This window comes from Centroberyx affinis, unplaced genomic scaffold, assembly GCF_046629955.1.
Source record: "Centroberyx affinis isolate AG114_WGS23_722 - 3 ecotype Tasmania unplaced genomic scaffold, CSIRO-AGI_Caff_v1 ptg006103l_1, whole genome shotgun sequence".
Classification (NCBI taxonomy): Eukaryota; Metazoa; Chordata; class Actinopteri; order Beryciformes; family Berycidae; genus Centroberyx; species Centroberyx affinis.
In genome coordinates, this window is record NW_027283104.1 from 161680 (window position 1) to 233056 (window position 71377).

Sequence of the window (71377 nt, forward strand, 5' to 3'; positions counted from 1 at the left end):
AAATCTGTTTTTTTTGTTTTTTTTCATGGGAGATCTCAGTTGAAAAGAGTAAATAGTCAAAATTTAAGGTTGAATTTGCCTGTGAAACCAGTCCACAAGTACTCTGATGTGTGATTTTTGCATGCTGTGGTGCAAAATCTCCCCAGTTTCAAGTCAGCAGTCCTCACTCTATCTTCTACTCATCTAGCTATCCATGTAGATCCAAAACCAATGCATACCAGCTCATGGTAAAAGCACTGCTCCAGTATAATTTGGCCTAAAAAGTACTTAGTGGACTTTCTGCCATCGCTGACAGAAACATTTATGGAAAATGTGTGCTGTGGAAAATATTACGAAACAGCTTGATGAATAGTAGATATTGGAGGAAATCTTCAAGCACAAATCTGCCATACATACTCAATAAAACTCTTTTATGTACTAGGTTCACTTTCTATCACTGACATTCATTTATTCATTCATGGGAAGAAAATAGGGGAGGAGACGAGCTTTCATTCATTCATTCACTTGTCTCCCACTCACCTCCTCCGTTCTTGTAGCAGAGGTAAGGGAAGCGCCACATGTTGCCCAGTCCGATGATGGAGCCGGCCACCGACAGGATAAACTCCACCTTGTTGCTCCACTGGCCCCTCTCCTCCATCTTCTCCTCGGAGGGAGGCAGCAGCTCCTTGGATCGGCTGGTGCCATTGGAGAGGCCTGCTTTGCCAGCGTCTCCTGCACAACACACACATGAATAAAGTGGGAATTTCCTTGAGGTTAGAGAAGAAGGTTGCTGGTTGGAATCCAGGACTGGAAATGCCCCCCCCCCCCCCCGTATGTCCTTGAGCAAGGCACCCAAACCCCCGACTGTTCCGGTGGAGCTGCTCAGTGGGAGGCAGTGGAAGACTGTGGTTATACTGGGAAGCTCCCAGTGTGAATGTGTGAAACTGTATGAATGTGAAGCAGAGCGTTAAAGTAAAAGAGTGTGTGTGCTCAGTCAACTTCCCTGCACAACTTCTTTATCTCTTCTAACTGTTATCTACAAAAGATGGAACATACATCAAAAACAAATAAATTAATTTTGGCATTTTGTATATTAAAGTGCACTAAAACATGTCAAAAACACATCAGTCACCATTTGAGTAAACTGACATTGTTGAGATATTTTATTCTTTGGAGTCATAAATGACAGATCATATTCACACAGTTGGAAATTGTATTGAATGTAGACATACCACTTAATTTGACCAATGTAGATCTATCCAAAACTGATTTCATATTGTCATATTAATCAAGAAATGGGTGAGACTACTGCAGCCTTTTGCTACCAAGTGCAATGCATTTTTTTTCTCTTCTATACAAACTGGTCCAAACAATCAATACAATAATCCAATTAAATGCAAAATCTGATTTTAGTGAATTATAATCAATTCAAATTGCACTGAAAATGATTGCAAATTTTCGTCAAGCCAAAATCATGACATGAAAGCGGCACACTCAGTCCAGATGAAGAGAAATTACAGTGACATGTCTTACCATTCATTGCAGTGTCACTTGCTCTGCTGTGCACAACTCTCGTCTCAAGGCTGCAGCTATGGCTGAAGATGTAGATGCTCTAAACGCTCAAGTTTTAGTATTTAACGTGACTGGAGTTAGGGGCGGGGGTTTGTAATGCTAAACTTAGGCCGGCCTCCACTTTCTTTCCCTTCATCTGCCCCCTTCAGAGCAAAGTACAGTACCTACCATGACTCCAGGGCTAAAATAAGGTGCAGAGTAGAGTCCAATAGGATGACACTCACTGGACCATCATGTCCTCTGGACTCATTCAGCTGTGTTGGGCCACTAGCAAGAAAACTGCCACCTCTGCTGGAGAAAATGTCAAATAAAAAGCGATAATAATGAATCCCAATGCAACACTGTCTTGAAATAAACCCACAAAGCATCAACAGATATAATGCCAACATTTAGAATTAGTGCTTTTATCATAGTGAAGTATCCAAATAATGATAGATTTAGTGTCCCAAGCCTGCAAAGAAATAACCTAAAAAAAAAAAAAAAAAATTGTGAGGCATCAATAACATAATCATAACATCAATATCAGGAGCATCTTTCTAATATTGAGTTCCATCCCCTTTTGCACAATCCATATCTCATTTGTGTCAAGGCTTAAAAATCCTTTCATCTGTCAACTACATCCCCATTTCATGACTGAACTTCAATTGAATCTCATTGATTTGAGTTGAAATCAATGTGGGATCAAAGCATTCACCCGGCTTCACCTGATCAGGCAATTTCATGGAAAGAGCAGGTCCAAATGTTTTGTTGACATGGTGTTTGAAACATTAATATATTTCACTATACTGCAGTTTTGTTGCATTTTGTGGTGGTACATTTCAGTGTTAATACCGTATCTTTACTTTTCTTAAACAAAAATGTGCATATATTCAACAAATTCTTGTAATTGTACCACAAATGCTCAATAAATTATATCTGAAGAGACATGGTGTATGAAAGGCAGATAAAAAAAACCCACCTGAAACAAAATTCAAACTGAACAATGTCAGAGTGAATTTTAGAGCTAGGTCAGGCCAGTGTAAACATTGACATACCTTCCATCCTGTGGGAGGATAAACTGTATACATACTGAGGTCTACAAAGGAAAACCGCTGCGTGATGGGGATGGGGGGCAGGAAACAGAGTGCGTGTGTGTGTGTGTGTGTTACAGTAAATGTCTTGAGTTAGAAGAAATTCCAAGAAAACTAATGGAAGTGGTGCTATAATCTGAAATAGAGTGCTTCAGATTATTATGATTATTATGATTATTATTATTTTTTTTTTTTATAGGATAGGACATTAATAAGCTGCTTTTGTGCTACTAAATTAATAGTTTGGGTCATAAATTCCAGAGTGGATGAAGAGGAGAGAGCAGACACAACAAGCAGCAGGTGCCAAAGATGTCATGGCATGTGCAAACCGATGCTACAAGGGCAGAAATTACACAATCGGTATTACAGTTCCTCTTTGTTAATGATACAGTCAGGATCAGTGATACCCTCCCACCCCCTTGTGCCCTTGTGACTGCATGCTCCTGCCTGGCTCTCCCTGTCAGCACAGTGACAGAGGTGAGTGGCTCAGATGGAGGCAAAGCAGCTGAGGTCAGTTCACACCGGATTTGACTTGGCTGCGTTAAAGTGGTCATCGCCGCTAACCCCCCACACCCAAACCCACCCCCCCTCCCTCTCCTGTAGGCAGCACAGCAGATTGAATAACGGATATCAAGTGAAACAAAAAATATATAATATGTTTTCTGGATTCCATTGAAAGCCCACATTGCTAAAAAGCATCTTCCAATTCCTGCGGCAATATTTTATTTAATGTGTATCCCAGCAGATATCAATTGTTCAGTGATGCTCCATATATTGCCAACACATTCCTATATTAAACTATGCAAAAACAGCCGTCTTTCTGCTAGAGAGATTCATAAGAAAGTCAATCTGTGAATCCTTTTTTTAGTATTGCTGTTGTTTCACGTAAACAGTGAGGTATATGACGTATAGTGAGTGTGATGGGAAAGACTGCGTTAAAATATACATGCTTTTTGGAAAATGTCTGAAAGAAAACAAGGCCCTCTGTTGTTAATAAATGTGTATATTTTGTGCAAAAAGACAAGGACTCCTGATAATGGGGGGGGGGGGGCATTCACACTGGTAAAATGGATTAAAAACCATTTGAATCCACATGCCAAAAATCCCCAGCTTGCTACCATGTCTCTCTCCTAATGGAGGTAATGAGTAACACAGGAAATGTGAAGCTTAACTTGCAACTTGAAAATCAATCAACCTCTCAATAACGCAGACAGAACGGCTTGAAAAATCTATAAAATAAACACCCCGGTTTTATCCATTAATTACAACAGGTTGAGCGAGCTATGATTATTGATACAGATCTGTTTCTGAACTGCTGAGCGGGCCGCTTCAAGCCAGCCGGGACAGCGTCCCATTACCTAACTGTTGTTGAGATCAATGGTGAGGTTTGGAAATCATTAGCCGTGATGATGTGAGGATAGACAGATTGATAAGATAGATAGGCATAAAATGGACCTAAAAGAGTTAAGACAATCCAGAGGGTAAGGCATTGACATTTACACTGTGACACCATTTCAGCAATCAAACATTAATCAAATCATTGAATATGAAAGAGAAAAAAATAATAATAATAATAATAATCACATAATTCTAACTCATTTGACTAGGAATAGTTTATTAAAGGTGAGAAAACAAAAAAAGCCACAATCCATTTGTTTAATTGCTTAAAACCTATATACATTATAAATAATTCCACTACATTACAACCATTTGTTTTTCCTAGTCTTGAGTCCTACATATTGAGATGTTACTGTCTGAAGGGCCGGGCAGACGGGGAGCGGTTCAACATGGCCTGTAAACCTAGGATTGGCCGAGTAAAAAGAGTGACACAACTGGAAACATATTTGTTTATTCGCCTATTTGCACTGAATACAACAGCTGGGGTGAGTGGGTGTGTGTCTGGCTGCAAATGTACCAATGACTTGTTATTGTAAGAGGAGGACCGGGAAGTAGCTGGTTGATGTTTCTAGACCTAAAACTCAGGAGAAGCGCTAAGTCTCGTCTGTGCAGCGATAACATTAAAATCCTCAACAGTCACATCATGCAGAGGAGAGAACATGCCTGCTCTGTGGCGTATGGGCCCACGAAACATCCTGGAGCCACACGGTGAAAATCACTTTGTTTTAGTCTGTGATGGCAGGACGTTGCTCTCCCCCTCTGCTCTCCTACTGTAAATAATCTTTTTTCATGTGCTGTGTAATCCAGGCGTTTTGCAGAAGCGCCTCTGGTCCGTCCCTCCTCTGCCAAGCTCATCCGTAAAGCGGGAATCTTTCCCTCAGTTAGACGCTCTCCAGTCTCCCGGGGGTTGAGAGGTTAAACGCTATCCTGGAGATATCCAGTGTGCGGATACTGGGGGTTTGTGTTATGTTCATTGAGTGAGGTACAGTCGTATGCCTGTGTGTGTTCATTCTCAGTCCTAGGCCTTTCTTAGCTGCTAGCTGCCCTGCTGAGGCTCCTGCTGCTGCTGCTGCTGCTGGTGTGAAGTTACTGGGTTTAGGTGGGAGACGGAGGACGCATGCGACACTGGAACCACGTGCAACACCGAGGGAAGACCCGGCACACCACCGCCACACATCGACGCTGCCAGCACCACGATGTTCTCCTCTGCCACCTCCTCCACCTTGACCTCCGCCGTCATCCCCCCGCCTCCCACGCTCCCCCCGGCGGCCTTGCGAGAGCAGTCCAGGCAGATGTAGTCCTCGTTCTCCGCCATTTCGCACGACACGCCCACGCACACCTGGTGGAACCACTCGTCGCAGCCGCCGTCGCACTGCACCCAGTCCACCTAGGGAGGCAGGCGCACACACACACACACACACACACACACACACACACACACACACACACACACACACACACACACCCCATTAAACATGTGATCAGGGTACGCTGAAAAGTCAGGAAAATTATAATAAAACTTAAAACTACATCACTAGGAGGATCAGTTCCTTTATGAACTCATGCAGACTTGCCAACCTTGGATTAAGTTTTGAAGTATTAACTAATTACTTACTAGCACAGGAGTTCAAGCTCAGCATTGGGAAAAACCAGCCAATGACTGGATTTGAGGAGGGAGGAGTAGGGAAATAATGTCTCACAGACATCACACGATTGTTAATCAGCCCAGCTTCATGCCTTGCTATAATTTTTCTTTTGGCGTATTTTAGAGTAACAGTATCAGTGTACTTTGATGTCAAAATGCAGAGCTGTGCGTACAGTTTGGCAAGTCTTCTCATGGCAGCATAGGGCGCTTTATATGAAAGCATCTTTCAAATGGCATATTCCATGTTAAAAACAACAATGACACAAGGGGATTGTGATAATAGGTCAGTGTGCATTTTTCATAATTTCACCATCTGTACTCCACCCACATTGTTGCAAGCCTACCAGTTCCACGGCTCTCATTGGCTGCCAGGTGGATACGTCGGGGAAGGAGACTGGCCACTGGTTAACTCACAGTGCCGTCTCCAAAAAGGGCCACATCGGCCAGCCCTGTTAATACGTTATGTGTAACTCTCTTTAAGGTGTTCCAGTGCTGTTATCAGCTGTTGATATTCAATAAAGTTCCATGATGTTCATTTCAAAAAGTGTTCGTTATTAACTCTGTACTCAGCAAAGAAAAAGCTCTGTCACTCACAGGGAGAGGCCCAGGTATTTTGCACTCCAAGGGCCTGGATTGCAACTTTCTGTGATGAGAACATAAACCGGAACTTGGTGCTTCTCTCAGTGTGGTAGGAGGATACTGAGGAGGTCAAGAGCTGTCTGAGTGACAGGTCAGTCTGAAGACATCATGGTGCTCCCTCCTTACACAGCATGGCACCGAGCCCAACAACCAGCTGCGAGGTGCAACTAATATATTACTGTATGTGCCAGGGGATTTCACAGTTCAGAATGGAACCACATCAGGGCTCTGCACAGTCCAGATGAAGCCAGTATGACTTTCTATGACAAAGTATTAATACGCATTACTATGACGGCGCAAGAGAGGGAAAACAGGAGAAATAATAAAAAATGTAAATAAGTAAGTTTATGCTCTCTTACTTTAATTAAATCCTTATTAACTGAGTAACGAGCATTAAGATAATTTATGTTAAGAACTTGCTAATGCTAACACAAAAGTACAAGACGACAAGCTCTGATGCATGATATATGGATCATGAGCACACAGCGGACTAGTATGGATGAGCATCAAATCAATGTATTTTCATCTGCTTGATGCGAGACATCTCAACCTACGACAGGCCCTACTCCAGTATCCCAGTTTTGATATACAATATATAAAGTTTGAAATCATATTTTGAAATGTGTAAAACATAGAAGATTGAATTTTAAAAGGGTGCACAGCCAGTAGGCCCTCAAAGACCACCTTTGACCTGTGTTAATGACTAAACCGTAGCTGTGTCTATCAATCATCTATGGGTCACCTGTCGTGTCTCTTCTGCTGCAGCACAACCTCTTGACAACACAGACCTCTATGTGGGACGATGGGCTTTCAGTAATCATTGGAATCAGCTCCATTACGGCTAAGGGTGCAAAAATAACACTATTTTTCCCTCGATGCAGATTTTGAGTTGTAAACTTTATGTATCAGGCGATTCAGAACACCATTTTGATCTATTATTTCTACTGAAATAATGGCTTTGACCATTATTTTGGGGTCAAAGGCTGGGAAGAAAACTAATTCCCCTTTCACACACCCAACTGGGGAATATTACTATATTGGTCCCTATATTGGGGGAAAAAACACAAAGTTTCGTACAGGGAAACGTCCCGTGTCACTACCAGACCTGGGACAGACCTGCGTACGCAAGTGCGCTTCCTTAATCATCACTTCTCTATCTGCTGTTTCTTCAAAAGCAGATGTGCTGATATTCAGTGTTGGCAGGTGACATGAGGCTCCTGAAATTGTTCTGTGAACTCAAAGTTGATTATATTTATGTTACAGTAGGTATCATCAGCTTCTCTGTTGTCGCCAATGCAACATCTCAACTTTGTTAACACTAACTAATGTATAGTGCACCTTGTAGTAGTGCCGGAAGAATGTACAACAAGGGTTAAGCACTGAAGTTTCAAACCAGGCGGAGCACAGTTTGACGCGGGTCATTCTGCAGAGTCAACTTGCCCAGGTTGACCCTTTCACACCAATGGTCAACCTGCATATTTCCTGTTTTTTCCACTAGTCTGGGAGAGAACTGCCACAGTGACTGGTATATCCCATAATTAACCAGCTACTTACCACTATTTTACCACCCAGCTAGATTTTTAAAATAGAACAGCGCCTCCAAACGATGGTTGGCTACCTGCCAAGTGGCGAGTAGAGTAGACAACATTACCAGCCGCAGCCATAGGAGTTGGCTGATGGCAAAGTATCAGAGTGATCCCCAATTTTAGAGGAGTAGTAGGAGGAGAACACAGCATTACCATGGGAAGCTGCAAAATGGAGTGCGACACATGCCTACTGAAAAACTTCAACAGTCTGGCTAATACTTCTCAGTCAGAGCAGCTAAAACACAGCACTGGTGTCATGTCACCATTTCTAGCTCCTTCGGATGACAGTCTACTCTTTATTTATTTTTATTTTTACATCCATTTGATGAAGACGTACTATCCTTGACCTCTCCAGAAAGTGTTGAGGGTGAAGCTGCAGAACCTAATCCTGCCCTCTGCTGGCAAAGGCACAGGCTCATTATGGCCTGCAATCAGACATTGAGCCAGACATTATATCGCCATTATCCTCCAAAATGTATTCTTTGCTTATCCAGGGAAGGCTCATGTGGGTGGCAGGCTACTTGGGGAGGCACCCTGAGCGGTGCTACAGTCATCAACTGCTGGTAGGGATTCAGTCTTGCTCAAAGACACTTCAGTAGGGCAGATGCTTGCTGTCAAGGGAGCTTGAACCCTGACCCTCCAGTTCTCCCTACTCACTAAACCCCCTGCTGACTTAAACCCATGTATATCTGTACCAAACTGCTCCAATTACAGGTATTGAACACTAGTTATTATTAGCTAAATGCTGTGAAAGATAACTCACAGTTGCTTGCAACACATCACTGAGCCTGTATCTGTCCTTGCGAATATAAACCCTCACATACATAATTAGAGTTTTATTCAAAACACTGTATGTCCATTTAAAAAAAAAAAATTAGTTACCTTATGTTTATGTTCATATGCCAAATATTGAAAAAAACTACAATATAATCTTATGTAGTAGGTTTCTACTTCACAAGTAAAGTCTTTACTATCCAGAAATAGGTGACCAGTATCCATTTAACCTACTTTCTGGATATCAAATTTTGGATATAATTGTCTTCAATTAAAACAGAAATGGACATGACAGCTTTGACCATGGTCAAGTAGGACTGAAATATTAATTGAAAAACAGCCAAAATTGCAATACTGACTGCTGCAGTTTCCCAATTGCAAGGTGCTACAATAAGCAATATTTTCTATGTTGTGCAGAATCCCTTTGTCTACAAATCAAGTTTGAAGTTTGAGAAAATAATTATATTTAAATAAAACAAATTAAGTCAAGTCTAATTTTTAAGTCTAAAGTGCTAAAAATCAAAATTGTATTTGGGGGAAAAAAGCTGTGCCCACATATCGCAATTAATTTCACAATCGTAATATTCAGCAAAACAATATAATTCACAATATAATTTTTTGTTGATATTGTGGAGGCCGACAGCCAAGTCCTCACCTTGTCCTTGCAGGGTCTCTGGCAGTTCTTGGCTGCACACACGGCGTTCTCATCATTGGAGTCCTCGGCCCCGGACCAGTCGTACTTTGAGGGGATGTCCAGAATCTTCTTCTCCTTCCTCTTCTCCAGCCCCTCCCTAATGGCCTCTGCCTTGGCTGCCGCCTTCTCCTTCCTCTTCCTCTCCTTCTCCTCCTTTGCCAGCCTTTTGGCCAGCTGCTTCATCTCACGGCTCTTGTCCAGGTTGAGTTTGAGCTTCTTCTTCTTGGGTTTGCCCCCCAGGCCCAGCTCCAGGCCGACCCTCTTCAGTTCTTTGGACTTGGCCGGTCGAATGTCTCCCATTCCCGCAGCCCCACCGGCGGCGGCGGCGGCCATCAGCATGTGGTGGTGCTCGGCTCGCTCCAACTTCCTCTTCCTCTTCTTCTCCGAATCCTTCAGCTTGATCTTCAGAGGCTTCTCCATCAGAGAGTCGTCAGGCTGGGGGGGCAGGAGGGCAAGAGGGAGAGGGAATGAGAGAGAGGGAGGAAAGAAAATGAGGAATAGTATTAAAAACAATTTGGGCATTTAGCTGACACTCTTGTACAGAGCAACTTACAGTGAGTGAGCAGCTTCTCAAGGACAAATGGTTGTCGATGGATATAACATTGTCTGTTATGAGGATTGAACTTGGGATATTCTAGTTACAGGATGGTCTCTTAGAATACTAGGCCACCCTGCCACCCTTACAGCATATTCCAGATTAGACAAGTGTATATTAAGCAAAAATACACAGATTTTGGTTTTTGTGGGAGTTTTCCCCTTGTCCACAGTTGAGGATTTAGGGGGTTTTCATTGACTGTTTTCATTATGTGGGCATTGTGAAGCCCTTTGAGACTGTAACAGTGATTAAAGACAAGACAAATAAACTTGACTGGACCAGGTACAGCTAACTGGCTAGTGATGCTATCAATCTCTCTTTATGCCCGTTAACATTGCAAAGTTATCAGTTCTGACCATTTGACAGTCTACATAATATGTCAACATAACTTAGATCATGACAGACTAAAAACACAAAATTTATGTTTACATTTGGCTAACTGCCAATCTAAAAAACACATGGTTTGGAAGAGCTGGGGATGATCAAGTACCTCACAGGTGTGTTTTCTCCTGTTTGACCTGCCTCTCAGTCACTGGAGTAAACTAGAACGACTTATTCAGACCCAAACCCAACATTCAGTCGCTGTCCCAACATTTGCCACGGGGTCCAGCTGCGTGAACGGGTTGCGTAATGGACGGCCTCCCTACCTCCATGACCTGCAGGAATCTCTCCTCGGAGGGGGGGTGCGTGGCCTGCAGGATCCTCCAGATGTGCTGGGTCTCATCCAGGGACACCTCCAGCAGGTCCCCCACCATCATCAGCTCCTCCAGCTGGGCCTTGGCCTGGGGGGACAGCTCAAGCACCGGGGGCTCCAGGCTGCGAGGGACCAGGGGGGTCTTCCTGGGCTGCTTCCTGGGGGTGCCCAAGTCTGAAATATCAATATTTAAATATTTAGAGGAAGAACGGTGACGAATGTAATCACTGGGGATGAGATCAGGAATGCAAAAAAAGACACAAAAAAAAGAAGAAGAATTGTAATCTCTCATAAGAGTTGAAGATGCAAATTCCATTACTGAATAATTTGTGCTGGAATGGTCAGATGACACAGCATAGTAAAGATCAGGGGATAATAGGTAGCATAGGCATCAACAAATTCAACTGACTCAACAAAGGAGCAGAAAAGAGAGAGATGGCAAAAGTGTGTCTTATAGTGGACAAGAATAGTGTGTGAGGTCTTACTCTGGACGCAGGACTTGGAGGCGGAGGAGTAGGCGTGCTCGGCGCAGAAGGACGGCGTGGCGGCCGGCCACATGTGACTGACCACCTCCTCCGACTTAACGGGGATCTCCTCATCACAGAACAGGTAGGGCTTCACCTCACCTGGGTCCTGGGAAAAAAAGACACACACAGACACATGACAACACAGATTAATTCCAGTTGTTCTTGAAAAAAATCTTTCTTTTAATCATGGTAGGTGATCTTGACTCAACATGTGTCTATGTGAACTTGAGGTGGGACAGAGAACACTGTAGTATTGCATTATGGTTCATTTCAGTAAGAAAGGCTATGTTATCGCGCCATGGCAGGGAAAAAAATATATATATTTTTTTTTATCAGGTAAAGTCAACCTCTGTTTTTTGTAAAATAGCCGTGACCATTAAGGTTTTATGGGGAGAAGATCTCACTTTGCATGCACTTCATTTCATTTCAGTCCATATTTGAAATAAAACAAATCAACTATTATTCTCTTACAGCAGAGCTCAACTTTACTGGCCACATGGTGCAACCAGCAACAAATGAATGTTACTGGCCAAGAGGAATAAATTACAGTATGCTTGCACAGTAGACTTTCATGAACCATAGTGCAACTTGTTGCATATGGATAGTTTACATAAGGGGTAGTGTATGGAACATTATGGTCAGTTTTTAAGACAGGCAAATAAAATCCATCATTCAATCATTTAGTAACTTTAGTTGTTTTGAGAAATTTTCACCTTCTCTCCCTTTTCTCCTCTTCTTGGCCATCTCAAACATGCACACAATGTCTGAACTATACCACCAAACCCCTTGAATGTATAAATTCTCTGCTTTGGTCAGAGGTCAGAGCCCAGGGTGAGCTACAGCGCCCCTGCAGCTAGTAGATTCAATGTCTTGCTCAAAGACACTTCAGCAGCATGCATGCATGCTGACAAGGGGCTTGAACTGCATCACCAATTTAAATCAGACCTTTGTCTCACGTACCTTCATATCGTAGCCGTACGTCTCCCTGATGTCCTCGTCTGAGTCCGTCTCCTCGTCGTCGTAGTCCAAAGACTGCCGAGGCGATGTAGCCCTGCTGAAACCTGACTGCTGGAACGTCTGGATGTGACCCTGAGGAGGAGAGACACACACACACACACACACACACACATAAGCACACACATGTTCAGTGTTTCCTTAACATTTATTTAGCTCTAGTTGTAAAACTGGGTCCATCGCTAGAAAAATATACACAGAATAAAAATTAATCTCCTGGCTTTTTTGCTCAGTCCACCTCCCAAAAAAAATACAATTACAACACAATTATATATGTCATATCAGCTGACACTGAATGTCATGGATAATAAAGTGCTCTTATAAAGGTCCCATTGTAATGTTGTCAAACTTTTACAAGACAAAAACCAATAACTCAAAGCCAGCTGAGTCTTCCAGTCTTTGATTCCCAAGTTCTTACTGATGCTATTCAGTCTTAGAATAACAAGGAACAGCATAAGATCTTTAAAGATGGTGGTCCATAGTACCTGCAGGTCAGGGTTGGCGGCAGCTTTCTGTAGCTCTGCGTTGATGATCTTCTCGGTTTTCTCCCTAGCAGCCTGCTCTACCATGCGCTGGCTCAACACAGACAGCTTGGCCAGGGCTGAAGACAGCTCCTCAGTGGCCAGGGCCTGCCGCGCTCGGTCCTGGCAAGACAGACAGACAGACCGGTGGAAGGTTGAATACATCAAAAGCAAACCATGAAAATCAAAAGAAGCGCTGAACCTAGAAGCCTTTTTCTACTTTTGGGTGTCTAAAGATGACTTGCGGTATCATATGATTAATATTATATCCATGCGTACCTGCCAGCCCATGGCCCTCTCTGTCAGACACTGGAGGGCCTCTCCTTCTGGCAGACGCACCGGCAGCTTCTGCAGCGACACCAGCAGCGACAGGATGGTCTCTAGTCTCGGCCGCCTCGAGCGCTGGCACAGCGGACACAGGAACTTGGAATCTTTGCTGTTGCTCTGCCAGCCCACGCCCACCTTCTTCTGAGAGCCCGTCTTCGGCAGCGGCACGCAAGCTCCGTGGAACCAGTCTTTACACAGCTCGCACTGCAGCATGAAACCGCTGGCCGTCTTGCGACACAGGCAGAACTTGACCTCCTCGATGCGGTCGGCCATGGCCATCTTGGCTAAGTTGGCGGCACGGAGCGAGTGGATGGCCTCCACCTCTTTCTGCTCCTTGGCTTTGAAGGCCGCCACGACAGTGGCGGGCTCTCGCACCTCCTCCAGGCTCTCGTCCAGGTCGCTCAGGGTGTCGGGGTCGAAGCCTCCCCTCTCCTTCTCCAGGAGCTCCTTGACGCGCTTCCGCTTGCTCTTGCTGTTGCCGTAGACCCCGATGTCAACGCGTGGACTGAGAACCTGAGGGAGAGACACAGCACACATTACAGGTTACAATACAGATTATTAGAGAAGATCACCACACTCACGACTATTGAATGCGCTAAGGTGCCAGAAGATCGAAGAACAGTATTAAGGAAGAAGGTTCTGCACACTTCGATCCATGCAAGTTTCTTTAATAAATCAAGTGCCAAGCTTTCGGTGCTTTGCCCTGATGAAGGTCTTGTGACCGAAAGTTTGGCACTTGATTTATTAAAGAAACATGGATCTAAGTGTGCAGAACCTCCTTCCTTAATACAATACAGATTATAAAAAAGGATATGAAAAGTCAAAAATATTCATCCTGCCTCCAGGCAAGTATTAATCTGCCCCGTCTGTACATGACTGAATCACCCGACCTTGCTTGAAACCAGTGGTCTAGAGACCATGTGTGATTGAGGGACTCCACTGCAATTAGATTACATAATTTGTACAAGATGGAGCGTCTTAGGCCTGTATAAGAAGTTTGAATTTTCACTGATGAACAGTCTTTTATTGCACTCTAGCGAGCCACTGACTCATTGTCGTCGTCTGTCTGGTCTTATCAACTGATGTTTGTCCATATGGTATACTGTATGTAGTGGCTATATGTTATGTGTGTTTTTGGGCTTTTTCATTTTGCATGTTTATTTTAAACCCGGTCTGCAAATCAAATTTCCCCTCACAAGACAATAAAGTCTGCACTGGAAACTGAAAAATTTGCACAGCATCAAATCACCTCCAACTACTTGACAGTCTAGACATGAAGTCCCACCTGGAGCAGTGTGTACGTGGAGTTCTTCTTGAGGAAGGTGCGGGCGGTCCTCTCCCTCCAGGCTCGGGCCGAGGCCACCTGAGACTCCACCTGGGCCAGCGGGTCTAGCCGGACGGGGATGGAGCGACCCCGGGCCAGTAGGCTCTCCAGCTGCTCCAGATAGGCGTAGCTACTGCCATTCTGTGTGGGATGGAAACACAGAGGGAGAGTCGTTAGAGACATTTTAGCTGATGCCCTTATCCAGAGCAATGTACAATGAGGGAGCAGGTACAGGTTATTCTGGTTAGAAGGCCTCCTTAACCACTAAGCCACATTGCTGTATTCGCAATGTGCATACTGATTGCTTTATGCTCTTACACACATACAACGACAGTCAGTACCTGGATGGCCTCCACCTTGGCGGTCCACTCCTTGGCCTTGTGCAGGGCCTCTCTGAGGGCCAGGACGTTGGGTAGGTAGGCTGGGATGTTCCTGGCCTCCAACACAATGCTCTCCAAGGTCACCATGCTGTGGCGTGGCCTGGAGGGGGACAGACAGGAATGGGATGATACAGAAGGATTAAATTAATAAAGACTTTCATCTTCTCTTTAGGCAGTAGCACCTGTTGAGGTTGAAATTTGTTGGATATAAAAGACTAGTGTCTAATGCGGTTCCTTCAATGATTAACCATATTTATTGATCTTTTTCACATCTGTTCCTTTGAAATGCAAGTAAGCTTTTCCTTCCATTCTTTCATAGCCATTTGAGGTCTGTTGTTTATTAGTATATTTGGGATTTTTGCACTGTAAGGTGGTGTAAACATCCCTATCTATCTATCTCTGTGTGATTTCATGTGCATATGTGTGTAACCTCACCTGGCCTGCAGGCAGGCACGGGCCTTGTCCTCCCATCTCTCTGAGACAGTGAGGATCTCCTGCAGTTCGGCCATGGCCTTCTCCACAGCGTGGTGGGGGGCCAGGCCCACCCCAGAGTCTATCAGCCTCTTCATCAGCTCCAGGGTGACGCGGTGGGGCTCGGCCAGGGTGACGCGCACCTTGGATGTGACATGGATGGAATTAAAACACTTAAAACACTACTTGAAACTTTCTGTACTGGGCGAACCCTTTGGTAATCATCATCTCAATTCCTTTATTTAACATCTCAATTCCTCTATTTCCTCTTTACATTCATTCAGCTGTGGTCCTCCACAACTAGAAATATGTAAAAACAGTAACAACTCATGTAGCCTTATAGCTCTGCAAAAACAAAAAAAATTGGGTCTTAGAAATAAAATCACCCCATCACCAGGATAATAGTGTGAGGCTCAAACCCCAGGGAGTTGTTACAATAGGCCACAACTACAACAACTCACCAAACCACAAACACACACACTGACTGCAAATCTAGTAGGGTCCCACCTCGTCAAGCCAGCGGGCCTGCTGGAGCTCCTGTTTGAGTCGGGGCAGCTCAGGCAGCTCCACGTCCAGACCGCTGCCCAGGTCCAACAGGGCCTGCAGCTTGGAGGAGTCCGGCATCTCGTCTGCCAGCGCCACCTGGGCTCGCTCATGGAAGTCCTCCACATTCTCCAGTAACTCCTGGAGACATGGGAGAGAACAGAGAGAAAGAGTGGGAGGAAGAGAAGAGGGAGGAAGGGGTGTGGTGGAAGAAGTAGTTTATCGATATAGATGGAGGGAGAGGGGGGATTTTTGAGAGGAGGAAGAGGGAAGAGACGCAGAGAGAAATGAAGAGGGTGGAGAGAAAGAAAAATAAATTATAATCGATAGGTCACTGCCATGAACTGCATCAGGCTTGAAATTATTACACCCAAGACTTGGTTTGACAGCTAAATATCTGGGTGAGCATGCAGGTATTAGAGGGGACTGACCTTGACTTGTCGGGCCTGGCTGATGATGCATGGCAGCCTGAAGAGCTGCTCCACGAAGGCCTTGAGCTCGTCCACCGTCAGCTTGTTACGGCTCCGGCTGCTCTCCGAACGCAGTCGGCTGCTGGAAAACGCAAAGGGAAAAACACTGGGGATTTAGTTCACCGTTGAACCTGAGCAGTCAGAATATTGATTTTCAAATGGACAAATGTTTTCAGGTGTGTGTCTACGCTGGGTGGGCAATTGATTGATTGTGCCTGCTTGTTTGTGTGTGTGATCAATCAGTACATTGCTTTTCAATTGGATTAATTTGAATGTGTGTATCCATGTCCACTGACCTGTGCCTCTGCTTGCGGCTGAGCAGCAGCTGGGCTACAGAGGAGCAGGTCTCGGCCTCTTTGACCATCTCCCTGAGGCGCCGGAACAGAGCGTTCTCTGGATACTTCCTGTCCTCGGCATCCTCCAGCAAAACCTTCAGCTCAATCAGGTCTGTGAGAGAGACACACACAGAGAGACAATGAAGGAGAGAATCGCAGGAATCTCAGCAATACACCACCACAGAACCAAACCAGCAAAGTTGATGTACATAGTTTAAATATTTTGTATTGTTGCAAAAGTGTTACATAAATAGTAATCATCGCCTGCCTTTCTTGTTCTTCTGGTCTGCAGCCAAGGCCTCGGTGACCCTTTTGGCCCATGTGTCATAGGACTGAGCCCGTGTCTTGACCCCGTACAGCATGGACGGGAACTCCTCCAGATCATAGCGGTACCTGGAACATACCATGGAAAAATCTACATCAGAATACGGTTTATGTTGACCTGAGATATGTACAGAGATGTGATCAAGTGAATGCAGAGCATCAGGAGAAACTGGTAAGTTTTGGATGATTTTTATTTGGTACAAATGAGAGCATTTGTGTCAAAAAAGGGGGATTACACAAGAAGGAAGTAACAAAAAATAAATAAAAATAAATAAAAGGTACCTTTATGTAAGTAATACAGCATTTTGATAATTGTAACTAGAACGCTCAACGCCAAGATCTGCATCTATCATGGGTTACACTGGTTTCACATAGGCTATGCATTACAGCAGACGGGTCTATGCCACATTATGGGCTTAAGTTGCAGAGACCCATTTAGAAATGCTTCCCATTTTATGGAAGAGCAAAAAAAATCCTTTTGATATGATCAGACTTTATCTTTAATGACCATCAAGCCATTCTGCTGTTAAAAATGTGAAAATCAGCGTGAATTAGATGCACTTTGTTGGATTAGATGTACTTTAATGCAACCCAAGTGGAAAGTTCACTCATAATACAGCGGCCTACCAGTGAAAGCACCAAAAGAATTATGAGCGGTGCCCAAAAACAAGGCTTCTCACCGGAGACACTTGTTGCCCAGCGGACAGTCACAGAGATCCGCTGCGTGGTGGAGACAGACCAGCCGGTCAGGGCTGCAGGAACAGGTGAGTGCAGACAGGAAACAGGTCGTCTTACACTTGTGACACTGGCGCTCGTCGTCAGGGACCAACTCAAACACTTCCTGCTCCGAGGACAGCACCCCCTGTAAGTAAGGAAGAAGAACTAATTAATAACTAATTTCTTTCATGCCATAACATCTACACATACTGTGAAATATATGTGGCTTGCCATTTGAAAGGGATTTGAAAGATTAAGCACTAGTAAAGGATGTGTATCAAAAACTAACATGTATCTTTCAATGGATATCTCTAGAAGTTTTGTAGTCCACGGTGAGGTTAAATCCATGTGTGATCCATGAATTTCAAAGCTGAACTAAAAGGTATTTCTTCTGATCACTGGTATCTTTAAACATGAAATGATAAAAAAAAAAAAGGACTTCCTCTCACCATTTCTTGGACAGCTTGTCTGAGGCGCGTCTCCTCCTCCATCGTCTCTCCCATCTCCTTGAAGACGGCAGCAGCCAGCTCCACGTCCAGGCTCTCTGGATCGGCGGCCATCTTGCACAGCAGCTCCTCGTGGGAGAAGACGCAGTAGCGGTGGAGGCGGCGGTAGTGGGCCACGCACTGACGGCCCATAGGTAACTGAGGAAGGGCATGAATGAAGGATGGACAGACAAATTTACAGAAAGAACATAAGAAATGTTCATCCTGAGTGGTGAGGTTCAATTCAATTTAAAGACCCCATGAAACGGCATCTTTACTTTCTTGATTTGATGGATTTCCTGTCCTGAGGCGGGACATAACGCAGTGAGGGATCATTCAAAGCCTAAACAAATGAAATATCAGTCAGGGAGAGAAGGGCTTTATTTGATGGGAGAGGTGGGAATGTTCAAAAATCTGTGATGTTTTAGTGGTTGGAATTCATATTTACGCCTACTGGTGCAGCATGAGGTCACCATTAAAGATACTCTGTTTTACAGGGAGTAAAAGTAATGGGAGGTCATTTCATGGGGACTTTAATCTTCAGTGACAGGATACAAATTAAGTGCCTTCTTGGGACAACGCAAAAAGCAGAAAATAGCAGGGGAAAGCAGGAAAACGGGATATCTTCCTTTGAAATAAATGGGAGTAATGGAATGGAAAGCCTAGAATCCACAAGGAAAAAGAAACTTCTTTACCACATAAATAACACAAGGATAAACAGTTAAAATAGCCAGCACTCTATACAACTCAATGAACTGTGCCTTTATTCAACAGTCACTATGACTGGGTGCTGAGGAGGTCTGCATAGCCGAAACATGTTTATTCTGCCTGTTCAAAGCAGACATAGTTAATTAATTTTCTAAAGTTCCATCTATTTTTCCAGTCATTTCACGTTTTTATGCCTTTTCCACCTCAGCTGATCTTTCATTGGTTTTATTTGGGTGCCTCCTGCTTCCATGTGAAATGCATAAAACAGAAAAAGAATGATGTTTTGCCCTCACCCAGTCGGCGGTGCAGAAGTTGACGGCCTCGGCGAAGTTGTAGCCCTGGTTGAAGCCGCTGTGGTAGGCTCTGGGGAAGGTCACCACAAACTCTCCTGCACACTGATTGGTCCTGTACACCTGGATGGAAAAAACACACACCGTACATGATGCTATTAAATAACATGGAAATTACACATGAAAGAAAGCACTAACTCATACAAAGAGGGAACAAGGGCAAAATAAAACTGTTTTATGCAGCTGTTAGGGCTGTGCCGATGTATGATGTCATCGGCCATTGATGATGGGCTGTCAGGGGTGATGTGACTTTTCCAAGTGGTGATGTTGAGGGTTTTTTCCCCATCAGTACAATATTTTAAAAATAACATTTTGCTTTTACAATGTAGCCATCAGCCAAAACAACAAAAACACTGAATAAGAGGCATTTAGAAGGCTCAGTCGAGTAAGCAGAAGAAACACACACACACACACACACACACACACACACACACAGCCCAATAACTCACACACACCATTCCAAAGAGGCAGCGTTCTCCTCACTTCTCTACTTGTTTTCAGTCAGTAAAAAGTGTGGCTAGTTAAGTCTGTGTTTATAAGTGGGTAAAAAATGTTCACCTGAAAATGGAGAATTAAACTTGCATTAGTGAGTTAGGACCGGTCTGCGGACAGACCGGTCCCGCGCCCGAGGGGTGTTTGCTCTGTAACTCAGGCCTGTCAGGCAGCCTCCTCCTCCAAGGCCAGAAGTCTCCCCGAAGTATAAATATTTTAGCAGTGACAAAACAGCACTTAAGTGTGTGTGTGTTTATGTGAAACCACTGTAGTTAGGGATACAACAACTATTTTTAAGAAGAAATCATGACTTATTGGCACTATTCCAAAACTTTAGCTACTACTCCCTCAGGCCTTACTGAGGGAAGAGGTCCCTCGGGCTCCCTGCTGCTCCCGATGTCATCGGCTATCAGAAATGTTTGATTGGGCGATGTGATGATGTGAAAATGCTGGGATCGCACAATCCTAGTAGCTGTGGTCATGGGGGAACCTCCATCACATCAGCGGTGGACGAAATGACTGGCTGACATCCGATATTTAATAAAAGGCCAACAACGGCTTGACAAAAACACCCAGGCTCAGTCTACGTACAGGGACTCCGTGCTCCATGAGGACGTTGGGGTTCATGATGGTGACCAGCTGGTGCAGGAGGTCGGGCTGCGAGTCGAACAGCTCCGGAGCCAACTTCTTCATCACCGCCTCCAGCTGCTCTGCCGCCGAGGCCGGCACTCCGTACCACGTCTTCGGCTCGCCCCTGGAGGAGACAGAGGGAGAGGAAGGAGCAGGTGAAATACTTTGATATTTGAGGTTTAGCTGAATCTCTTATCCAGAGCAAGTGTACCAGTAGAATAAGCTTAAATTTAACAAGCAGGAACACTTCATGCAACCAACAGTGAGGAGGACAAGGGGCAAGGCCATAGCCTGCCAAAAAAATGAAGGAGATATTGTTATGTGCATACACTGATTATGAATGATAGAGAGATAGAGTGCTGCTGGAATATCAATGGGTAAGTGAAATGTCAACCAAGTGCTAGAGTGATATCAATGAACATGTCAACAGGAATATAAACATCTCTGAATACGCACGTTAAGTAAACTGCCTGGTAACATTAAGGTAAAAAAATAAAATAAAAATAACAAAAACAACGCTCTAACTTGTACGACTTATACATGATAGGTGGTTACAGGGCTGCAACACATGAAAACAACAGCAATAATTTTGTATGTAATAAGTGTATTTTTACACTCTGCACCAGCATGCATGTATGAGAGATGTAATGAAGAACCAGGAAAAAATGCACAAAAACTTTATAATCACTATAGGAAATCAACAGTAATTTTATGTAAAAAGAAAACAAAAACAGAAATCCTGAGAGAGAGGCAGATCTAGACAGATCTATATAAATATATTAAACAAACAACTAATTACGTACAATTTCAATCAATTAATTTACAATAAAATAAATCATCCCAAACCAGCATTTGCTCTAGCCCTAACAGGCTTTATCTCGGCTGCTAGGGTTATCCTCCGTAACTGGAAAAGCCAAGTTAGACCTGAATATAGAGAGTGGGTTAAGTTAATGACAGAGAACGCGTCATTTGAGTTAATGATAGCCAACCTGCATAACTGTAAAGAATCGTATTTGCTTGTCTGGAATCAGTTTTTGTCTTTCATAAAAGGAGAAAACATGTTTTTTAAACAGGGATTTATTTGCCTTTTGAATGCATGTCTCATGTTTCATTAATATTATGAATATTTCTTTTTCACTGAATTAGCGTACAGGTGGAAGGAGTGGGCTCTTGTTTTTGTTTTGGTTGTGCCACAGGGACTCTTCTTTTGTTTCCAGGTTTGATCTGTGGATTGAGTCACTTGGCGACTCCTTCAAGGACTGATGCTGTGCTGACAGACTTTTGAATCTTACTTATGAACGCTGCAGAGATGATGCCGTGCTTTTGTTTAGTCTGTGCTGTTTTGGTTCTTGTTTATGTGTTTTTTTTGTCTTTTGTACTTGTTTATTTGTATTAATGTTCCTTAAAAAAAAAAAAAAAAAAGAGTTCAATAAAAACTTAAATACAAAAATATAAAATAAAATAAATCATGTCCCTGCATTCTGTAAACTCACCAGTGCAGGAAATTGATGGAGTAGCTCCAGTGGTCCTCGATGTGCCAGCAGAAGGAGGAGAAGCACATGCCCACGTAGAGCCAGGGCACCTTCATGCCTGAGATGTCCACGTTTATGTGAGTGAGCACCGACTGCTCCAGCACCGGCATGTTGTTCAGGTTCCAGCCTGAGTTGGCATACTCCTAGGAATAGAGTAAGATGAGGGAAAAAAATCCTTTTCATTCACTTCATGGCAGAGGTCAGGTTTCTACTAACTGTAGCCAGCTCCAACAAGAAAAAAGCTTTTAGGGACTGGGTTAGATGGAAAGCTAATGAATGAAATGTCTCCAGGCTCGTTTCTAGGACACAAGGGAATCCCCATTAAAATACAGAGTTTCCCCTACATTAAAAGTGCTTCTCTGGGGCACCGCGGACCAGTAGAGCGTGTACCATTATAGGGAAGTCCTAATCGCAGTGGCACGGGTATGAATACAGCCCGTCTTTTCTCTCAATGTCTACTGTCCTATCAATAAAGGCCAAAAAAAGTGCTTCTCTACAAAACAAGCAGTGTAGTCAGTGTAGTCACACTACTTAGTTTGCATCTTTAATAATGTGAATAGGCAAAAACCCGCCTCACCCAAACTGAGATAGAGAATTGTCTCACTTGCAGGCCGTCTTTTTGTTTCATAAATGTTCCATAAATTTTATAGCTAACTGGGACATGGATAACAAAAACGGGCAAAACAACACTGAAATTATAACTGAACTTGTAACTGAAATTATTTAGATTACTAGGTCCATGTTTCAAAGTTTATTTACCCTATGTGACTGAAGCAAACTTGAACACTGAATAATCCAGCTGCAACATTTTCCATTGAATAGCTTCTTCCCCTCTTGCTACCTGACCACATATTCTCATCTCTGCCTGTTCAACTCTGCTTCTTATTATTGTCTTCTGATTGGCCAACGGCTAGTCACTGCATGAACACTACAGCATGCTACTCTCCAATGGATGTGTCTTTGACAAATTTAATTGATATGTGTCCATCAACTGTCATGCGCCCTGTCAAAATGTCTTTGAGCGGAAAAGCGTTCAGTGTCTGACTCATTGTAAGTCACTTTGTATAGAGGCATAAGTGAAACACCTAATCAGCTAATGTAAATATACATAGGTCTTCTCACCTCCTCGTCTCCCAGTAGCCTCCTCTTGCCGTCCCTGACAGGAAAACCGCTGCCCACGTCCTTGGAGCTGATGTCGGCTCCATACTCCACAATCACATCCTCCTCAATGCTGCTGACCAGGCGCCAGAACTCCTTCTCCACCAGCTCTGTGGGAACCATCTGGGGGCCGGGCAGAGAGAAGAGGCTCAGCCATGGAGGACCGGGAACCTGATCTCTTTTTTCTAGTTCGACCTAGTTAGTTATGATGTGCACCATTTTCTGTACAGGCCTTGCAAACTGAAACTCCCGCAGGACAATCCTACTATAAAAGCAAGGAATCTCTGTCAGTGTGTGTGTGTCCTTTGCATATCTCGAGAACCGTTTGTCCAATCTACTTCACACTTGGCGGGTGTATTGCTGGGGACCCAAGGACATGCAGTGTCGGATTGGACACGCGACACGTTCAATATTAATAAACTTTGAATAAACAAGCAAACAGCGCACAGCAGCAGCGGGGCTCAAAGCGAACGGGCACTGCACTAGTAAATAATAAAATAAAACTGTATTGTATGATTTTGACCTGATTTTGCCATTCTACATGATTTTAGAAGATCAAGGTGAAACTCTAACTATATTTAACCACTATGATCTTAAAAATGTGTTGGGATGGCAACCTTTGTTCTTAACTTGAGTGAGAAATTTGTTGAAAGTGGCAGCAGCCTGAAGGTTTGTGAAGCAGGCTTGTGACCAGATGGTTGCCAGTTCAAACCCCCACACCGACTCAGTAGTTTACTCAGTTGCCAGCAGTAGAAGATGAGAAGTGTGTGTGTGTGTGTGTGTGTGTGTGTGCGCGCGCACGTGAAGCAGGGCAATTCTAAAAAGGGACATGTGTGCTCAGCAAACCTTTCCTGGATAACTGAAGGGTAGAAAATATACATATCTTGCAATGTGAGAGTGTGGGCAATCCACCTGAACTCTGTTGCCATGCAACAGTGGACAGTTAAGGCAACATGAAAGTTGGTGCAAGAGCACAGACCAGCAGGAGCAGGAAGTGTGACAGCAAAGACGAAAGAGTGCCATCCACTCAACAGTTTACATATTATAGCACAGTGACTACGTTTTACATACATGGACAGGCATGTTGAAGTAGTCAGACTTGAAGTGGTCGGCCATCTCTCCGAAGCTCTGGAGACTGTACTCCCTCACGGCCTGCTCAAAGCCAAACGCCTCCCTTGGCTTACTGCACTCCTGTGGGGGGGAGGATGATTCTTAGCTTGTAGACTACAGACATTTACCTCAAGTATCTAAAAAGGGTTGTTCTGTAACTGGAAGAGGAAGAAATGAATCAAATCGCTCCTAAAATCAAAATAACTTATGAACTACTTGCACCTTCCAACAGATTCTTATAACAGGGCTCCAACACATTTTCCATTTCATCATTCCATACTTCTTCCAGACATCAATTGCTTGACAGTGTGATGGTTTTGGTTGGTGTTCAATATAATCTCTATGTACTTATATTAGCTGGGGTATATGACTACAAACAACCCCACATCACTCCAAAGATGAAGATTATCCTTTATAAACAATAAAAATACCCCGATGTGAAGTGACAGTGGGCCTGTATCTACATGAAAGTTTTCAAACTTCCAAAGACCTGGAAATTATCCAATTCATTTTTCACACTTTTCAGAGTATTGTGTTGGGACAACTAAGATCTTGCACTCTAGTCTCACCTCAGCAACACACTTGGGGCAGCGCCAGTCCCCCTTGGGCACATCCTGTAGGGGCGGGATGAGGCAGAAGGTGTGGTAGCTGTCGTCACAGCCGTCACACAGCAGGAGGCGGTCCTCCTCGTCACCCCGCCCGCACATCAGGCAGAGGTAGAGGTCGATCTGGGGGATCAATTCCACAGAACATACATAGGGATGGTTAAGTCCAGAGTCACACATGATACAATTATCATGGCAGGAATTAATAAAGTAGATCCCAAAATATTCAAATGCTACTAAATTCTGTCTGTGGCTACTTAGATTGTCTACTCTACCAGCACCTTTAGAAAATAACTATGATGATAGCTGTTTGCCTGCTATTCTAAAGAAATAAATAAATAAAATAGTCAAAGTGGCTTGTGAATTCTGGGATCCATTGGTTACCGAGGCCAGGAGAAGAAGAAGAAGATGAGCTTCCTGTCCTGTGTGATTTCATAGCAATATGCCCAAGCCAGACCATAAACTGGTACTCACAAAGTTGACCTCCAGGGTCTCCTTGCGCGGCCGCATTTTGATGGCAAAGGCCTGGGCCTTGAGGTGACGCTGTTTCTTGTTGAATCCATCATCTATTTAGAAGGGGTGAAGAACCATTGTAAGAAAAGAGAACCCCACAGACTCCAGATTTATGCACCTAGCACACGGAAGATCTAAGGCGGTGTCCATTTTTATTTAGATGACTACTGGTGATTTGTTGCTCACAATCTGTTGTGTGTACAAATACAGGTAGAACTGGAGTGATCCTTACCAGCTGGTACAATCTCCAAGCCCACCATCTTGGTGCTTGTGCCAAAGATCTTCAGGCCTTTTGGCTCCTTGTTTTCCCTCTAAAGAAAAACAGCAACAACAACAGTAGATCGTGACACAGCACTGAGGACATGTCCAGGAAACGCTCCGATCCTGCTAAAATGCCAAATATCAGACCGACCCCTGGGGAGCATGCCTGCCGCAGCTGGGAGTCTGGGATCAGGCAGGGAAAGACATGCTGGAGCAGAGGAGTGGATGTTAAAGGAATTAATTACCTTTATGTCAGATAAGCGCTTTGATTAAATAACATGTATCCAGTATTTATGGCCAGTATTAATTTTGTTTCCTACAGTTTAAGTTAACGTATTATCACACTGCATGTTCAGTGGATCGTGCAAATTAGGTTAGCATCATCTCCAAAGTGCTAGCTTACTGGGGCACATTAAAAACTAGGCACACAAAAGGTGAAATTTCGACCTACTTGCACAACAATAAGGTCATCAAAGACGATATTCACAAAAAATGTTTATTCACTTTACTCCGAGCGTACTTCTATGATCTACGCATAATAGGCTTAATTACAGATTGTGTTGTGGGTGTAATGATTTAATTCATTGTTGTTTTATTCAGGAAGGACACCAAGGCATTGTTTCACATGCAAAACGTAGCACACTGTTAACTGAATTGACATGTGTAGTCACATCCAGTGTTGTATGCACATTTACAGATTTATCTTATTTCTACCACAAGATTGGGCCTATCGTCAGTGTTGTTTTGGGTTAATTCAAAATGTTAAGTAGGTTGGCCATTTTTTTCCACAAAGAAATCAATACAGAATCATTACAATTTAATCTATGACATTATGTAAAGAGAAAAAGTAACGACATCTTATCACAAAGAGAGCAGCTTGGCTTAAAAAGCAACTTTCCTGGCCTATCCAACTATTACCACTTTGACACCTTTTTCCACAAACTTTCTTGGAGTCGTTTTTCACCTGAGATTCACTTTTTCAACCAAAATTTGCTTTACCTCAGACCTGAGGCGCCGGGAGCGTCTCTCAGGCAGGGGTCGGTCTTTGGTCTGCGTTGCATCACCGTGGCCCTCCCTGTCTCTCTCCTTATCTTCCTCCTCCTCCTGCTCCTCTTCCTCCGTCCCCTCCTCCCCTACTCCCTCGTCTAGTTCTTCTCCATCGTCTCCCTCCTCGTACAGCCGCTGGATGCCCTGAGGGGAGAGGGGAGCGGGGTAAGAGGAAATTAGATTCGTGAAAAGTCTAGAGGTCGGTCTATTCTAGGCTATGGAGAAACAGTGATCTTATAACGATGACATATGGAGTGCTTGCAAAGCCACAGTCTACCGAAAGGGGCACAAAGAACCACAGGATCTTTTCAGTGGCTGCTAGGCTTTTGCGAAAGTGTTTCAGTGGCACAAAATCTGTGCTACAAGACAACTACATCTTTGTAGCTCAAGATTGTGGCTTGGCAGTATACAAACAAATTTAACCTCAATCATAACCAATCATAACCAAACCTAACCCATGAGTGTGTCTGTGTGCTTGTGTCTAGTGGAACTGCCAACAGCTTCAGCTTCGTAGCGCCTACATCACACTAGGAAATTTATTACAAGCTTGATTTTGTTTGGAGGAATAAATACAAAAAGCAGTGTGCATAAGTATGCAATAACAAATTAAGTGAAAGAAGTCTCATACAAAATTCCTAAATTATCCTCGTAATAACGTCACTCACACACATTTGTAATGTAAATGTAACCTATAGTTTCTGTACCATGAAACAAAACAGAACGTCTGTTTTGTGACTGTTGACAGTGAACATTTTCCCATTCTGGATGAATAGGAAAATGTTTTTGAATGACAGAATCGGACAGAGAGTGATCCCTCGTCTTCATGTGAGTGACGCCTCATCTTTGTCCCGTTCCGTGGTGTAAACAGCCTCCCGACCAGAAAATCTTTAGTCTAATTCACACTGAGCCAATCTTAAGCATTCCATATCACAAACCATATATTCATATCACAATCACAATATTCAGGACAAAAGTTCTGATATCTTCGTTGATATTTTGCAGCCATATGTAGCATGGTCAAACTGTGTCAGTGTGTCCGTCTGTTTGTTGGGTCAGCACCACTCACAGTTAGCGTGGCTCCGGACTGGAAGAGCTCGTAGGGGTAGAGGATCCTCTCATAGTGGGAGCGCAGGAGTGAGCCGGTGCCTTTCCCGGGCGGGAAGCCCATCCGGCTGGACACCTTGGACCACGTCTTCTCCTTACACACCGTCTCGAAGCCGCCCTCCGACGATACAATCTGAAACACACAGGTGTTGATGCTGAGCATGTTTACCAGCATCAAGGAGTGCAAAATCGCTTGTGTGAAATGACCAGTGTTGGGCAAGTTACTGAAAATTAGCAATTAGTTATAGTTACTATTTACTTCTCTCAGAAAGTAATGAATTACTTTACCAATTACTGCATAATAAAAGTAATTAGTTACTAGGGAAAGTAACTTTTGCGTTACTTTTAAATGTCTGCTTCAATTCTCTTATTACACACAGCTATATTATTTTAGTGTTGCTGTGGCACAGTGTGGGACAAGACAACTGTCAAATTTTATCTATCATTGTACCCATTATCACTATGATGAAAAGTAAGCAGTGGAACAATAAAACATACTAGATATGTTTTGAAAAGCGTATTTATTGTAGCCTCGACAGGCCTTCAAATCAAGCATTAGTACACTGTGTGGGCTAAGTTACCCGACCAGTAGCAGTGTTGCCAACTCTTTTCCAAGGAAAGTAGCTATTGGCTGCTCAGAAAGTCGCTAGAAGTCGCCAGATGATGTCATATGAGTGTTGCATATCAATATATAATGCTGCACTTATGCAGCATTATTATGCACGTCGCAGCGTAGCCCGTTTTAATATAAGTGCTGATTCCGCCCACCTGGGCCAGTTTCGGCGTACGCCGGTAACAATTGCAAGTGGACCCTATCCTACAGTCCCTGCTCTCAGCGGAGGGAGGGAGCTACGCTGTGTGTGGGAAGCGCTGTGATCATCAGACCTCTCTGGATTAGACAAGCAAGTAGAGAAAACCGGCATCAGCCATACCAATTTATTGCCAAATGCTTTGGGATTCAACACATTAACATTGCTTCCCATGGTCAGAAAAAGTCGCCAGATTTGTCGCTGGTCGCTTTTGAGAAATAAAGTCGTCAGGGAGGTTGGTCTTTTGATTCACTTTGCCACCGTAAAGTCGGATGATCATAAACCGGATAATCCAGTAACGAGTAACTAGCCCATTTAAATTTCAGTAATTGTAATTGCGCTACTTAATTTGAAAAAATAATTAGTTACATTACTAGTTACTGCCAAAAGTAGTGGAATTACAGTAACGCATTACTTTGTAACGTGTTATTCCCAACACTGGAAATGACAGTGGGTCTGCAAATACTCCCCCTCCTAATTCGCCAGATTTTTGTCCAATCCCAAACTTTTCAAGATCAACAAAGAAATTATCAACACTTTTTTTTCCACACCTGTCTAAGCATCTAGTAATGAGACACAAAGATGTAGCCCCCTTCACCCACTCAATCAGTGTTATATTCAGTGTACACGCAAAGAGTGCACACAGAAATAATCCCAAATGTTGTAGTTTTACCTTGCTGAGCCGATAGAGATCCAGCACCTTTCTCTCCACATGTGGGAATCGGATCTTGGAGCCCTGCAGCTCCCAGAACTTGGCGATTTGATCCAGAAAGTTGAGTTTAACCCGAGTGAGGGCCTGCAGAGTCGGGGGAAAGAGGAGAGAGGACAAAGTCTGAATGCAGAAGCACAATGTTCTGCTGTTATACACATTTAATACCTCAGGCAAGATTGTGTTTGAGTGGCTGCACTGAACTCCAAGACCGTACTGCTCTGGTCAGGTGAAAACCTCATAACTGTGATGCTGGTGTCGCTTATGATTTTACATGCATGGAAACTTGACATGGCCATGTGTCAAATAAGTTTCATAACCCAAGGGATCATGACACCCAGTCAAAAGTGAATGCAATTGTAATGGTTGTAATCTGAAACTTAGGTTGTTTTTCTTGTTCATGAAAAAGCAACTTTTGAGACACACATTCACGCAAAATTACTGACATGATATTTTTTCTAACACTTGGCAAACTCACCTCAAGTTCGTTGAGTCTTTGTACTCGAGGAGTGAAGCGGAAGTTGCGCACATCACAGGCAAACGGAGGCTGCCAGTCCTGATAGACAGGAAAACACAAATATCAACCTATTCACACAGCAATATAAACAATGAGGAAATGACAGCAACAACACTGCAACTTGGAACTGAAATCACTGTTTCTCAAGAAGAGAGAATGTGAGCAGAATGGGCTTAATGAGGGGCAACAAATATTTACAACACAATGTCACTATTCATTTAGTTTGAAAAGTGTAGTTTATTTACAATATCCAATTTTCGTCCTATTTTTGGCCAGGCCCTACTGTGCATGAACAGAGCCTCTTTCAGGCTGTAATTGTGGATAAAGCTCATATTCTGCCTGGTCATAAAATGCCAAATACATGGGCATCTACTGGCCACAGACACACGCCCCAACACTCCTAGCCCAGGAAAATAAATGTTTACTCGATGTGTTGACTGCATTTCTATATAACTTGATAAATATGAGCGTAAGGTCTGAGACGAGCGACCGGCCTATGTGTGGCCTGATGTCGCATCTTCACAGCTAACATGTTTCGATGTAGCTATGAAGAAAACAAAAACAAAGAAATGATAGCCGGAAATGTTGAATTTATTCCGCCTTTTGCAAATCCTGATACTTTTTCCTTTACAATAAAGTAAAACCAATCTCATCCAAATGCAGAATAAATACGTTTAGTGCGAAGAAATTAAGCCTAATTTGACCTCTATTAGTGTAATGGCAACTAGTAATGTCGTTGCCTAACGCAAAATTCACGTAGGCCCAAAATAACCCTGCACTACATAACAACAGGAGCAAACAGGCAAATCCACGCAGACTCCAATCCAACGTTCAATCCAATTCTTAAAATGCTACTGAGTTTACCTCGGGGGGTCGGATCTTGCAGATGCCCGTTTTCTCTGCAATGGGTCGGATCTTGTTGATAAATCCTAAAGGATCCGAGAAATCCTCCCAACTCGGCTCAAAAACTGGGCATTCGGGTGGGGGGACGAATTCAGCAAATCCAGACATGTTGGACTTGTATCAGTCAAATACTCTTTAAAAAAATAATATTTGTTAAAAAACGTATTGAGTTGAGTTCATCAGTCCATGATTAGCTTCCAATAACTGCACATTTTCCTCTTGTGGGAACTTCCCCTGTGTCCATCATGATCCTTCAAACCTCTTAAATAACAAATCACTTCAGTGACAAGGCCATTTCTTGGTCTTCTAGATGCGATGGCGTATCACAATCCCGGTTGAAAGTAAAGGAAACAACTGGGCTCCAAATAATTTCCAAGGCTTTGCCATCATCCGGAAACTGCGGGCCCGGCCGGGGAGTCCTCCCCACCACTCCCCTGCGCAGGGCTGAGAGCTACCTGGGACGGAGGGCAGGATCAGTCCAAAACGCCATCATTCCCCTTCAAAATGGGGACAGACGACACCTTCGCAAAATAAACACACTCCAGTGAAGGTTCGCCACATTGACGCTCACTGAAGTACAAATATATTTGTCAATACAACCTGACAAACAAAAAGCACTCGATTGTCCAACGTTGGCTGCGATGTTAGCTATGTGCAAGCTAACATTGTGTAAGTCCCAGTGTAATGTGACTAAGTGCCTGGGTAGTGTATTATTTCACCATGATGCATTTCAAACAAAGTTGTGATACGATTATCCAGCGTTATGTCACGTTAGCCCGTCGAGCTTCCCCAAATAAACTCTGGTCTTTGCATCAAGTTCTTCGTGTAAAGCGCCTGATCTACCAGCAAGACCACAACAGTATAGGGAAGCTAGTAGTGGCAAAGACGCTGATAGTAGCAGGCGTACATTGTTGACTGATGTGTTCACTCACTGCAGCGACCCCATTCATTGAAGCATTTGGAAATACGTTGGTAAACTAGCGTTAGCTAAATTGGCTAGCTGAGATCAGCTTAGCTAGGGCTGGCCGTTGCGCAGCTAACATTGACGTTAGCTGTGAAAGTCGGTTGAGCAGGACAATCCGCTGTGGTTCGTGTAGTTTGTTCAGCGACAAATCAAATGAAAACGCACATCAGCCCTTTCGCTTCGCGTCCCCAGCTTGCCACTTTTCGTACGATTTCACGTCGCTAGTAGCTAGGTATTAGCCAATGTGCTAGCACTAGCAAGGTTGCGAGATAGCTGTTACGTTGCTTTCAAGTGTCCCTCGTAAGCTTCCGAGTACTTCCGAGTTCGCAAGTTGTAAATAGGCATGTTCGCACATTAAAGTGCTTTTGATAGAAAATAATAACAAATGGACGCTGTAGCAAATGCAGTTTTGGTAGCTGTTGTTTTATTTTGGAAATTAAGCAGCGCATAGCTATTATGAGCTGCAGCGGCAAAACGACGAGGAGAAACTTAGCATGAGACGTGTAATTAAGGTTAAAAGCAAACTTTGATGTACATATCACTGTTACTATCAGATGTTGTCATAGCGCCCATGCTTCACGCTACCTAAACGCCACATCTCGGCAACTCGGGTATAATGAAAAAAAATAATGGACTTCCCCAGTCCTATTTACCACTCTGTGGGGGCATTCTTGTGCATTTACGTTGTAATAGGAATATTTCCCACAGCACTTGAAGGCAGCATTAGTTCTCCAAGGGTTTGCTGCGGGAATAAAAAACCTAACGGCTAAAAAACCGTCTGGATCCTCTACACAACATCCAACGATCCCACAATTACTGCTTCAGATAGACATAAAACTGTCGTATTCATAAGTGGCGTTTATTTTATTATCATAAAGTTAGATTTAACCTTTGCTAACGTTCGTAGGACCACATTACAGCCACACAATAACAATGTGTCCATCCTCCACTTCCGTCTCAGACGAAAACTAGAGCCAACGTGCCCTTGTCTTGTCTGAAAATCTGGATCATCAAACAAGTTCAGTGTTGCTTTAATAATGAACATGTGCATTTGAAGACATTGTTTTCCATTTTTGTAACTGACTTCCATCACGCAGGTTTCAAAAGTAAAAATCGAAAACATTTGTTTAGTTTTCCACAAATTAGACTTCACTCTGGTCTGGCATTTTATGACTTAATTACAATCATACAATTTTTTATCGCATAATACTCAAATTAAAACGTTGTAGTGTTATGGCATGTACGTTATTACAAAACATCCCCATGAAACGCATCAGAGAAGTGGTATAAAATTAGAATACGAGGATCATAATGTTCACGGTGTATATAGATAGATAGGGACGCCTGCTGGATATTCAAGTTATTGCATAAAAACGTTGCAAAGACATCACAACCATCACAACAGTCATGGGCAGGGGTGGAAATCGCACCAAAATATCCTACTCCAGTAGAAGAAATTTAAATTGTTAATTTGCTGATTTTTTATTTTTTTTTTTATTAGGTGGAGTTAAAATTACTTAAAAAGTAAGTGAGTAAAACAAAACGTAGTTCATCAAAACAAAATGTAGTTCAGTTAATGAGTTACTTTTTACAAAACAGAATATTGTTAGATGTGATTTTTTTTCCATGCAAAGCCAATAGGACAGAGTTCAAGTTCTTTTTGCATGGATCTGATTTAAAATGTAGTGAAGTACAAAACCTCAGTCAAAACATTCTTAAGTAAAAGTATCACTGATTTCAAAAAACAATCAAAAAAGCACACAAGAGCTAGTCAGTTTACAGTAACAAGAGTAATTGTAATTAGTTACTTCCATACATGTTTTTGTGTAAATAAAAGTGATGTCCTGACATCTGAGGCGTCTAGTAGTCATCATGAAAAGGATACTCGGGGATGATCGCCCCACCTGTGGAGTCAATGCACCATTATAAGAGGATAAACATTCAATATTGGCTCATTAGAGCGGAAGAACAGCACTCAATCTGCAGTATACTCACATGAGAAGCTCCACAAAACGAATGTTCTTGTTCAAGCCCTCAATTGCCTTCATCTCAGCCTTAGAAAGTGAGAAGTCGAATATCTGCAAAAGTTGACAACACCTGTGAGGCAGAGTAACTACAAGCCGTGGCAGTTTGAGTACAATAACAACTGCGCAACAAATGTCATTAGGGAACAAATGTCATTAGCAGGTATGATAAAAAAAATCATACATGCAACAGCTCTGTAATTTTCTGAGCTTATCGGCCCAAACAAGACAAAACCTTCATACACTGGTACCTATACTAAATTATGCAGTCCACCACTCTGTTTTTATTAAAAACTGTAAAACGAATTAAATCTAACTAGTCCCACATACTTTTAAATTACATGAAAATCACTACAGAGCATCATTAGACCTGCCCAAATAAAACTGTTGTGGGGTTTTTCATTTAATCAAAAACTGAGCCCACAGCTCATCAAAATGTCTGACTGTAAATGGTACTGTACACAGCCACGGTGAATTGCTGCTTACTCCATGTCCAGAAAATATTTTTCCTGTCTTGGTAGATGAAACGTACACAATTTCAGGCTTCTATCTCAAAAACTGAATTTTTTTTAAAAATTATTTGAATTCTGCCTTTATGGAAACAATTATAGTCAATGGAAAATAGAGCATCTTTAAACATCAGTTTTTTCCTTATGGAGCCTTGTAAAAAAATAAATTACAGCCATCTCTATGTTGTTTAGACAAAGTATGCAAATTCCCAGAGTTTTATGTTGAAAACTGAATATTTGACACTAGTTTGAAATCTGCCTTTGTATGGATGGACAGATCTTATCATGCACCCTGCTGGTTGCCTCAGTCATAGCATGACACCTCCTCTCTTCAAACCACCAACAGATAGCTCAACAAGTTCATGACCTCCTCGTGATGTCAAAGGTTGTGACTTCGGGTCTGGGTGATGCTGAGTAAATGTGCTTTCTTTGATATAACTCTTTTTCCTCTTACGCTACATCTGCCGGCCCCGTCCATGACTGCTTGCAGTCCTAGTTTCACATTGTATTTCCTGATTTTCAGGATGCATTCATGTAGAATAGCGAAAACTGAAGACATGTTGAATTAGTACCACACAAACAAACCTGGAAGTTGTCCTTTATGCGAACAGGGTTGAAGCTCTTGGGTATGACCACAACCCTCTCTGCACATTGAATCGCAGGGCCACCTGGGCTGTGCTCTTGTTGTACTTTTTGGCAATGGATCTCAGCAGCTCATCTTCCAACAATGGAGGGCATGTTAGGTTCACCCTGTTGTGCAGTAGCTAGTTAGTCTCACATCTGCTAAAAATATCAGACTTGCTTGGTGAAGACAAATCCGCACACCGCTACTGCAATATCACATGAGTTATTTTGCTGAACACAGCACTAGTGTTTCAGACGAGTCCAATGTTTCATCAGAGGATGATTGTGAAATGGTCTTTCAACGTGATACTCTAGTGAAAGAAATTCATCCCACTGAAATGAATGGAACTTTACTACAACACAGCAAATCACTTTTTACAGATAAAAAGACATTTTGTGTTGTATACTACTTTCCATAATTGCAGTCTCTTGTGTGAAAAATAGTTTCTTTATGCAAAATATTCAGTTTTAGGTGAGAGCATTGTGTTAAAACGTGTCTTCCATCAGTTATACATGAGCTGAATGTAATGAATATGCATTTCTACAGCATACCAGGATGCATCTCTGGAGGTCCCTATGGGGCTGTATCCCACAATGACAATGTCCTTCTGCAGGCAGTACTCAAGCAGCTTTGGCTGAGTGAAATAGGGATGGCATTCAACCTGTTTTACAAACAGACACACACACACACAAGCATTTTTTATTCCTCTGGGGCATGGTGTCCTAGTCAGCCCCACCTTTTCCTCTCTGATCTATAGTTACAGCCTATAAAGTGCCTTCAGCCAGTCTTACATCTACTCTAATGCATCTACCCTAACGCAATGGATATGCTACTGACGTGTCTCTACCTGATTTGACACAGGCTTATGTTTCAGCCCAGGTTTGTTTAGGATCAGCTCCAGCTGTCGCTTGTTGAAGTTGGATACTCCAAGAGATTTTGTTAGCCCAGCATCTTTGCAAGCTTCCAAAGCCTTTCCAAGAGGGAAAGAGAATACAGTCAGAAAGCAACATGTTGAATTCTATCTAACCACTCAAACCTAAAAAAAATAAAAATAAAAAACATACTTCTAAATGTAAGGATCCAGACTTTGAGCTTCATGTAAATATGCCAAATGAACTTTATCATCTTTCAGGGCTTTGACCCGCAGATAAATACTGAGTCTGGAACCAACATGGGTGTTGATGTTAAGCTTTGTGGTCTCCAGGAATGCTGATTTTCAACATAAATTGTTCAGTTGTGGTCCATGTTGTTCATAATCGGGATGCCAGTGCTCCATCTCTGTTCTCATCTGGAATGCAAGTCAACATGCCTCACCTCCCATGTAGCACAGAGATCTGTCTCATGGTAAATGTGCTTCCCATTCTCATCCTTGGGGTAGAATGTGTCCCCCGGCTTCAGAAAATGACAATAAAAATTGTTCATATTAAGGTGAAATGGCATCAGCATTAATTTACAGAAAATTGGCCAATATTGTATATTATTTAAAAACAATGCCATGCTGTATCATCAGATTTAAATGATATTTTTTTGTGTGAGGTTAAATACATATATACCTTGAAGGCTGTGGGCATTTCTACAATGTATAGGTCGACATAATCAAGCTGTAAAGTCTTCAGCGTTCTCTCCAAAGCCCGGCCGCACCAATTCCGGGGGGTGGAATGTATTCCACAGCTGCATATTTATCACCACAGAACAAGAGGTGTCAGTTATCTCAATACAGGTTTATAAGTCACATCCTTTTGAATATGGCTTTCCCCGAAGAGCAGCACTCTACTCTCACAGGCACACAGAACGGACACAAGAACCCCCCCCCCCCCCCCCCCCCCCACACACACACACACACCACACAGAAGCTCTTGCAAACCTTTCCACAGTAAAATATATCCTCTCTCTTCACAGTTCCATCTGCAATTTTCTCCCTTATAGCCTGTCCCACCTCGTGTTCGTTGAAATAGACCAAAGCCCCATCAATGTGTCTATATCCAGCTTCGATAGCCACTTTCACTGATTCACATGCCGTTCCTTTAGGGGTCTGTTAAAAACACACTGTATGAGGTTTTCATGCAAGCACAAAAACGAAAGTATAGTTCTTACACTTACTCTTTGTGTGTCATATTAGTGAATGTTTAATTTGTGTCCTATGATAAGCATAAGGCATTTAAAACGTCTGCAGATAACCAGGGTAAAATGGGGTCTTACCGCACGGGGATCTCCATAAGTTCCCAGCCCTATCAAAGGTATTTTGTTGCCATCACTCAAAGGGATGGAATGACTCTCAGCTGTCAGGTCCATTCTCAACAAAGTGTCAAACTAGTCCAAATGAAAGTATAGTTGTTTGGCTCTTCATCTAAAGTCCAAGGCTAAACATGTCATTCCATACAACGGCATTACATTAAATGAACCTTGTCCTCTTGCTCTTTGAACACCGTCCAGACTCCTCCCAGGCAGCAACAACAGCCTCCCAGACAAAACCTTGTAACAGATAGATGATTGACACAGGATAAAAGAAGGTATGAGGAAACTTGCACAACAATTGTAAATCATAAATATAAATGTAGGAATTACTGAGTAACACACAACAGTGTTGTTTGGGGTCATTTTGATCTCAAGCGCTGTAGCTTTATAGAACCTGACAAAATAGAAATGTTTTACACATATTTTCTTTGCCTTTGGTTTGACTGATACTGAGGGAACTTTCCCATGCAATTGTTTGATCTTCACAAAACACTCCCATGCTTTAGGGCCCTAGTAATATGAGCGCGTGCACACACACACACACACACACACACACACACACACACACACACACACACAGCCCTCTTTTGTCTGACCTGAAGGTTTTGAAAATGACCAGTAGGTGGAGATTTTCTGACAACGAGGTCCTGTCACAGCTCTTCAAAAGTGAAAATGATTTAGAGGAGAATGTGTCTGAGACTGAGGATATGTTGTTGAGGATACATGTTATGGAGGACCCTGATTATGAGGCATCCTCCTCTGATGGGTCCCTTGATGTTGAGCCTCATGTAGTCTCTCAACCACCAAGAGAGTAGCAACATCCAATCCAATTTCTCTGCATTTTCTAAGCATGGGGACCACATAGGGGAGACCAGGGATGGTTGTAACATGGGATAGTTGTAACACTTTCAATTTCTCCAGTCAGGAACAAGCTACGAATCAGCTAATTCACTCTGCACATGCTCAGTTTAGTCCTTATTCCTCATGTGAGGAAGTAGCACCCTGTGGCAGACACAGCCAAGTTTATACAGAAAAAACTAATTTTGAGGTAAGAAAGTTTTTTTTATTTTTTATTTTTGTGATAGCATTGCCTGCTTTATAGTTAAATTTATTTCATGCAAGTTGTTAGTGCTAATGTTTTAGCTGTTAGCTGTAAGGTAAGCTAGTTCATAGCTACAAGAGTCTGGGTTAGTTGTAACAACATGTGACAAAATGTTACAACCTACCCCAAGCAACATTTTATTTGTATTTATATGTTTTCTTTGAATTTCAGTATGCCCAGGTCTTGGAAGAGAAAGACTGACAGGGAGGTGCTTCTCAACATTTTGAAGAGAGCATCAAATGATGTAAAAGAGCAGGGAAATCTGTGGCAAAATTGTATGGCATAATGCAAGAGTGCAGGACAGACAAGCACAAACACACATAGACAGACAAGCAAGCAAACACACACACACACACACACACACACACACACACACACACACACACACACACACACGAGTGCAAGACAAACAAGCACAAACACACAAACAGACAAACACACACACACACTAATATTCAGTTGTTGAAGTTGGTGCAATTAAAAAGCTTTCAATATCTTAAAGTTGAGATGAAATGAAAAATGCATTTGAACCCTTTTAGATCACATCCCCGGTCATATTGTGCATCTATTTAACAATATATGCCAAAAAAAAAATCAATTTCTTTGTATTCTTATATCAAAATCCAATCATGTTTTCTTCCTGTAAAACAAAATATGCCGTGCTTACGTAAGCATGAACCAACCAATTTCAACCAATAATATCATGACATCCACCCATAGCTAGTCACACTGGTCATATAAAACCGCAATTCACCGTTTCTGGGTCGTAGTAGCTGACAGAGCAATATGGAGAGAGATAGGAAGAGATGTGTGTTTGGATATCAGTGGGCAAAAACTTTGTTTTCATTTCCAAAATAATGTCGCTGAGGTCTAATTCATTCATCTCTCCCTTGTTCTCCTCCTGATCTAACAACAGGTGAGGGAGGTGTGTCTGGAGCTGGAACAGTCCTCTGTAGCTCAGTTTCTCTCTGTAGCTCTGTATCGCGCTAAACTCTAAGCCCCACCCACTGTTTAGCGGTCCAATCAAATGCGAAGGATTTGATTTAAATCCCTCTTGTAACTGTACACTGCTCAAATATTCCGTTTCACTGGGAAATACGTCACAGTACAGAAGCTAAAGGCGCTCAAACTTCCGTTTCAGTGGGACTTCAGTTTTTGTCATAATCCTTATTTCATAATGTTACATTTCACCCCAGGCTATGTTACAACCCCGACTATGGGGTGAATTGTAACATTTCACTCCTTGTGTTTGAGACTAGGCCCTGCATTTTCTCTTTGTGTTACAGAGATAACAGCTAAACCATTTAGTAGCAGACACATGTAACTAGTTTGTATCACATTTTGAAAGCACTGGCTTAAAAGAGCTCCAAGATACAGACAGAAATGTCAAAAATGTTACAACCATCCCCGGTCTCCCCTATAAACCAAGCGCTACATAATGCACCAAAACCATTTTAGATGGGCTCAAGGCAAAGTAACATTCTCAAGGAATGAGCTGTTAGAAGAGGTGACATTAAAGGTCCCATATTCTACACTTTCCAGTGTTTTTTATGTTTTGAGGTCCATTAAAAGCTGTTTGTGTGGTGTCATGTACCAAAAACACTCTCAATGGACACTCTCAATGGTTTGGGCATCCTTACCAGGTGCCCAAAACACCTCAACTGGCTCCTCTCAATGTGGAGGAGCAGCGGCTCAATACCAAGGTCCTCTTCGATTGCTGAACTCCTCACCGTATCACGCAGAGTGAAGCAAGCCACCATGCAGAGGAACCTCATCTAGTTCTTTCAGTCACTACCCAAAGATTGTGACCATATGTGAGGGTCGGAACGAAGGCTGACCGGTAAATGAAGAGCTTTGCTTTGCGGCTTAGCTCTCTCTTCACCACCACAGTTCAATACGACACCAGCATTACTGCAGCCGATGCATCTAACCGGTGGTCAATCTCAGGATCCTTCTTACCCTCACTCATGACTAACACCTGATACCTGAACTCCTCCTCTTGGGGCAGCTGCTCCCCCCTCAAAAAAACCATGGCCTCAGACTCAGAGGTGCCGATCCTCATCCAGACTGCAACACACTCAGCTGCAAACCGCTCCAGTGCATGCTGAAAATCACAGTCCAAGCAAACAGCAAACAGCAGCGATGCCACCCTAATGTCACCGAACTGGACACTCTCCAGTCCTCAGCTGCACCTTGATATCCTGTCCATGAATATCATCAACAGGAGAGGGGCCAAGGTGCACCCTTGTCTGAGTGCAACGCCCACCTTGGATCTGCTTCACCTAATGCCAAGAACACATGCACTTAATGTGAACATAGTTTGCTTCTAGTGTACAGGAACCACATGGCTCACAGCACCAACCACACCATACTCCCACACATAATACTATGCTGAATACTCTGAAGTGCTGTTATAGGCGCTGTTGAGGAAAACAAGCTATCCTCGCTGTGGTTGGGTGTTGGGTGCATTCAAGTTTTATTTTATATATATATATATATGTATATATATACATATATATATATAATGAACAGCGTACAGAGATAGAACAAGTCTGTCTGAGTAGGCTGAACAGACAGAAAAAAATAGAGCAAGGCCATTTATCCAATGGAATAAACAGGTCCTTGGGAAGATCCTGATAAGATAGTGAGCAACTGCTAATTAGAAGCTGTGTGATAGGGACTGGCAGTTAATGAATGTTGCTATGAATCAAAATACAGAGTGAACAGTGGAAAATTACTGGATGGACAGTGGACATGGAAAACTGTTGAGTACAGACTATAAGCTAAAGCAGTATGTATTAACAGGTTTGTCTCAACATCCCCCCCTTTGTCCTGTGAGGGACAAATATAGCCTACACTCAATTATACAGGACATCCGTTGTGACCTGGGGTTTCAAACCAACATACCAAGGGCAGCCATCAACTAAGCATTCTAGCAAACAAATCAAACATCAGAAACATCAATATTAAGGTCACTGATTAGTGCATCAACATTTTATGAGTTAGGTAAGTATGGAGCAGTAAAAGGGGTAGGAAACAGAGGGAGGTCTATAGGTCCATTGAGTGAGAGCTTAAAGAGCAAATGTGCATATGTTGTCTGCATTTGAACTCTTCTTATCACCATCAGTAGAAAAGGTTATTCTAAACAAAATGTCAATCAAAGTGTCACTGGTGATTGCCGTTCCAGTGCGTTCCAGCCCCTTGACACCCTCTCACTCTGTTTATAGAGTAGATAGAGCGGCCCACCGGGAAGTCTCCCGGTAGTCCCGATGGCCAGTCCATCCTTGAATGTATTGCAATGCGTAGGCTATCAGAAATTATGGTTGTCATAAGCATCACAAACCGCGCATTCAGTTCAAAGAGAAAACCTTTCCACAAGCATCAACTCGCATTCACTCTTTTAAGTTGTGAAAAATATGACAAAGCTTGTGGTTTGAATGTGAAATCTTTCTTCCAGAATGGACCGTATTCCAATAGACAATTCTATTAATCTATAACTTTTTATTGTTTTTTTGTGTTTTTTTCGTTATTGACTATTGTGAATGTTTCACTTTTTGGTTGTTTTACCTGGGGTCACATTGACCCTGTCCAAAGTGCAGTCCAATCAGTTTGGACCGAGCACCTGATGAAGTTTATTTAACCTAGTTCTGCTCGTACTTTAAATTTGATCCTAGGTAAAACAAACAAAAATTCAAACATCTGCAATAGTCATAGTAGACAATAAAAAGTAATAGACAATAGATTGATAGACTTGTCTATGGTATGTTATGGTATACATCATATACCATAACACACACACACACACACACAAACACTCAATTTACCTGACCTGCATGTCTTTTCACAAGCTAGTGTGGTTTATATCAATCCCTACTTCATCAGTGAGTTTTTATCTAGCTGCCCATGTATTAAAAAGACGAAAGGACATTATGAGTGCTGGCATTTCTTTCTATCAAATTGACCCTGAACATAATTCAGTCTGCCAACTCACGTAAACAGATTATTGAGAATGAATGCAAATATATATGCAGAGTTTAGTATGGCGTCTAGGCTCTGATCCTGTCACTCCCTGCGAGCGTGCACCTAGCTAGCCAAAGAGAGCAGGGAGTGACAATCCGGGGGAGAACAGGAAATAAGGTAGCCTATATACTGTAATACAGTAAAATAATAAGGTAAATAAGAATAAAAATGGTGCAGAAAAGATGAAGGCAATATAGATCAATATAACACACTTTAAAAACTATGAAGATAAACAATATATAAAACAATTAAAAAAGTGTCTTGCGTCCAAGTGGACAGTTACAGCTGACAACTGGTTGCTTGATAATACTGTAAACACTGTATTTCTTTCCAAATGTTATGGAAACCACAAATAAGTACTTTAAATCAACATGACAGGTTCCATTGATTTGCATAGTTTTTGTATAGTTGCATAATGTGACGACTTGATGTAGCCTATGAGGATAAGGGATTAATGTGTTATATACAGGGCTATTAAAACTATTACAAAGCAGCCGAGGCCTAAACTATAATACTTTCAACTACAACCATTGTTGCTGGGGTCAATTTGACTAAAACTATCTCATGTTCGCCCTCCATGCCATCTAGTTTGGCCTCAACCGGATACTGTAGCTTTAAATGCCCCGCAATGCTTTATGGGTAACTACGGTGTGTGTTTTGAGAGAGAATGCACAGATGGTCGCATCCAAGGATTTATGAGGTTCATAATACCATGTATTTATCGTGTTTTTCATTTATAAGTAGCCTTGCGCTATTATCTTTCGCCTCTTCTAATAGGAAGAACTTCCACAAACCGGGGAATTGATTATTTATTGCTTCTGACAGATGTGCAAGTTAAAGTAGGCTACGTTGCTAATTTAGCATCTAAAACGGGGAGAATTTCCCTTCAACTAATGCTAACGTTGTTGTTATAGAGTTAAATAAACCAGCTTGTCAGATGAAAGCGTCGTATCTTGAATGTTGTAATGCATAATATTAGCATTCATATTTCCTATCTGGCTTACCAAGTCAGGGGAATTACAGCCTAGCCTTTGTTCCTGAACGCAATATTGATTGGCTGTTTGACTGGAAACAAAAATGGATGAAAGTCCCGAAAACGTTGACAATGATGACATTGTCATTATCGTTGAGAACGAGGCAGAAAGTTTGCCTGCGGAAGAAGAGAGACTGAAGCAACAAGGCACCTTCGGGCTCATGGACACTTGTCCCATCTGCAAGTTGAGCTTCCACAACAGGGAGCCCAAGCTGCTGCCCTGCCTCCACTCCTTCTGCAAGAGGTGTCTGCCTCCCCCCTTCAGGAGTGCCGACCCCAGGCGGGACCCACAAGGTCAAGTTGACAACAACAAGCCACGTGAGAATAGTGTCTTTGTTGATAAAAACTCACTGATGAAGTAGGGGTTGATATATACCACACTAGCTTGTCCAAAGACATGCAGGTCAGGTGAATTGAAGACTCTAAATTTCCCATAGGCGTGAGTGTGTGTGTGTGTGTGCAGTATGGTATATGATGATGTATATTTAGTAATATAGTCTACCCCAAATGTTAATTATAACATTCTTTTTCAGCCCTGGAACTCAAAGGATTTTCTGATGCCCCCAAAAATATAGATTTAAATAATTAAATTAACATCATAAACGTGCAACGACTAGTTGACTAATGACTTGAACTAAAGACTACTAGTCGATTAGGAAAATCTTTGGTCGGGGGCAGCCCCAGTAATCAGTAGCCGGGATACTAGTATTTATCATGTATACGGGGATATGAATAACCAGATTTCTCTGTGTTCCATGTAAACGCCATATCCAGAATATGATCAAAACCGGGCTAAGCCTCATAACCGGGATACCCAAGTCCATGTAAACGCAGTCTATGATGTAGTATGTATATGATGTAATGTGAAACCCTTTGAGACATGCGTGTGATAAACATGACTTGTCTTGAGCTTGTAATGACAGTCACCTGCTATTTATGACATAATACCAGCTAATTCATATTATTAAAGCTCTTTGGTTAATGCCATGCTAGAGCTGAAGCAGTATTTTGACTAACCAGCAACAAACAAATGACTTGTTCCATGTTGCAGCTAAGTGTGGTGCAACTTTTTGGACGTTGTATCCGGTGTGTTCATTATGAAGCATGAAGTCGGTGGTTGGTAGCTGAAGCCTTGAATATTTGTTCTGGTCTCTCTGCTCCAGTAGGTGCCATTCGATGCCCGGTATGCAGACAGGAATGCTGGGAGATGGACGTGTTGGATAATTTCTTTGTCAAGGACTCTGCTGAGGTGCCTAGCAGCACAGTGGAGAAAACCAGCCAGGTTGGTCTTCCCCTGACTATCCTGAGATAACGTGTTCTGTTTTCACAACAGTTTGGATAGTTTTATCACAACGCTTTCTTCAAATCATAGCGGTGATGGTTCATTTCCTCAGTCTTGCATCTATTTGCTGTTTCTCTTCCTCATTGCAAGGTGTGCATGAGCTGCGATGACAACACGGAGGCGACAGGCTACTGCGTGGAGTGTGTGGAGTTTCTGTGTGTGACGTGTATTGAGGCCCATCAGAGGGTGAAGTTCACCAGGGATCACACCATACGGCAGAAGGAGGAGATGTCTCCAGGTACTGTGTGTCAGCCGGGGCAGGAAAGTAGCTGAGTGTCGACTGGAAGGCAGCCGCCTGCTTCATGGCTGCCAACACTCTTTACTTAGTGTATGAGGGGTACAGACTCTAATCGACAAGTGTGTGAGCGAACAGACTCCAATCTCTTGATTTTTACAAGCAGAATCTGGACACAGTCGGGTAGTGTGTACTCGTCACCAGCTCAAATGCGAATGGATCCCATCAGTAGCCAATGAAAAACTATGAAGCTATGCCATAACAAGACAATACTGTGTTTAGCCCACACCAAGGAGCAATCAACTAGTTAATTCTTCATACAATAAATTTATAGATAGGCCTACCGACCTTAGTGGTACCAAGGCACACAGGAAAAAAATACAGGGAAGACTCAATTTTTGATTACACAAAACCTTGGCTGCCAGATGCAGATTTTAGACCGGAAAGTCAGGTTTTCCAATTATTATTTATTAGCCTACATGTCCGTGTGCGCAGTCCGGTTTTGCAACGTAATCATCTGGCACGGAGCCAACATCGCCTACAAACATTTTCAGCTCCCACTTCATAGCTTTGGCTCCATTATGTAGCAACAGGTACTTGATTTACATTGCTGCTCACCTGCAGCTCCTCTGCGGTCCATACTGCCACGTCAGCCCTTCCACAACTTTATGTAAATGCATTTTGGGTCTGTGTATTTTTTGGAAATTCTATTTTCCTCCCTCTCTGCTTCTCTCTTTCCTTTCCGCTTTCCAGGCCTTGATGGTGCTGAAAGACGCACAGCTCTATATTCAAGTTGCAATCCCGAAATAGGCTTTTTTTTTTTTTTTTTGTTATTTTATTTTCTGTTTTACAAAGGACAAAAGGAAAATTAAGTCCTTTGTAAATGTTGGATCTGCCGTTTCTCACCAGGAAAACGGACAATGCCTTGTATACTTGGATGGATTTTGAAATGAAAATTAAATCATCATTTGTTTTCCATTTTTTATTTTCTGTTTCTGAAAAGAAAATAGAATGGCCAAAAAATACACGGACTGTTTTGCCCTCTGTTTCTTCCTTTATTCCATGCAGATGGTTGCGCAACAACAACAGCAAGCTCTAGTACCCATAAAAATGTATAATGTGAATTTATATCTATGCTGTATCCCCGTGTTTGCTTTGCTACCGGCATCTCGTAGCGTACCGCAAGAGCTTGTGTTTTCATGTGAGTTTGGTGCGTTCAGTTGCAGTGACAAGTCGAGTAGTGTGTGATCCCTCATCTGGTGTAGCCGTTAAGTGTGTGATCCCCAGTTTTTCAGTTGTCATAAAAAAATCTGCAGAAACCAGTCGGTTAGTGTATACGCCCAGTCTTTTCATAATGTGTTAGGATTATAAAAGTTGTGTGGTGTATCCCCAGCCTTAGCCAACCACAAGCCATGTGCCACTGTGTCTTTCTCATCTCCTCAGCCAATGATCAAGCCTTCACTTGGTGAAAGAGCTGCACATTTTGTCTTTTTGTTTTATGTTAGTGAACTTCATATCCACAAACTAAAGATAACTTTTGTTGAACATGTTAAATGTGGCCTAATTAGTCGGTAGCTCTTGGCTAGGTAGTGGCTATTGGCCAGCTAGCTTGCTGGGCAGCTAAATGTTTGAAAAAAGGGATCAATTACATTTATTCCAAAACAATTTCCATGTTGTATTCCTCACTGTAGTGATTATGCATGCAACATGCTTAAGTAATATTCTACCACTGTTAAATATCCAAATATGACAATCATGCCAACAATAGGTCTTCCAGGCTGCAGTACACTGCTTTTAACTCTTTCATCAAGTAGGTAGAGTAAGGCTGGACCACTCGGGATGACCCTCAAAGGATGGTTTGTTATCTGCCAAAGTTGGCCAGTAGAGAAGGCAAACTGTATGCGCCACTTGTTGAAGAATCTTCATCAGTGACTCTCTATGCTGGTGTTACTCAAAAAATTGTTCAGTTAACAACTTTGTTTATTTGACAAGATTGCTAAGATTTGAGCCGTAACACTGACAGTGCAGACATTTCAAAAAGCTAAGCAAATATTTAATGTGACAGTCCTACAATCTTGCATGATGACACGATTCTACTTTTCTGTATGTCTGTATTCCAGAAGCAGTAGGTATGTCCACACAGAGGCCCGTGTTTTGTGAAATCCACAAGCAGGAGCCGCTGAAGCTGTTCTGTGAGACGTGCGACCGACTCACCTGTCGAGACTGTCAGCTGCTCAAACACAAAGACCACAAGTAGGCAACGACCAGAAAGATATTGTGCTGTAAAGTTTCTTTGTCGTGTGTGTAAATATTGGTAATAGAAATATGTTTTGTTCATTCTTTTATGACTGATAATTGTAATGCAACAGTTATGGAAACTTTGCTTTTACATATTACTTCGTTGCAAGAAATAGAGTATTGTTTATGATAACCCATCAAGCCTGCTACTAATTTAAGCAAAAAGGGAGATTTCTGTGATGTGACTTTTGATGATAACGGCTGCACTGTTTCACGTGGTCCAGTGCATTGATGTCAAGACAGGTTCAGTATTGGAAAAGGACAAACACATTTCAGTTTTATTTTTCAAAAGGTCATTGGCTAATGGGTATTACCAAAAGATGACTGAAATAAACCGAAGAAAGTCTAACATTGTTGTGAAAATGAGCTTTGGTTCATTCAGTCACACATATCATATTCTTTATCATATTGTTCTTTGTGTCCAGCTACCAGTTTTTGGAGGATGCCTACAGGAACCACAGGCAATATCTGGAGAACATGACGCAGCAGTTGCAAGAGAAGAGAAAGGCCATCGAGGAGGTTTCCAGCTGCATCAGCACCGGGTAAAGCAGTCCTCTACAGTGCAGCTGGCACTTTCTGTCTTATTTGCATTTCAGTTATGGTATGACTTGCATGGGCTATAATTGGACAAAGTGGTTCCCATGGAAAACTGAGGCTCCTGTATTTTCATAACTTTGGTTTTTAGCAAATTTCATCATTTGGTTTTGATATTGACACTGGATTAATGTGCGGCAAGATATAAAATTGATTTACAACCTACTGTTTGTTGTTTCTCACAGACTTCAGCAAGTTGACGAAAACCGGAAGACCGTCACCAACGAAATCAAGAAGTCCATCTGCAACTTGATTATGGAAATCAACAGGAAGGGAAAGATTCTGGTCAACCAGCTTGAAGTATGTTTAGCTTGCATTGTATAAAACTGCCTTAAATGTAAATCTGTTGATGTGTCCATAAACTATAGATCACTTCATACATAATATTCCATGACTGTATTTGTCTTTTATACCGTAGATAATCTGTGTTCTTCATCCCCAGGCTCTGACTAAGGACCATGAGACGGGGCTGAAAAAGCAGCAGGAGGACGTCAACTCTCTGACCCGGCACCTCGACCACGTCATCAGCTTCACCAAATGGGCCACCGCCAGCCACAGCGGCACAGCCCTCCTGTACTGCAAGAGACTGGTGAGTGGCAAAACGTCACATAGCGATTTGCGTTGCTTAAGAGAGCTATTGCTTGATAGATTTGGCAGATGCACATTTATTTATATGTCATTGTAGAAATACCTTCTTTTTTCAATACTTGACTGACAAAATCCAAGAATATGACTATAATCTTTGTGACTCTTTTGAAATTCCCCGTCTTTCTCTTTCTTAGATTCTTTTCCAGATCCATTACCTGATGAGGGCAAGCTGCAGTCCCTCCATCGTCCCTCAAAGCTCTGTTCGCTTCCAGTGTCGCTCCGGTTTCTGGGCCACGAATGTAGACCTTGGTAAGACTGGCGCCACTTTTAATTAGAGTGTCGTAAAAAAAAAAAGGTAAATTACATATTGAACTACATTTACAGTAGGTATAGCTTTTCATTCTTTATGTCTGTGTGTTCCAGGTTCTCTGGTGGTAGAAAGGGCTCCGGGCCGGCAGCCCCTTGCCAACCACCAGGCGGGTCCCAGGGGAGAGGCGCCTGCTGGGACCCTCTCGGCCTCGGCCCAGCAGCGGCAGAGCACCCTGGCCCAGCTGCAGATGCAGGTAGACAGACGTTCGGCACAGTCAGGAGCTTTGGTACGCAGACAAGTTAGCTTATCTTGAGACACCGCAGCACAAGAACCAGAACGACGCTCCTGTCGTGTTTATCAAATCTCCACTCTTAAGGCCCATTCACATTTAGAACGATAACTATAAAGAGGACGATGAGTATGAAAAGATTAAAATTGTTCCATGTGAATAGAATGTCTGTAAAAACATCCAAAACAATAACTATATTTTTGGTTTTATCTTTCAATCAAGTTCATGTTTTTAAGAAAGAAGTGGGCGAAGATTTCAGTAGCTCACAGCAGTGATACTTCGTTTGCTGAGGAACTTATCACAGATTGTTATAGTGTGAATACTTAAAGAACAATGTATCATTATAGTTTATAGCTATCTTTATAGTTATCGCTACATATATGAATGGGCCTTTACTGTCTTCTTTTCACTCACTTCATTGATGCTGTTAAGAGTCACAGTTTGTTTGATGGATTGGACAAGGAAACCTTTTAAGAAAAGCCACTTCTTAATAAATCCACTTATAACCGCCGGTCCCACATGTGGGTTCATCATTACAAACACGTTGTGCAGCCAAGCTTCTTTCAAGGCCACAGAACTTTATTTTAAATTCTAGTCAAGATCCCAAGGTTTCCAAAGACACCAAACATGTCATGCTGAATTACAGAGAAATGTGTACAAAATGATGCGCAACACATCTAGATTTTTCCATTTGATGCAATGGAGCAGTGTCTTGGGTATGAATATTTCACTCAGTATAAGCATCTGTAGCTTCAATGAAGCGTTGGAACGAGCAGATACAGAATATGGATGTGACACTGAAGTGCAGCATGGAAAACGTTTTTTTTTAATAACTTTGAAGCTACTTCCCCAAATCTGATCACTTGATTCACGCCTCAACCTCTTCTGTCCCAGGTGGAGAAGCTTGCCCAGCAGCCCAACAGGCAGCCCCCTCCCAACCACTGGTCCTGGTACCAGAATGTCAGGCTCCCAGGCCCGCCTGGCCCGCCCGGCCCACCGGGCCCCCCTGGCCCCCCGCCCCCGACCAGGCCCATCCAGGGGGGATCGTCCCCCTCCCAGGGCCCCCCCAGCTTGGGACAGCCGGGCCGCAGGTATGGGAGCTCCCACCCCAACACTAGAAGCCCTACCTCCTCCATGCTTCACAACACGGGGTTCCCTCCTGCTCAGGCAAGTGTTCTGAATTGTTTGTCACATAGGAAGTTTTTTATATATTGTTTATCAATGAGAACAAAAAGGCAGTGTTTAGTGTTGTGAAAAGCCGAAAGGCAGTTTTTTCCATTATGATAAAAATGACTGGCAGTTTTTACCGTTCTGGTAAAACTAAAAACAATACAAAACAGTATGAAAACAAAATTAAAAACAATAATGTGATGATCATGTTCCTAGCACTGTGCTTCTCTTTTATCACGTGTGGTTTCAGTTACATAAATGTGGTTTTTAAGTGTTCTGATAAGCCTCAATTATCTTTCACTTTCAGCTCCTTGAGCAATCACTTGTATCAGGGTTTTTTTTGAGAAATTCCAGCAGTGATTGAAGCAGAAATTTTAGGCATTTGTTTTCACTTCATTAGAAATGCAAGTCCTACAATACAGTAAATATTAAATAGTGAAAACATTTTAAAGCTTAGAGGTTTAGAATGTGCTGTATGTTATTTTTTTGTCATGATTTTAGCTCCATTAACTCCTCTTGCATCACTAACAATTTCCAGTACCTCAATAACCAAAACAGAGGAGCAATTGGCTTTTTCAATGGGCTGAAATGACCCCCAGTTGATGACAAAATGGCTTCTTAAAAATCTGAACTAGTCTTTTAACTTTTTAAAACTTTTTTCTTTTCTACATATAGTCTCTGAGAGAGTTGATCCATAGCTCCAGCTTCCCTCCTAAACCCATGGAAGTGTTGCAGGGTGCGTCCCGCTACCCGCACCCTCTCTCCGCTGGAGCAGCCACACAAACATCACTACACCAGGTCGGTAGAAGACGAGAACAGAAAAGGACCAAGGAGTTTTTTTTATCTCACCTGAGCACCTTTCTGTATGGCATGGCCCCAAAGAGCGGGAGTGCTGCTTGGGTCTGTTTTGTATAATTGTGAGGATGTATTAATGGCACCGTGTTTTGTTTTTGTTGTCCTTCAGCGGGGCCTAATGGAGTCCTCCTTCCTGAAGAGGAGTGAGGCTGGCAGTTCTGTCCCCTCCATTACCATCTCTATTCCCAAACCCAGCTTTGCTCCGAGTCTAGCTTCAGCCACTGCAGACAAAACAAGTAGGCGTAACCACATGATAGACCATTACTCCTGCTCCGATTAATCAACAGCCCTGAAAATCCATTCCTATGTGAGAATCAATGTTAGAATGAGCTTTTTAACGTGACATCCAATCATCTTTCTCCTCTCTCTGAAGCACAAGGAAGACAGAATTCCCCAATGGCCAAACCGTCCTCTTCAGAAAGAAGCACAGGGTGAGTAGAGGCACTGATCCTAAAGTCTGTCCTGTCACAGTTCCTCCCTCCTCCCATGGTTCATCTGCATGACCAAGTGTTGAAGGATTCACCCTCTGTGCCCACCAAGTACCACTCTTTTCAACAACACTTTTTTGCATCAGATATTTGGCTGTAATGCTTTGTTTGTTTTGAATCCCTAAAAATCCCCTCTCACTACACTACATATATGAAATAACTAACTTGAAACTATTATATATATATAGTAAGATAGATATTCCTCTGTGATGCTTCAGGCCATGCTGAGTGCTGACATGAGTCGATTAATTGATTAATTGACAGAAAATTAATCTATTATTATAATTTTGATATACGATTATTAATGGTTTTAGTCATACAAGTAAAAATACCCAACATTTGCTGGTTGCAACTTCACAAATGCTACTTGCTTTTCTCAGTTTCTTATCATAATAAAATTAATACTTGTTACTGGTCAGACTTAGAAAGCAATTTCACTTTTGATTATTTATGAATAATGATTGATTAATAATGAAAAGAATCGTTAGTTGCGGCCATATCCATGCCTGTGTTCATTGTCATCCGTTCACTAAGTTGTATTTTTCACTATATGCAACAAGTGTCCTTCAAACGACTCTGAAGATAAAAACAAACTCTAAATAACCCTCAAAACCCAATAATTGTAAGCAATGCAAGTTCTCCTTTTTAAGTGTGTCATGGTCACAATCTTATCCGTGTGGCTGTGTGTTGAAGGACGACCACCTGGAAGCAGAGCTCCGAGCCGCCGGCCGCCCCGTCAGCCAAGCGACGAAGACGGTCGTCACCCGGCCCCATCATCGTCATCAAGGACGAGCCGGAGGATGAGGATGAAGTTCACTTTGTAAGAGAATTACTTTGATTAAAAAACTTGGAATTTTCGCTTTGGTGCAGTTGTCATTTTTTGTTCCGCAACTAGAGCAAGTAGGCGATTGGCTATCGGTGACAATGTGATGCACCGTGCAGAATGAGGCTTGCTTGCCATTGTTGTGTTTGTAAGAAAGTTTATTTTATTCACGTTTTAAGCTCTGCCTCAAAATGACTGAAACTAAGTTATAGGGGTATTCTCTTTTTTTTTTTTTTTATAGACCAAATTCAGACATTTGGGACTGAGTGGGTGTGGCAACAGTCATGTAACGTGATTAACAGATTAGTACCAGCTCTGCCATTCAGATGTTATCAACATTGATGGTATGATTTGGTGGAATTCAAACAGTTAAATTAAAACCATATAAATTCATGTAATGGTGACTGGAAGCTTCCTTCACTGCGTCTTCATTGAACCTCTCATCCAAAACCCAGTGAATCATTTTGAGGACGTTTCAGGGAAATATCAATATTTATATTTCTCAACTGATAAATGGAACATGAATAAACAAAAAAAATTAACTTAATGAGAGAGATGCTCACTTTCCAATGGCATTAATGTCTCGTCTGTATGTTGCTGCTTTGGGTCCATTGTCATACCTATATCTAACTGCATCTGTCCTGCTTACTCTCTGGCTCCAGGTGCAGTCCAGTGTAGGGGCAAGCCTGCCGGACAGCAGCACTGGGGCGCAGTCCAAGCCCCGGCAGCAGCAGAGGGAGTCTCCCCCAGCCCCGGCCCCAGGATCGGACTCCAACCCTGGGCCGGAGCAGCAGCCTCAGCCCCCAGCGCAGCCGCAGCCGGAGAAGAGAGCGGAGCCAGAGGAAGATCCCAACGAGGACTGGTGCGCCGTCTGTCAGAACGGAGGGGAGCTGCTCTGCTGCGACAAGTGTCCCAAAGTTTTCCATCTGTCCTGCCACATCCCCACGCTGAATGAGTCCCCCAGGTGAGACTCAAATACTTACGCATCAAACACTTCTTTCTGTGTTTGAACAGTCTGAGTTTGCACGTTCTCCCCGTGTTCGCCTGGTTTCCTCCCACAGTCCAAAGAAATGCAAGTCAGGTGGATTGGAGACTCTAAACTCACTGTGAATGACTATGAATGTGAGTGATTGTCTATCTGTGTTAGGCTCCAGCCCTGTTAACTCTGTACAGGAATAAGCAGGTAAAGACAGTGAATGACCAAATAAATGATATTCTACTTGAAGGAGTGTGTATCCGCCTGAAACGCTCTACAAAGTGTAATGTTTTGTATAGCCACATTTACTGTTAAACACATTTATTTTTGCAACTGTTGTATGATAATTCAGATTATTTTGCTAGATATTGTGATAATGAGAATTAATCAGAATTAGTTGTCCTAACCCTAACCCTATTTTCAATTACATGGGTTATTCTAAATGAAATATTGCAACATTACTGACATACCAATATTCTACAATTTATTAATTGTGGAAACTAAAATGGCGACACAAGATTATTGTGTTGTTAGCAAGTACCACAGCTTTCACTTCGGGTCACGCTTGCCTTGAACTTGCCAGTCCTGTCCTTGAAAACATGACTATGGCCTCGCTGCCACTGATGCTGCTTCCAAAGCTAGGTCTTGAAATTGATGAACGGTAATATAAAAAATCTGAGAAGTTGATTTAACTTGCCATTTCCACTTCATCCGGGGTATTCATGGGTTCTCATGAAGTCGAGAGTTTTAAATTATCTAATTGTAAGGCCTTAAAGAGTGCTCACATTTCTAAAATACTGTAATTGAAGGTTTTTATTTTTTACCATGTTATGAAAGTTTGGTTTTTAATGCAGCCATAAAATCAGGTAGTGATACTGAAAGATTCTTTACTTTCAGTGATATTTAGTCAAGGGGGTTGGAAAGCAAGGCAAACAAAGCAAGGCAAATGACATGAATTGTATAGTGTCACCAAAAGATGTAGATGGGACCGACATCATGTCCCTTATCTTTTAATTTCCTAGTGTCCTTTTTCTTTTTCCCTCATTTATAGTTTCCAAACTTTGAATAGCTATGTTGAATCAGAAGTAGTCTTAGTCTAGTTTTATTTATATAGCCCTCAGTCACAAGCATGTCTCAAAGGGCTTTACATAGCATCATATACAGTACATGTCATATACATACTACTTATACACCCTATACTATGTCATGTAGGTTTCATATACATACTATACACACTATACATCATATACTATGTCATATACATCATTTACTATACTACACAAACACACACAAACTTAAGAGTCTTCAATCCACCTGACCTGCATGTCTTTGGACTGTGGGAGGAAACCGGAGCACCCGGAGGAAACCCACGCAAGCACGGGGGGAACATGCAAACTCCACACAGAAAGGACCGGGGCAGAGATTCGAACCCACGACCTTCTTGCTGTGAGGCGACAGCACTTACCACCGAGCCACCGTACTCACACAGTAGTCTGTTATTGATGGCTTTTAATCTTTCTTTATTTTTGTAGACAAATTGGTCTTAAATCTAATTCCAGGTATCACGGAAAAGGTCTTGCAGAGTCTTAAATTTGCCTTTCTGAAACTTGTCTGTCATACCAGCAGCTGGTTCATTATCAGTCAGTCCATTCATTGAATAAGATTAATTCAGAGAGGAGTTCAAAATAATTACATACTGATGGTGGGGCCACTGAAACTCGACAGGTCTTGTGAAAGACTAAGCTTGGTTAGTCTGGGCAAACATCCCATAATTCAAACTGGGGATGAGACACAAAAAGCTTTTGATCAAGGCTGGAGGGGAAAATTCACTTCTCCAGAGGCTTTCCTGGGGCACTACAATCTTGAAAATCAGTGTGGAACAGCAACATTGGTTCAGTAAAATGTGAAGTGTGTACATCTTCCCTAACTGATGCGTCTCTCCTCAGCGGCGAGTGGTTCTGTTCGTTCTGCCGTGACCTCGCCTCTCCTGAGATGCAGTACGACTGTGACGACAAGGAGCCCGCAAAGGAGGAGCCCGACTCCGAGAGATTCCCACCTGTTGATAGACGGGTACAGTCACTCCATCATCATTTGCTTTTTCTGTGCATGATATTCTTCGGCATCTAAAGCGGCTCGTCCTCTTCACGTCATAATTCACGTTTGAGAAGAAGGTTCTGCTCAAATTCGCCTTTCGTTGCTGCTTCCTTATTTTTTTTTCTCTAGCTTTCTTCTTCTGTGAGGAACTTCAAGATATTCCAGATTTAGATATTTTCAAATCTGATCAATGCTGTACAGCAACACACATTTCAGCTTTACACACATCTTGCCGGGACAGAAGGGTGAATTAGTGGTTTGAGAAAACCTGGAAAAATCAGGGAAATTTAAAATGGTATTTTCCAGGCCTGGAGAAGTTATGAAAAATAAAAGATAGATAAAACGGGAGAAAAGTTTTAGGAAAAGCCATGAAATTTTATTTGTGAAAGTAATGATGTTTTTTTTTTCTTGAATATTACTATCAAATGTCACAAAAAGCTGTGACTGGCTCTGAAACAGTCTAGTCCTCCCTGTGGTTTTTAAAATAATATTTCAAAGTGGAAAAAAACAACTAATGCTTAAATTGATGGTTACTTTTTAATTTAGTCATTAAAAATTTGGCCATGGACATTTCAAAAGGGGTCAAGGAGAAGTCACTGAATAGTTTTGGACCATCATCAGTGAAAAGGTTTGGGAACCTGCTAGAAAGTCATAGGTTTGATTCCTGCAACAGTCTGTGTCTCCTAGCAACCAAATTTCATGTCGGAAGAGTACCTGCTCACTCAATGGAAGTTGTTCTGGATAAGAGCATCAACTAAATGTCTGAAATAATCTAATTTTTCCTCTTTTTCTTCTTTGAACATGTAGAAGTGTGAGAGGCTGCTGCTGCGCATGTTCTGTAACGACTTCAGCACCGACTTCCAGCAGGCTGCTTCTCCATCGGTAAGGAAATAACACTGTACCAATGTATTTTCCCCACATTTTACTTGACATATTATTATTCAGCCAAATTCTGGTAAATTCTAGCTGTGGCTGATAAGTTAGTCAACTGTACCAGCCACTTTGGCAAGTATCCAAATAAATAGGTAATAATGATGAGTCAATCCGCATCTTTGAAGGCACGCAGTCAAGTTAATTTTCATCAGCTTGAATTTCACTCTCACTTTCATATTATCATGAGTAGTAGTAGTCGAAGTACTAGTAGTAGTTGCATTTTATTCTAAAAATCTAGTTGGCTGGTGAAATAGTGAAAGTGGCGGGTGATTTTGGAGAGGTACCAGTCATCAGGGCTGTTGGACAGAAAACCCAAGTGTCCCGTCTGGCTCCTAATACAGTTGCACCCCCTTGTGTTTCTGCCGTAGGAGACACGGAGGTACAAAGAGCTGATTAAGACTCCGATGGACCTGTCGATGGTGAAGAGGAAGCTGGAGACAAAGTCGAAGGACGATGAACACTATGTCAATCCCGAGGGGTTTGTGGCAGACGTCAGGCTTATATTCTTGAACTGCGCAAAGTACTACAAAGTAAGACCTGGTTTCCATACAACATACCGTCTGGAAAACCATATTTATTTGTGGAAAATCTTCCAATGATCTGTAAATCTGTAAATAACAATACAAATATACTGTAGCATTTTTATTGCTTCTTGTTGCCCTTTATAATTTTAGTATTTTTTTTATTATCTGTATAATTTTTAAACCTAAATCCATAACTTCATTGTTTTCTATTGCTTGTTATTGCTTTCTGTTGTCTAGTATGGGTTTAGTGTTTTTCATGTTACTTTGCTGCTGACAGCACCCCCAAATTGTCCCTGGAATTAATGAAGTATCAATCTGTCAATCAATCGCTATCATTATCTGACACAGTTCATAGCTGGTAATTGGATAAAAATTTGCATTTTGTAAACTTCCTTGATTTGTGACATAAAAGCAAACCAAACTGCTAGTTGCCTCACATTTATTAGCATTTATTAATAGCTGTTGTTTTCTTGAATGTTAGATTGAGTATTACTGAAGAGCCGTTGTTTACATTGTTGGCAGTTCAAACATTTTAATATTCACTGACATTTCTGTGCACTGAAATTTTTACCAGGCAACCTCTGAAGTGGGGAGCGCCGGCTTGTACCTAGAGGACTACTTTGAGGAACAGCTGAAGCTCCTTTTCCCAGACAGGCTCTTCCCCGGAGGGAGGGAAGAACGGATGATTCCTCCCTTGGAGGACGAGATAGATGAAGAGGAAGAGATGATGGAGGGAGGTATGGCTCCCATCGAGGATGATGCACCGGTGAGTCCCGCAGGAAAAGGAATCCCTCCTGTGGAGGAGGACTTGGCTCCTCCGGAAGAGGGGAAAGCCCCAGTGGGAGAAGAGAAGGAAAACACGGAGGAGAAGGTGATTCTTACGAGTGAAGAAGGGACGGATGAAAAGGCAGTAGCCGCGGAGGGAGGCACGCCACCCGCAGAAGAAGTAAAGCAGGAGGAGACGACTCCTGTGAAAGACAGTCCAGCCGCTGAGGGTGAACAGGGAGAACCAGCACCCTCCAGCTCCCCGAAAGAGGAGCTTCCTCAGCTCCCAACGGACACTGCTGCAGAGCCTCCTGAAACCCAGGAGGAGCCAGCTGCTGCAAACACAGCCAAAGAGCAGGAGGGATAGACGGATCAAAAAAAGAGAGCGAGAGAAACTGTAGAAAAGATGGATGATTTCAGTCTTCCACAGAAGTGGCCCCAGCAGGGACCCATTACTTGCTGCAATCAGACACTCCGTTTTGTACTTTGTAATTTGCAATAGGAAAAAAGGATACTGCTATACTAAATTGACTTATTTAGTGGCAGTCATGCTGTAGATGCACATTGAAAGCAGTATACAAACTCTTTTTGTGTTGTTTTGGCTGGACAGATGTTACAATTGTACTGTAACATAGGAGATTATTTTCTGTGATGACACTGAAAAGCACACGTGATATTCTTTGTGGATAGGAAGCCCTGTAAGTTATTATCAATTACCTTACTTATAAGTTGATTGTACATAGCATTGCCATGTACTGAAGGCACAAGTGCAGCATTTAAATCATGAAAATAACTGACTTTCATTAGTTACTGCATGCAAGAAACCTAAATAATATAATTAATCATGGCTCCATTCTATTGTGTTTATAGAATTTAGCTCACCTGTACTATCTATTTGGGTTATAAACAGACTGTTCTATTTATGTTTTATTGCAATTGTGTCATTTTAGTTGAATGCTATGTAACAAATAGAGCAACTGTACATACTGTAGTTTGTGTATAGAATGAAGTGCCATATCTATCAATTCTACATTGATTTAAACAATCTCACAGTTATGAAAAATGGCCCTGCTCAAATGTGACATTCAGTAAGAGAACAGAAATGATCGCCTCTGTCCTGTACCTGTCTCTGTGTTGTGAATTTTAGTCCTGGTCTTCAGTCTCCCAATATCTGAACAACGTTTTATCCTGGTAGGCTTGCTGTTTTATCATGGCAACATTTCTTCCAGACCTTAACAAAACGTCATTGCCGTTATCGGAACAGATAATACTGAGACACATGAGTATCAGTTTGTCACCACCAGCCCCTAACTACATTATTTCTACTGAACTGTTGTGTTTTCCTCTCCCTGTCTGTATTATGATTACTCTTTTCCTGGCGCAGGCCAAAGCCTTATTGATTACTGACCTATCTATCACAAGTCTATCACAAGTTTTCCCTGACCGGAAATAATGTGGAATGCGCGCAATTATGCACAGTATCTGATGAGTGTTAAACCTTTTTTTAAACTTTCAAATTGTCATCTTGTTTTACAGATTTTGTGGATTCAGTTAGCTATCTGAAAACACATTATAATCACTTGTATATGAAATATAGAGTAATGAATATTCTCCATCGCATCAATGTCCAATGAGATGGTAAAGACTATAGACATGAAACTTTGCACTTTAGGCCCACAAGAAATGTCACCTCACTCGACCAGATGGTGGTGCTATTATTAAAGATCAAAAATAACTAGAAAAGGCTAAATTTTCTAAAGAAAATTTAATTGTGCTTGCCGTCCCAGCAACATTTGTGTCGAACCGGTCTTTGCTAGAGCGCCGCTAAATTGCGGGTATGGTTTCACCAGCGGTCGCTACCGCTTTCCTAGGCGATTGCTAGGGTGTCGCTAGGTGGTTGCTAGGTGGTTGCGAGGATGTCACTAGTGGTTGCTAGGTTACTAGGGAACAAAGACAATCCAAGTGAAAAAAGAATTGGATTTACGGCCACTGAGTTACGATCGTTTATAACTTAATAGGTCGCTGTAGCGCCCCCTATTGGTGAAATGACACCAAATTTTACAGGTCGGCTGAGACATGATACTTGCACAACTGTACCAAATTTGGATGGGATAGCATAATGCGTTCATGAGTTATACCAATTTTTAAATCATAGGCCCCGCCCACAACATGTCATCAGCTGATAAAAACTCCGCTAGCCCTGTTAGCTCTGGTGCCCCCGTTCGCCGGCTTCTGTCTCCGGCGCCGCCCTGCCACCGCGACCACGGGCTGCACTGTACACCGGGTTAGCTTCAGTTAGCTCCGGATGCTAGCCCTGTTAGCTCTGGTACCATACATCCATACTATATCCGTTCCAGCTTGCCCCGTCTCCTCCAACTATCCCCGTCTCCGGATCCAAGTCCCCGTTCGCCGGCTTCTCTCTCCGGCGCTGCCCTGCACTGATACCCCGGGTTAGCTTCAGTTAGCTCCGGATGCTAGCCCTGTTAGCTCTGGTGCCCACGTTCGCCGGCTTCTCTCTCCGGCGCTGCCCTGCCTTCGTCTGTGTCCATGCTTCCTCCATGCTTGTCTGTCCGCCACAGAACAGAGGGCCGTCAGGTGGACTGAGCTTGCGCATATGCATCGAAATAACTGGTGATATGATATAATTGTATAGATTCTACTTTAGCTTCAGTTAGCTTCAGCTTACATGCAGGTCAGCCTGCTTAGAGAAACGGGCTCGGGAGCTCAGCGGAGAGCAAGATGGCGGACAGAGTGAAACCTAACTGGCGGACAAAGTGAAACTTAACTTTTTGGCTCTGGGATCCTATGATTGAGTCCCTCTGGTTCTCATCATTTTCAGTGTGTGTGTATTGCGTCTAAAATGGCATTTAATCATTAATATCTCAAAAACCTTATTATGAATCTCTTAGAAAAGTAATAGCACACGTCCCCTAAATGAGCCGCACATTTTGATGTCTCATATGTCTATGTACTGTAAAAACTGTAGGAGGAGTAGCGCACAGAAGTTTTGGGAAAAATAATAAGTATGTGAGATAATAGTATTGTGCTTTGCCTACGGCAAGCACAATAATTACTATGTTACAGGAACCATGACCAGAATCAGAATCAGATTTATTGGCAGGTACATTTACACATATAGTATAGTATAAGATATGTTATAAAATATAGTATCAATAGTTAAGTTAGTTAATGTCAGCTTTCAGTACAGCTGTATTGACCTGCTGCATGTTGTCAGAAACAGTCATACATGCTTTCTAACAGCTTTAGGCTGCATTAAGAATTTTGGACATTGAAAAAAGTGGGCCAAAGCAATTGTGAAAAACTACATATCAGGCAATTTTTGAGGCAATATAGATGGGCAACGCTGCCTGTACCAGGCAACAAAGTGAACCTCAGCTTCTGAAATATGTTGAAATGGTTATTTCTGAGGTTGAAAAGCTTTTGCTCATCTCTATCTTGATAATCTAAATATTACAAATTGACCATTTCATACTCCGTTTTGAGCATTATTTTAAACTCAATTGTGATGCATTTTGCATGCAATATGTGATTTTGAGACTGCAATTACAAGCATCAAACTTTGCGTTAAGAGTTCTGCACTTTGAAACACTGTTGTGAAAACGGAGTCAAAGCAATTGGAGAAAACTGAAACACTACAATATTACTTTACAATAGACTACAATATTACTTTCTGTCAAAATCTCCAGTGAGACAATCGTCTTGGTCTAGGACTTTGCTTAATCCAGTTCCATGAAACTGGCTCCTAAATTCACAGGTGTCCATCTATTGATGTGAATGACAGTAGACTTTGCAGAAACAGTGATGGTTATTTGTTGCCACCTAGTTGCTGAATCAGATTTGCTGGAGACAGACTAGAGACAGACTCCTTTACCTTCACTTATTTTCTAGACAAGAACTCTTACTGTGACTTGAGTAACATTTAACTAATTAGCAGTACTCACAACTCTACTCACCACCTCTGATAGCAAATGATAACAAAAGACACATGAAAACTATAAGTTGCAAATTCAAACAAGTGTTATTGAAGCACAAATAAACAATCACATTCAGATCTGTGGGCAATTTAGAGAGTTCAATCTACATGTGTGTTTGTCTTTCTCTCTCCCCTGGAGAGAAAGAGAGACAAATCAAATTCTGTTAGTATTGAAAATAAAATATCCTTACTCCCTAAATTATCACACACACACAGCCGACAACGCTACCACAACAACAGATAAAAAGGTAAAGTAAGGAAGTATGACGAGACAGTAAGCCCACATCAGTCTCTAGCCCCTTTCAGACATGAAACCCGTCAGAGTGCCAGAAAGTGCCAGATTGAGTGTGGTGGTAATGGTAGCAGTTTGTGTTGTTCCCACAAGTCATGCCGTTCCGCTTTTGTAACGTAACGCTGCCATTCACACAGCACTGGCCATACCGTTACATTCCACTGTTGTCATCTCCCGGAAATTACGTTTAACCGCTGGAGTCTCTGCAGTTTGAAAACACAGCGGGTTAATCTCTCCGTCCGCCCGACTGCCAGGATCTCTCTGATTTCACTGTCTGTCCAATTCCATATTTTCCTCAAAAAAAGTAAAGCTCCAGCTTGTTGTCTGGTTTGTATCCCCCCCCTACAGTCCTAACGTTGTGCTTGTTCGGTCCGTGTATTTTTTTGGTCATTCTATTTTCTTTTCAGAAACAGAAATTAAAAAAATGAAAAATTAATGGCGACTTGATAAAAATACACGGTCAGTGCTTGCGCCGTCTATGTTCTGGCATCATTCTCTCTCTCTCCCCTGGTATTAACCCTAACATACATGTCTTGGATGGTGGGAGGAAACCGGAGCACCCGGCGGAAACCCACACAAACACGGGGAGAACATGCAAACTCCACACAGAAAGGACCAGGGACGGACTGGGGTTCGAACCCAGGACCTTCTTGCTGTGAGGCAACAGTGATAACCACTGAGCCACCGTGCTGTCCCATACACCAACATGTCCCTGTGCCCCCCTGTATTTTGTGCCAATGGTGAAATATTGAAAAAGCAATGTATTTTACAAACAAGCAACAGAATCGCAGTGGGATGATTTCGGGGAAAGTTTTGCTGATACTTAAATTACCTTTCTTTACTGCATCACAGACCCACTAACTGATGATAATAATTCAGGGAGAAAGTGTCAGGATTGATAGGTATTCATTGTAATATTAACATAGCTAACAGAATTCACAAGCAGAATTTTAATAAAAAATGTATCAAGCTTGATCCTTACTCCCTGAATTATTATCATGGTTGTATCATTTCATGGGTCTGTGATGATGACAAAACTATCCCCTAATTCATCACACTGTCATTTCTTTGTTTGTAAAATCGATCGCTTTTTCACTATTTTATAGCCAATTCTGCTTTCAATGAGCGAAATAGCATATAGCTTTTACTTTGATGACACCAATGACACCTGTGTGTGTGTGTGTGTGTGTGTGTGTGTGTCTCACCTGGTGTTTCTCTCTCAATCCTGGCGTGTCTCTCTCTCTCCTGGTGTGTGTGTGTGTCTCTCGCCCCTGGTGTGTCTCGCTTTCTCCCCTGGTGTGTGTCTCTCTCTCCCCAGTACCTTCTCTCACACCTGGTGTGTCTGTCCCTCTCTCCCCTGGTGTGTCTGTCTGTCTCTATCTCTCTCCCCTGGTGTCTCTCTCTACCTTGGTGTGTATGTCTCTATCTCTCTCCCCTGGTGTGTGTCTCCCTCCTGGTGTGTGGCTCTCTCTCCCCGGTACCTTCTCTCCCCTGGTGTCTCTCTCTCACACCTGGTGTGTCAGTCTGTCTCTATCCCTCTCTCCTGGTGTGTCTGTCTCTATCTCTCTCTTTCCTGTTGTGTCTTTCTCTCTCCGTCTCTCTCCCTGGGGAAATTTGCCCTCTGCATTTGACCCATCCTATACACACACTAGGAGCAGTGGTACAGCTCCTAGTGTGTAAAGGAGCTGTACCACTAAATTGCTTGAAAAAGCAATTTATTTTACAAACAAGCAACAGAATTGCAGTGGGATGATTTCGGGGAAAGTTTTGCTGATACTTAACTTACCTTTCTTTACCGCATCACAGCCCCACTAACTGATGATAATAATTCAGGGAGAAAGTGTCAGGATTGATAGGTATTCATTGTAATATTAACATAGCTAACAGAATTCACTAGCAGAATTTTAATAAAAAATGTATCAAGCTTGATCCTTACTCCCTGAATTATTATCATGGTTGTATCATTTCATGGGTCTGTGATGATGACAAAACTATCCCCTAATTCATCACACTGTCATTTCTTTGTTTGTAAAATCGATCGCTTTTTCACTATTTTATAGACAATTCTGCTTTCAATGAGCGAAATAGCATATAGCTTTTACTTTGATGACACCAATGACACCTGTGTGTGTGTGTGTGTGTGTGTGTGTGTGTCTCACCTGGTGTTTCTCTCTCAATCCTGGCGTGTCTCTCTCTCTCCCCGGTACCTTCTCTCCCCTGGTGTCTCTCTCTCACACCTGGTGTGTCAGTCTGTCTCTCTCTCTCTCTTTCCTGTTGTGTCTCTCTCTCTCTCTCCGTCTCTCTCTCTGGGGAAATTTGTCCTCTGCATTTGACCCATCCTATACACACACTAGGAGCAATGGTGCAGCGCCCGGGGACCAGTGCCTTGGTCAGGGACACTGACAGGAGTATTAACCCTAACATACATGTCTTGGATGTGTGTGAAATATTGAAAAAGCAATTTATTTTACAAACAAACAACAGAATTGCAGTGGGATGATTTCAGGGAAAGTTTTGCTGATACTTAACTTACCTTTCTTTACCGCATCACAGCCCCACTAACTGATGATAATAATTCAGGGAGAAAGTGTCAGGATTGATAGGTATTCATTGTAATATTAACATAGCTAACAGAATTCACTAGCAGAATTTTAATAAAAAATGTATCAAGCTTGATCCTTACTCCCTGAATTATTATCATGGTTGTATCATTTCATGGGTCTGTGATGATGACAAAACTATCCCCTAATTCATCACACTGTCATTTCTTTGTTTGTAAAATCGATCGCTTTTTCACTATTTTATAGACAATTCTGCTTTCAATGAGCGAAATAGCATATAGCTTTTACTTTGATGACACCAATGACACCTGTGTGTGTGTGTGTGTGTGTGTGTGTGTGTCTCACCTGGTGTTTCTCTCTCAATCCTGGCGTGTCTCTCTCTCTCCTGGTGTGTGTGTGTGTCTCTCGCCCCTGGTGTGTCTCGCTTTCTCCCCTGGTGTGTGTCTCTCTCTCCCCAGTACCTTCTCTCACACCTGGTGTGTCTGTCCCTCTCTCCCCTGGTGTGTCTGTCTGTCTCTATCTCTCTCCCCTGGTGTCTCTCTCTACCTTGGTGTGTATGTCTCTATCTCTCTCCCCTGGTGTGTGTCTCCCTCCTGGTGTGTGGCTCTCTCTCCCCGGTACCTTCTCTCCCCTGGTGTCTCTCTCTCACACCTGGTGTGTCAGTCTGTCTCTATCCCTCTCTCCTGGTGTGTCTGTCTCTATCTCTCTCTTTCCTGTTGTGTCTTTCTCTCTCCGTCTCTCTCTCTGGGGAAATTTGCCCTCTGCATTTGACCCATCCTATACACACACTAGGAGCAGTGGTACAGCTCCTAGTGTGTAAAGGAGCTGTACCACTAAATTGCTTGAAAAAGCAATTTATTTTACAAACAAGCAACAGAATTGCAGTGGGATGATTTCGGGGAAAGTTTTGCTGATACTTAACTTACCTTTCTTTACCGCATCACAGCCCCACTAACTGATGATAATAATTCAGGGAGAAAGTGTCAGGATTGATAGGTATTCATTGTAATATTAACATAGCTAACAGAATTCACTAGCAGAATTTTAATAAAAAATGTATCAAGCTTGATCCTTACTCCCTGAATTATTATCATGGTTGTATCATTTCATGGGTCTGTGATGATGACAAAACTATCCCCTAATTCATCACACTGTCATTTCTCTGTTTGTAAAATCGATCGCTTTTTCACTATTTTATAGCAAATTCTGCTTTCAATGAGCGAAATAACATATAGCTTTTACTTTGATGACACCAATGACAACAGTGTGTGTCTCTCTCTCTCTGTCTCTCTCCCAGGTATGTGTGTACATATGTGTGTGTCTCCCCTGGTGTGTGTGTGTGTGTCTCTCTACCCTGGTGTATGTGTGTGTGTGTGTGTATCCCCTTCTGTGTGTGTGTGTGTGTGTCTCACCTGGTGTGTGTGTCTCTCGCCCCTGGTGTGTCGCGCTCTCTCCCCTGGTGTGTGTGTCTCTCTCTCCCCGGTACCTTCTCTCCCCTGGTGTCTCTCTCTCACACCTGGTGTGTCTGTCCCTCTCTCCCCTGGTGTGTCTGTCTGTCTCTATCTCTCTCCCCTGGTGTCTCTCTCTACCCTGGTGTGTATGTCTCTATCTCTCTCCCCTGGTGTGTGTCTCCCTCCTGGTGTGTGTCTCTCTCTCCCCGGTACCTTCTCTCCCCTGGTGTCTCTCTCTCACACCTGGTGTGTCAGTCTGTCTCTCTCTCTCTCTTTCCTGTTGTGTCTCTCTCTCTCTCCGTCTCTCTCTCTGGGGAAATTTGTCCTCTGCATTTGACCCATCCTATACACACACTAGGAGCAGTGGTGCAGCGCCCGGGGACCAGTGCCTTGGTCAGGGACACTGACAGGAGTATTAACCCTAACATACATGTCTTGGATGTGTGTGAAATATTGAAAAAGCAATTTATTTTACAAACAAACAACAGAATTGCAGTGGGATGATTTCAGGGAAAGTTTTGCTGATACTTAACTTACCTTTCTTTACCGCATCACAGCCCCACTAACTGATGATAATAATTCAGGGAGAAAGTGTCAGGATTGATAGGTATTCATTGTAATATTAACATAGCTAACAGAATTCACTAGCAGAATTTTAATAAAAAATGTATCAAGCTTGATCCTTACTCCCTGAATTATCATCATGTTGTATCATTTCATGGGTCTGTGATGATGACAAAACTATCCCCTAATTCATCACACTGTCATTTCTTTGTTTGTAAAATCGATCGCTTTTTCACTATTTTATAGCCAATTCTGCTTTCAATGAGCGAAATAGCATATAGCTTTTACTTTGATGACACCAATAACACCAGTGTGTGTATGTCTCTCTCTCTGTCTCTCTCCCAGTTATGTGTGTACATATGTGTGTGTGTGTCTCCCCTGGTGTGTGTTTGTGTCTCTCTCCCATGGTGTATGTGTGTCTCTCTCTCCCCTGGTGTGTGTGTGTGTGTCTCACCTGGTGTGTGTGTCTCTCGCCCCTGGTGTGTCTCGCTCTCTCCCCTGGTGTGTCTCGCTCTCTCCCCTGGTGTGTCTCGCTCTCTCCCCTGGTGTGTGTGTCTCTCTCTCCCCGGTACCTTCTCTCACCTTCTCTCCCCTGGTGTCTCTCTCTCACACCTGGTGTGTCTGTCCCTCTCTCCCCTGGTGTGTCTGTCTGTCTCTATCTCTCTCCCCTGGTGTCTCTCTCTACCTTGGTGTGTATGTCTCTATCTCTCTCCCCTGGTGTGTGTCTCCCTCCTGGTGTGTGTCTCTCTCTCCCCGGGACCTTCTCTCCCCTGGTGTCTCTCTCTCACACCTGGTGTGTCAGTCTGTCTCTACCTCTCTCTTTCCTGTTGTGTCTCTCTCTCTCCGTCTCTCTCTCTGGGGAAATTTGTCCTCTGCATTTGACCCATCCTATACACACACTAGGAGCAATGGTGCAGCGCCCGGGGACCAGTGCCTTGGTCAGGGACACTGACAGGAGTATTAACCCTAACATACATGTCTTGGATGTGTGTGAAATATTGAAAAAGCAATTTATTTTACAAACAAGCAACAGAATTGCAGTGGGATGATTTCGGGGAAAGTTTTGCTGATACTTAACTTACCTTTCTTTACCGCATCACAGCCCCACTAACTGATGATAATAATTCAGGGAGAAAGTTTCAGGATTGATAGGTATTCATTGTAATACTAACAAACCTAACAGAATTCACTAGCAGAATTTTAATAAAAAATGTGTCAAGCTTGATCCTTACTCCCTGAATTATTATCATGGTTGTATCATTTCATGGGTCTGTGATGATGACAAAACTATCCCCTAATTCATCACACTGTCATTTCTTTGTTTGTAAAATCGATCGCTTTTTGACTATTTTATAGCCAATTCTGCTTTCAATGAGCGAAATAGCATATAGCTTTTACTTTGATGACACCAATGACACCAGTGTGTGTGTGTGTGTGTGTCTCACCTGGTGTTTGTCTCTCACTCCTGGCATGTCTCTCTCTCTCCTGATGTTCGTCTCTCTCTGCTGGTGCGTGTCTCTCTCTCCACCGGTGAGAGAGAGACACATCAAATCAAATTCTGTTAGTATTCAAAATAAAATATCCTTACTCACTAAATTATTATCTCACACACACACACACACACACACAAAGCAGGGAAGAGAGAAGGAGTGCTGTGTGTGTGTGTGTCTCTCTCTCTTCCCTGGTGTGTGTGTGTGTGTGTGTGTGCGTGTCTCACCTGGTGTTTGTCTCTCACTCCTGGCATGTCTCTCTCTCTCTCCTGGTGTTCGTCTTTCTCTGCTGGTGCGTGTCTCTCTCTCCACTCATGAGAGAGACACATCAAATCAAATTCTGTTAGTATTGAAAATAAAATATCCTTACTCCCTGAATTATTGTCACACACACACACACACACAAACGAGGGGAGAGAGAAAGAGTGGTGTGTGTGTGTCTCTCTCTTCCCTGGTGTGTGTGTGTGTGTGTGTCTCACCTGGTGTTTGTCTCTCAGTCCTGGCATGTCTCTCTCTCTCCTGGTGTTTGTCTCTCTCTCCTGGTGTTCGTCTCTCTCTCCTGGTGCGTGACACATCAAATCAAATTCTGTTAGTATTGCAAATAAAATATCCTTGATCCCTGAATTATCACACACACACACACGCACACATACACACACACACACACACACAAACCAGGGGAGAGAGAAACAGTGGTGTGTGTGTGTCTCTCTCTTCCCTGGTGTGTCTTCCCTGGTGTGTGTTTGTGTGTGTGTGTGTGTGTGTGTGTGTGTGTGTCTCACCTGGTGTTTGTCTCTCGCTCCTGGCATGTCTCTCTCTCTCCGTGTGTTTGTCTCTCTCTGCTGGTGCGTGTCTCTCTCTACTCGTGAGAGAGAGACACATCAAATCAAATTCTGTTAGTATTGACAATAAAATATCCTTACTCCCTGAATTATTATCTCACACACACACACACACACACACACACACACCAGGGGAGAGAGAGACACACCAGGGGAGAGAGACACACACCAGGGGAGAGAGAGAGAAACCAGGAGAGACATACACCACTGGGGTGAGAGACACACATCAGGTGAGGGAGAGACACACCAGGGGAGAGAGAGAGACACCAGGAGAGAGAGAGAGACACGCCCACCAGGGGAGAGAGACACACACCAAGGGAGAGAGTGAGAGAGAGAAACCAGGAGAGAGACATACACCATTGGGGAGAGAGAGACACACCAGGGGAGACAGAGAGAAACGCACACCAGGGTTGAGAGAGAGACATACACCAACATGTCCCCTGTGCCCCCCTGTATTTTGTACCAGTGGTGAAATATTGAAAAAGCAATTTATTTTACAAACAAGCAACAGAATTGCAGTGGGATGATTTTGGTATGTATCAAGCTTGATCCTTACTCCCTGAATTATTATCATGGTTGTATCATTTCATGGGTCTGTGATGATGACAAAACTATCCCCTAATTCATCACACTGTCATTTCTTTGTAAAATCGATCGCTTTTTCACCATTTTATAGCCAATTCTGCTTTCAATGAGCGAAATAGCATATAGCTTTTACTTTGATGACACCAATGACACCTGTGTGTGTGTCTCTCTCTCTGTCTCTCTCCCAGGTATGTGTGTACATATGTGTGTGTGTGTGTCTCCCCTGGTGTGTGTTTGTCTCCCCTGGTGTGTGTTTGTGTCTCTCTCCCATAGTGTGTGTGTGTGTGTCTCACCTGGGGCTCTCTCCCCTGGTGTGTGTGTGTGTGTGTGTGTCTCTCTCCCCTGGTGTGTCTCGCTTTCTCCCCTGGTGTGTGTCTCTCTCTCCCCAGTATCTTCTCTCACACCTGGTGTGTCTGTCCCTCTCTCCCCTGGTGTGTCTGTCTGTCTCTATCTCTCTCCCCTGGTGTCTCTCTCTACCTTGGTGTGTATGTCTCTATCTCTCTCCCCTGGTGTGTCTCTCCCTCCTGGTGTGTGTCTCTCTCTCCCCGGTACCTTCTCTCCCCTGGTGTCTCTCTCTCACAACTGGAGTGTCTGTCTGTCTCTATCCCTCTCCCCTGGTGTGTCTGTCTCTATCTCTCTCTTTCCTGTTGTGTCTCTCTCTCTCTCTCCGTCTCTCTCTCTGGGGAAATTTGCCCTCTGCATTTGACCCATCCTATACACACACTAGGAGCAGTGGTACAGCGCCCGGTGACCAACTCCAGTCTCTAGGTATTCATTGTAATACTAACATAGCTAACAGAATTCACTAGCAGAATTTTAATAAAAAATGTATCAAGCTTGATCCTTACTCCCTGAATTATTATCATGGTTGTATCATTTCATGGGTCTGTGATGATGACAAAACTATCCCCTAATTCATCAAACTGTCATTTCTTTGTTTGTAAAATCGATCGCTTTTTACTATTTTATAGCCAATTCTGCTTTCCATGAGCGAAATAGCATATAGCTTTTCCTTTATGACACTAATAACACCAGTGTGTGTGTGTCTGTGTCTCACCTGATGTTTGTCTCTCACTCCTGGCATGTCTCTCTCTCTCCTGGTGTTCGTCTCTCTCTGCTGGTGCGTGTCTCTCTCTCCACTCGTGAGAGAGAGACACATCAAATCAAATTCTGTTAGTATTGAAAATAAAATATCCTTACTCCCTAAATTATCACACACACACACACACACACACACACACACACAAACCAGGGGAGAGAGAAAGAGTGGTGTGTTTGTCTCTCTCTTCCCTGGTGTGTCTTCCCTGGTGTGTGTGTGTGTGTGTGTGTGTCTTACCTGGTGTTTGTCTCTCACTCCTGGCATGTCTCTCTCACTCCTGGCATGTCTCTCTCTCCTGGTCTTCGTCTCTCTCTCCTGGTGTTCGTCTTTCTCTGCTGGTGCGTGTCTCTCTGTCCACTCATGAGAGAGAGACACATCAAATCAGATTCTGTTAGTATTGAAAATAAAATATCATTATTCCCTGAATTATTGTCACACACACACACACATACACACACACACACACAAACCAGGGGAGAGACAAAGAGTGGTGTGTGTGTCTCTCTCTCTTTCCTGGTGTGTCTTCCCTGGTGTGTGTTTGTGTGTGTGTGTGTGTGTGTGTATGTGTCTCTCACCTGGTGTTTGTCTCTCAATCCAGGCATGTCTCTCTCTCTCCTGGTGGTCGTCTCTCTGCTGGTGCGTGTCTCTCTCTCCACTCGTGAGAGAGAGACACATCAAATCAAATTCTGTTAGTATTGAAAATAAAATATCTTTACTCCCTGAATTATTGTCACACACACACACACAAACCAGGGGAGAGAGAAAGAGTGGTGTGTGTGTTTCTCTCTCTTCACTGGTGTGTCTTCCCTGGTATGTGTTTGTGTGTATGTGTGTGTGTGTGTGTGTGTGTCTCACCTGGTGTTTGTCTCTCGCTCCTGGCATGTCCTCTGGTGTGTGTGTGTGTGTGTGTGTGTGTGTGTGTGTGTGTGTGTGTGTGTGTGTGTGTGTGTGTGTGTGTGTGTGTGTGTGTGTGTGTCTCACCTGGTGCTTGTCTCTCGCTCCTGGCATTTCATGGGTCTTTTTTTTTAATAAAAAATGTATCAAGCTTGATCCTTACTCCCTGAATTATTATCATGGTTGCATCATTTCATGGGTCTGTGATGATGACAAAACTATCCCCTAATTCATCACACTGTCATTTCTTTGTAAAATCGATCACTTTTTCACTATT

The 71377-nt window shown here is 42.7% G+C and overlaps 4 protein-coding genes across 6 annotated transcripts in view; 1 reads left to right on the top strand and 3 right to left on the bottom strand.

Annotated features, from left to right (window-relative positions):
• LOC139638097 (sodium- and chloride-dependent GABA transporter 2-like) overlaps positions 1 to 652 on the bottom strand; it is a 10832-nt gene extending 10180 nt beyond the window's left edge. The window contains exon 1 of the mRNA XM_071512129.1: positions 520 to 652. Within this exon, the coding sequence (XP_071368230.1) occupies positions 520 to 637 (118 nt within the window). The 5' untranslated portion in view covers positions 638 to 652. The remainder of the gene's footprint in view (positions 1 to 519) is intronic.
• Positions 653 to 3750: 3098 nt separating this feature from the next.
• Positions 3751 to 31754, bottom strand: kdm5a (lysine demethylase 5A). Its single transcript, XM_071512127.1, has 29 exons — positions 30494 to 31754; positions 29591 to 29668; positions 29077 to 29199; positions 27557 to 27727; positions 26443 to 26634; positions 25415 to 25493; positions 25144 to 25235; positions 24634 to 24792; positions 24026 to 24145; positions 22919 to 23077; positions 21758 to 21939; positions 20226 to 20388; positions 19086 to 19205; positions 18049 to 18243; positions 17563 to 17744; positions 16827 to 16951; positions 16520 to 16670; positions 16185 to 16305; positions 15718 to 15894; positions 15175 to 15353; positions 14701 to 14839; positions 14321 to 14500; positions 12988 to 13548; positions 12673 to 12831; positions 12134 to 12262; positions 11132 to 11279; positions 10600 to 10820; positions 9319 to 9792; positions 3751 to 5406 (listed from the first exon to the last, which is right to left on the bottom strand). The coding sequence occupies exons 1-29, from the start codon at positions 30638 to 30640 to the stop codon at positions 5056 to 5058; spliced, it is 5277 nt and encodes a 1758-aa protein (XP_071368228.1). The 5' UTR covers positions 30641 to 31754; the 3' UTR covers positions 3751 to 5055.
• A 215-nt stretch (positions 31755 to 31969) lies between these two features.
• On the bottom strand, positions 31970 to 37065 carry LOC139638096 (aldo-keto reductase family 1 member D1-like). Its single transcript, XM_071512128.1, is given in 12 exon segments — positions 31970 to 33386; positions 33388 to 33400; positions 33492 to 33574; positions 34615 to 34667; positions 34670 to 34779; positions 35206 to 35315; positions 35502 to 35624; positions 35969 to 36046; positions 36208 to 36285; positions 36287 to 36325; positions 36519 to 36686; positions 36854 to 37065. Coding segments are annotated over 12 exon segments (978 nt in total). The 5' UTR covers positions 36947 to 37065; the 3' UTR covers positions 31970 to 33356.
• Positions 37066 to 42671: 5606 nt separating this feature from the next.
• LOC139638090 (transcription intermediary factor 1-alpha-like) lies at positions 42672 to 58745 on the top strand. 3 transcript variants are annotated; one of them, XM_071512121.1, is made up of 19 exons: positions 42672 to 43362; positions 44208 to 44326; positions 44477 to 44624; positions 46742 to 46874; positions 47345 to 47461; positions 47699 to 47813; positions 47956 to 48102; positions 48296 to 48410; positions 48525 to 48697; positions 49595 to 49867; positions 50546 to 50668; positions 50835 to 50961; positions 51099 to 51156; positions 51907 to 52033; positions 52699 to 53000; positions 54959 to 55082; positions 55914 to 55988; positions 56408 to 56569; positions 57138 to 58745. In XM_071512121.1, the coding sequence occupies exons 1-19, from the start codon at positions 43089 to 43091 to the stop codon at positions 57693 to 57695; spliced, it is 3270 nt and encodes a 1089-aa protein (XP_071368222.1). In that variant the 5' UTR covers positions 42672 to 43088; the 3' UTR covers positions 57696 to 58745. The 3 variants fall into 3 exon arrangements, with proteins under 3 accessions (XP_071368222.1, XP_071368223.1, XP_071368224.1); XM_071512122.1 differs by having other exon boundaries at positions 44211 to 44326; XM_071512123.1 differs by having other exon boundaries at positions 42672 to 43338; positions 44211 to 44326.
• Positions 58746 to 71377: the final 12632 nt, after the last annotated feature.

What these genes read in the sequence shown, in the direction of transcription:
- kdm5a (XM_071512127.1), bottom strand. Translation starts at nt 30,640, where the DNA reads ATGTCTGGATTTGCTGAATTCGTCCCCCCACCCGAATGCCCAGTTTTT. An exon ending in AGACCAGAAGAACAAGAAAG is followed by an intron (nt 16,671 to 16,826) that starts GCAGGCGATGAT and finishes TCTCTCTCACAG; the next exon opens with ACCTGATTGAGCTGAAGGTT. An exon ending in CGTGCCTGCCTGCAGGCCAG is followed by an intron (nt 14,840 to 15,174) that starts GTGAGGTTACAC and finishes GTCCCCCTCCAG; the next exon opens with GCCACGCCACAGCATGGTGA.
- LOC139638090 (XM_071512121.1), top strand. Translation starts at nt 43,089, where the DNA reads ATGGATGAAAGTCCCGAAAACGTTGACAATGATGACATTGTCATTATC. An exon ending in AGTTGACAACAACAAGCCAC is followed by an intron (nt 43,363 to 44,207) that starts GTGAGAATAGTG and finishes TCTCTGCTCCAG; the next exon opens with TAGGTGCCATTCGATGCCCG. An exon ending in ACGCTGAATGAGTCCCCCAG is followed by an intron (nt 53,001 to 54,958) that starts GTGAGACTCAAA and finishes GTCTCTCCTCAG; the next exon opens with CGGCGAGTGGTTCTGTTCGT.